A 72,089-nucleotide genomic window follows, 5' to 3' on the forward strand; every position below is an offset into this window, starting at 1 on the left:
CAATAAGTTTGTGGTTCAAGCCCACCCGGAAGCGGTGTTGTGGGATCTCAAATGTAACGTAAAAAGCCAAAGTTTTCCAGAATACCTGACGAACATTTAATTTTTGGGCTTCCGTGGCGCAATGGTTAGCGCGTTCGGCTGTTAACCGAAAAGTTTGTGGTTCAAGCCCACCCGGGAGCGGTGTTGTGGGATCTCAAATGTAACGTAAAAAGCCAAAGTTTTTCCACAATACCTGACGAACATTTAATTTTTGAGCTTCCGTGGCGCAATGGTTAGCGCGTTCGGCTGTTAACCTAAAGGCTGGTGGTTCGAGCCCATCCGGGAGAGGTGTTGTGCGGTCTCAGTGTAGCGTAAAATGTCAAAAGTTTTCCACAATACGTGACAACCATTTAATTTCTGAGCTTCCGTGGCTCAATGGTTAGCGCGTTCCGCTGTTAACCAATAAGTTTGTGGTTCAAGCCCACCCGGGAGCGGTGTTGTGGGATCTCAAATGTAACGTAAAAAGCCAAAGTTTTCCAGAATACCTGACGAACATTTAATTTTTGGGCTTCCGTGGCGCAATGGTTAGCGCGTTCGGCTGTTAACCGAAAAGTTTGTGGTTCAAGCCCACCCGGGAGCGGTGTTGTGGGATCTCAAATGTAACGTAAAAAGCCAAAGTTTTTCCACAATACCTGACGAACATTTAATTTTTGAGCTTCCGTGGCGCAATGGTTAGCGCGTTCGGCTGTTAACCGAAAAGTTGGTGGTTCGAGCCCACCTGGGAGCGGTGTTGTAAGATCTCAAATGTAACGTAAAAAGCTAAAGTTTTTCCACAATACCTGACGACCATTTAATTTTTGGGCTTCCGTGGCGCAATGGTTAGCGCGTTCGGCTGTTAACCTAAAGGCTGGTGGTTCGAGCCCACCCGGGAGAGGTGTTGTGCGGTCTCAGTGTAGCGTAAAATGTCAAAACTTTTCCACAATACGTGACAACCATTTAATTTCTGAGCTTTTGTGGCTCAATGGTTAGAGCGTTCCGCTGTTAACCAATAAGTTTGTGGTTCAAGCCCACCCGGGAGCGGTGTTGTGGGATCTCAAATGTAACGTAAAAAGCCAAAGTTTTTCCACAATACCTGACGAACATTTAATTTTTGAGCTTCCGTGGCGCAATGGTTAGCGCGTTCGGCTGTTAGCCTAAAGGCTGGTGGTTCGAGCCCATCCGGGAGAGGTGTTGTGCGGTCTCAGTGTAGCGTAAAATGTCAAAAGTTTTCCACAATACGTGACAACCATTTAATTTCTGAGCTTCCGTGGCTCAATGGTTAGCGCGTTCCGCTGTTAACCAATAAGTTTGTGGTTCAAGCCCACCCGGGAGCGGTGTTGTGGGATCTCAAATGTAACGTAAAAAGCCAAAGTTTTCCAGAATACCTGACGAACATTTAATTTTTGGGCTTCCGTGGCGCAATGGTTAGCGCGTTCGGCTGTTAACCGAAAAGTTTGTGGTTCAAGCCCACCCGGGAGCGGTGTTGTGGGATCTCAAATGTAACGTAAAAAGCCAAAGTTTTTCCACAATACCTGACGACCATTTAATTTTTGGGCTTCCGTGGCGCAATGGTTAGCGCGTTCGACTGTTAAGCGAAAGGTTGGTGGTTCGAGCCCATCCGTGAGCGGTGTTGTGAGGTCTCAGATGTGACGTGAAATGTCAAAACTTTTCCACAATACCTGACGACCATTTCATTTCTGAGCTTTCTTGGCTCCATGGTTAGCTCGTTCGGATGTTAACCAAAAGTTTGGTGATTCGAGCCCACCCAGGAGCGGTGATGTAAGATCTCAAATGTAACGTCAAAAGCCAAAGTTTTTCCACAATACCTGACGACCATTTAATTTTTGGGCTTCCGTGGCGCAATGGTTAGCGCGTTTGGCTGTTAACCGAAAGGTTGGTGGTTCGAGCCCATACGTGAGCGGTGTTGTGAGGTCTCAGATGTGACGTAAAATGTCAAAACTTTTCCGCAATACGTGACAACCATTTAATTTCTGAGCTTCCTTGGCTCAATGGTTAGCGCGTTCAGCTGTTAACCAATAAGTTTGTGGTTCAAGCCCACCCCGGAGCGGTGTTGTGGGATCTCAAATGTAACGTAAAAAGCCAAAGTTTTTCCACAATACCTGACGACCATTTAATTTTTGGGCTTCCGTGGCGCAATGGTTAGTGCGTTCGGCTGTTAACCGAAAAGTTGGTGGTTCGAGCCCACCTGGGAGCGGTGTTGTAAGATCTCAAATGTAACGTCAAAAGCCAAAGTTTTTCCACAATACCTGACGACCATTTAATTTTTGGGCTTCCGTGGCGCAATGGTTAGCGCGTTCGGCTGTTAAGCGAAAGGTTGGTGGTTAGAGCCCACCCAGGAGCGGTGTTGTAAGATCTCAAATGTAACGTCAAAAGCCAAAGTTTTTCCACAATACCTGACGACCATTTAATTTTTGGGCTTCCGTGGCGCAATGGTTAGCGCGTTCGGCTGTTAAGCGAAAGGTTGGTGGTTAGAGCCCACCCAGGAGCGGTGTTGTAAGATCTCAAATGTAACGTCAAAAGCCAAAGTTTTTCCACAATACCTGACGACCATTGAATTTTTGGGCTTCCGTGGCGCAATGGTTAGCGCGTTCGGCTGTTAACCTAAAGGCTGGTGGTTCGAGCCCACCCGGGAGAGGTGTTGTGCGGTCTCAGATGTAGCGTAAAATGTCAAAACTTTTCCACAATACGTGACAACCATTTAATTTCTGAGCTTCCGTGGCTCAATGGTTAGCGCGTTCCGCTGTTAACCAATAAGTTTGTGGTTCAGGCCCACCCGGGAGCGGTGTTGTGGGATCTCAAATGTAACGTAAAAAGCCAAAGTTTTTCCACAATACCTGACGAACATTTAATTTTTGGGCTTCCGTTGCGCAATGGTTAGCGCGTTCCGCTGTTAACCAATAAGTTTGTGGTTCAAGCCCACCCGGGAGCGGTGTTGTGGGATCTCAAATGTAACGTAAAAAGCCAAAGTTTTTCCACAATACCTGACGAACATTTAATTTTTGAGCTTCCGTGGCGCAATGGTTAGCGCGTTCGGCTGTTAACCGAAAAGTTGGTGGTTCGAGCCCACCTGGGAGCGGTGTTGTAAGATCTCAAATGTAACGTAAAAAGCTAAAGTTTTTCCACAGTACCTGACGACCATTTAATTTTTGGGCTTCCGTGGCGCAATGGTTAGCGCGTTCGGCTGTTAACCTAAAGGCTGGTGGTTCGAGCCCACCCGGGAGAGGTGTTGTGCGGTCTCAGTGTAGCGTAAAATGTCAAAACTTTTCCACAATACGTGACAACCATTTAATTTCTGAGCTTCCGTGGCTCAATGGTTAGCGCGTTCCGCTGTTAACCAATAAGTTTGTGGTTCAAGCCCACCCGGGAGCGGAGTTGTGGGATCTCAAATGTAACGTAAAAAGCCAAAGTTTTCCAGAATACCTGACGAACATTCAATTTTTGGGCTTCCGTGGCGCAATGGTTAGCGCGTTCGGCTGTTAACCGAAAAGTTGGTGGTTCGAGCCCACCTGCGAGCGGTTTTGTAAGATCTCAAATGTAACGTAAAAAGCCAAAGTTTTTCCACAATACCTGACGACCATTTAATTTTTGGGCTTCCGTGGCGCAATGGTTAGTGCGTTCGACTGTTAAGCGAAAGGTTGGTGGTTCGAGCCCATCCGTGAGCGGTGTTGTGAGGTCTCAGATGTGACGTGAAATGTCAAAACTTTTCCACAATACCTGACGACCATTTCATTTCTGAGCTTTCTTGGCTCCATGGTTAGCTCGTTCGGATGTTAACCAAAAGTTTGGTGGTTCGAGCCCACCCAGGAGCGGTGTTGTAAGATCTCAAATGTAACGTCAAAAGCCAAAGTTTTTCCACAATACCTGTCGACCATTTAATTTTTGGGCTTCCGTGGCGCAATGGTTAGCGCGCTCGGCTGTTAACCGAAAGGTTGGTGGTTCGAGCCCATACGTGAGCGGTGTTGTGAGGTCTCAGATGTGACGTAAAATGTCAAAACTTTTCCGCAATACGTGACAACCATTTAATTTCTGAGCTTCCTTGGCTCAATGATTAGCGCGTTCAGCTGTTAACCAATAGGTTTGTGGTTCGAGCCCACCCCGGAGCGGTGTTGTGGGATCTCAAATGTAACGTAAAAAGCCAAAGTTTTTCCACAATACCTGACGACCATTTAATTTTTGGGCTTCCGTGGCGCAATGGTTAGCGCGTTCGACTGTTAAGCGAAAGGTTGGTGGTTAGAGCCCACCCAGGAGCGGTGTTGTAAGATCTCAAATGTAACGTCAAAAGCCAAAGTTTTTCCACAATACCTGACGACCATTGAATTTTTGGGCTTCCGTGGCGCAATGGTTAGCGCGTTCGGCTGTTAACCTAAAGGCTGGTGGTTCGAGCCCACCCGGGAGAGGTGTTGTGCGGTCTCAGATGTAGCGTAAAATGTCAAAACGTTTCCACAATACGTGACAACCATTTAATTTCTGAGCTTCCGTGGCTCAATGGTTAGCGCGTTCCGCTGTTAACCAATAAGTTTGTGGTTCAGGCCCACCCGGGAGCGGTGTTGTGGGATCTCAAATGTAACGTAAAAAGCCAAAGTTTTTCCACAATACCTGACGAACATTTAATTTTTGGGCTTCCGTTGCGCAATGGTTAGCGCGTTCGGCTGTTAACCGAAAAATTGGTGGTTCGAGCCCACCTGGGAGCGGTGTTGTAAGATCTCAAATGTAACGTAAAAAGCCAAAGTTTTTCCACAATACCTGACGACCATTTAATTTTTGGGCTTCCGTGGCGCAATGGTTAGCGCGTTCGGCTGTTAACCGAAAAATTGGTGGTTCGAGCCCATCCGGGAGCGGTGTTGTGGTATCTCAAATGTAACGTAAAAAGCCAAAGTTTTTCCACAATTCCTGACGACCATATAATTTTTGGGCTTCCGTGGCGCACTGGTTAGCGCGTTCGGCTTTTAACCGAAAGGTTGGTGGTTCGAGCCCATCCGTGAGTGGTGTTGTGAGGTCTCAGATGTGACGTAAAATGTCAAAACTTTTCCGCAATACGTGACAACCATTTAATTTCTGAGCTTCCGTGGCTCAATGGTTAGCGCGTTCAGATGTTAACCAATAGGTTTGTGGTTCGTGCCCACCCGGGAGCGGTGTTGTGGGATCTCAAATGTAACGTAAAAAGCCAAAGCTTTTCCACAATACCTGACGACCATTTAATTTTTGGGCTTCCAAGGCTCAATGGTTAGCGCGTTCAGCTGTTAACCAATAGGTTTGTGGTTCGTGCCCACCCGGGAGCGGTGTTGTGGGATCTCAAATATAACGTAAAACGCCAAAGTTTTTCCACAATACCTGACGACCATTTAATTTTCGGGCTTCCGTGGCTTAATGGTTAGTGCGTTCGGCTGTTAACCGAAAAGTTGGTGGTTCGAGCCCATCCGGGAGCGGTGTTGTGAGGTCTCAGATGTGACGTAAAATGTCAAAACTTTTCCACAATACGTGACAACCATTTAATTTCTGAGCTTCCGTGGCTCAATGGTTAGGGCGTTCCGCTGTTAACCAAAAGGTTTGTGGTTCGAGCCCATCCGGGAGCGGTGTTGTGAGGTCTCAGATGTGACGTAAAAAGTCAAAGTTTTTCCACAATACCTGACGACCTTTTAATTTTTGGGCTTCCGTGGCGCAATGGTTAGCGCGTTCGGCTGTTAACCGAAAGGCTGGTGGTTCGAGCCCACCTGCGAGCGGTTTTGTAAGATCTCAAATGTAACGTAAAAAGCCAAAGTTTTTCCACAATACCTGACGACCATTTAATTTTTGGGCTTCCGTGGCGCAATGGTTAGTGCGTTCGACTGTTAAGCGAAAGGTTGGTGGTTCGAGCCCATCCGTGAGCGGTGTTGTGAGGTCTCAGATGTGACGTGAAATGTCAAAACTTTTCCACAATACCTGACGACCATTTCATTTCTGAGCTTTCTTGGCTCCATGGTTAGCTCGTTCGGATGTTAACCAAAAGTTTGGTGGTTCGAGCCCACCCAGGAGCGGTGTTGTAAGATCTCAAATGTAACGTCAAAAGCCAAAGTTTTTCCACAATACCTGACGACCATTTAATTTTTGGGCTTCCGTGGCGCAATGGTTAGCGCGCTCGGCTGTTAACCGAAAGGTTGGTGGTTCGAGCCCATACGTGAGCGGTGTTGTGAGGTCTCAGATGTGACGTAAAATGTCAAAACTTTTCCGCAGTACGTGACAACCATTTAATTTCTGAGCTTCCTTGGCTTAATGATTAGCGCGTTCAGCTGTTAACCAATAGGTTTGTGGTTCGAGCCCACCCCGGAGCGGTGTTGTGGGATCTCAAATGTAACGTAAAAAGCCAAAGTTTTTCCACAATACCTGACGACCATTTAATTTTTGGGCTTCCGTGGCGCAATGGTTAGTGGCGTTCGGCTGTTAGCCGAAAAGTTGGTGGTTCGAGCCCACCTGGGAGCGGTTTTGTAAGATCTCAAATGTAACGTAAAAAATCAAAGTTTTTCCACAATACCTGACGACTTTTTAATTTTTGAGCTTCCGTGGCGCAATGGTTAGCGCGTTCGACTGTTAAGCGAAAGGTTGGTGGTTAGAGCCCACCCAGGAGCGGTGTTGTAAGATCTCAAATGTAACGTCAAAAGCCAAAGTTTTTCCACAATACCTGACGACCATTGAATTTTTGGGCTTCCGTGGCGCAATGGTTAGCGCGTTCGGCTGTTAACCTAAAGGCTGGTGGTTCGAGCCCACCCGGGAGAGGTGTTGTGCGGTCTCAGATGTAGCGTAAAATGTCAAAACTTTTCCACAATACGTGACAACCATTTAATTTCTGAGCTTCCGTGGCTCAATGGTTAGCGCGTTCCGCTGTTAACCAATAAGTTTGTGGTTCAGGCCCACCCGGGAGCGGTGTTGTGGGATCTCAAATGTAACGTAAAAAGCCAAAGTTTTTCCACAATACCTGACGAACATTTAATTTTTGGGCTTCCGTTGCGCAATGGTTAGCGCGTTCGGCTGTTAACCGAAAAATTGGTGGTTCGAGCCCACCTGGGAGCGGTGTTGTAAGATCTCAAATGTAACGTAAAAAGCCAAAGTTTTTCCACAATACCTGACGACCATTTAATTTTTGGGCTTCCGTGGCGCAATGGTTAGCGCGTTCGGCTGTTAACCGAAAAATTGGTGGTTCGAGCCCATCCGGGAGCGGTGTTGTGGTATCTCAAATGTAACGTAAAAAGCCAAAGTTTTTCCACAATTCCTGACGACCATATAACTTTTGGGCTTCCGTGGCGCACTGGTTAGCGCGTTCGGCTTTTAACCGAAAGGTTGGTGGTTCGAGCCCATCCGTGAGTGGTGTTGTGAGGTCTCAGATGTGACGTAAAATGTCAAAACTTTTCCGCAATACGTGACAACCATTTAATTTCTGAGCTTCCGTGGCTCAATGGTTAGCGCGTTCAGCTGTTAACCAATAGGTTTGTGGTTCGTGCCCACCCGGGAGCGGTGTTGTGGGATCTCAAATGTAACGTAAAAAGCCAAAGCTTTTCCACAATACCTGACGACCATTTAATTTTCGGGCTTCCAAGGCTCAATGGTTAGCGCGTTCAGCTGTTAACCAATAGGTTTGTGGTTCGTGCCCACCCGGGAGCGGTGTTGTGGGATCTCAAATATAACGTAAAACGCCAAAGTTTTTCCACAATACCTGACGACCATTTAATTTTCGGGCTTCCGTGGCTTAATGGTTAGTGCGTTCGGCTGTTAACCGAAAAGTTGGTGGTTCGAGCCCATCCGGGAGCGGTGTTGTGAGGTCTCAGATGTGACGTAAAATGTCAAAACTTTTCCACAATACGTGACAACCATTTAATTTCTGAGCTTCCGTGGCTCAATGGTTAGGGCGTTCCGCTGTTAACCAAAAGGTTTGTGGTTCGAGCCCATCCGGGAGCGGTGTTGTGAGGTCTCAGATGTGACGTAAAAAGTCAAAGTTTTTCCACAATACCTGACGACCTTTTAATTTTTGGGCTTCCGTGGCGCAATGGTTAGCGCGTTCGGCTGTTAACCGAAAGGCTGGTGGTTCGAGCCCACCCGGGAGAGGTGGCGTGCGGTCTCAGATGTAGCGTAAAATGTCAAAAATTTTCCACAATACGTGACAACCATTTAATTTCTGAGCTTCCGTAGCTCAATGGTTAGCGCGTTCCGCTGTTAACCAATAAGTTTGTGGTTCAAGCCCACCCGGGAGCGGTGTTGTGGGATCTCAAATGTAACGTAAAAAGCCAAAGTTTTTCCACAATACCTGACGAACATTTAATTTTTGGGCTTCCGTGGCTCAATGGTTAGCGCGTTCGGCTGTTAACCGAAAAATTGGTGGTTCGAGCCCATCCGGGAGCGGTGTTGTGAGGTCTTAGATGTAACGTAAAATTCAGAGTTTTTCTACAATAACTGACGAACATTTAATTTTTGGGCTTCCGTGGCGCAATGGTTAGCGCGTTCAGCTGTTATTCAAAAGGTTTGTGGTTCGAGCCCATCTGGGATCGGTGTTGTGAGGTCTCTGATGTGACGTAAAATGTCAAAACTTTTCCACAATACGAGACAACCATTTAATTTCTGAGCTTCCGTGGCGCACTGGTTAGCGCGCTCAGCTGTTATTCAAAAGGCTGGTGGTTCGAGCCCATCCGGGAGTGGTGTTGTGAGGTCTCTGATGTGACGTAAAATGTGAAAACTTTTCCACAATACGTGACAACCATTTAATTTCTGAGCTTCCGTGGCTCAATGGTTAGCACGTTCGGCTGTTAGCCAATAGGTTTGTGGTTCGAGCCCACCAGGGAGGGGTGTTGTGGTATCTCAAATGTAACGTAAAAACCCAAAGTTTTTCCACAATACCTGACGACCATTTAATCTTTGGGCTTCCGTTGCGCAATGGTTAGCGCGTTCGGCTGTTAACCGAAAAATTGGTGGTTCGAGCCCATCCGGGAGCGGTGTTGTGAGGTCTTAGATGTAACGTAAAATTCAGAGTTTTTCTACAATAACTGACGAACATTTAATTTTTGGGCTTCCGTGGCGCAATGGTTAGCGCGTTCAGCTGTTATTCAAAAGGTTTGTGGTTCGAGCCCATCCGGGAGCGGTGATGTGAGGTCTCAGATGTGACGTAAAAAGTCAAAGTTTTTCCACAATACCTGACGAACATTTAATTTTTGGGCTTCCGTGGCGCAATGGTTAGCGCGTTCGGCTGTTAACCGAAAGGTTGGTGGTTCGAGCCCACCCTGGAGCGGTGTTGTGAGATCTCACATGTAACGTAAAAATCCAAAGTTTTTCCACAATACCTGACGAACATTTAATCTTTGGGCTTCCGTGGCGCAATGGTTAGCGCGTCCGGCTGTTAACCGAAAAATTGGTGGTTCGAGCCCATCCGGGAGCGGTGTTGTGAGGTCTCTGATGTGACGTAAAATGTCAAAACTTTTCCACAATACGTGACAACCATTTAATTTCTGAGCTTCCGTGGCGCACTGGTTAGCGCGCTCAGCTGTTATTCAAAAGGCTGGTGGTTCGAGCCCACCCGGTAGCGGTGATGTGAGGTCTCAGATGTAACGTAAAAAGTCAGAGTTTTTCCACAATACCTGACGAACATTTAATTTTTGGGCTTCCGTGGCACAGTGGTTAGCGCGTTCAGCTGTTAACCGAAAGGTTGGTGGTTCGAGCTCATCCGGGAGCGGTGTTGTGAGGTTTTAGATGTAACGTAAAATTCAGAGTTTTTCCACAATAACTGACGAACATTTAATTTTTGGGCTTCCGTGGCGCAATGGTTAGTGCGTTCAGCTGTTATTCAAAAGGTTTGTGGTTCGAGCCCATCCGGGAGCGGTGATGTGAGGTCTCAGATGTAACGTAAAAAGTCAGAGTTTTTTCAAAATACCTGACGACCATTTAATTTTTGGGCTTCCGTGGCGCAATGGTTAGCGCGTTCGGCTGTTAACCTAAAGGCTGGTGGTTCGAGCCCACCCGGGAGAGGTGTTGTGCGGTCTCAGATGTAGCGTAAAATGTCAAAACATTTCCACAATACGTGACAACCATTTAATTTCTGAGCTTCCGTGGCTCAATGGTTAGCGCGTTCCGCTGTTAACCAATAAGTTTGTGGTTCAAGCCCACCCGGGAGCGGTGTTGTGGGATCTCAAATGTAACGTAAAAAGCCAAAGTTTTTCCACAATGCCTGACGAACATTTAATTTTTGGGCTTCCGTGGCTCAATGGTTAGCGCGTTCAGCTGTTAACCAATAGGTTTGTGGTTCGAGCCCATCCGGGAGCGGTGTTGTGAGGTCTCTGATGTGACGTAAAATGTCAAAACTTTTCCACAATTCGTGACAACCATTTAATTTCTGAGCTTCCGTGGCGCACTGGTTAGCGCGCTCAGCTGTTATTCAAAAGGCTGGTGGTTCGAGCCCACCCGGGAGCGGTGATGTGGTATCTCAAATGTAACGTAAAAAGCCAAAGTTTTTCCACAATACCTGACGACCATATAATTTTTGGGCTTCCGTGGCGCACTGGTTAGCGCGCTCAGCTGTTATTCAAAAGGCTGTTGGTTCGAGCCCACCCGGGAGCGGTGATGTGAGGTCTCAGATGTAACGTATAAAGTCAGAGTTTTTCCACAATACCTGACGAACATTTAATTTTTGGGCTTCCGTGGCTCAATGGTTAGCGCGTTCCGCTGTTAACCAATAAGTTTGTGGTTCAAGCCCACCCGGGAGCGGTGTTGTGGGATCTCAAATGTAACGTAAAAAGCCAAAGTTTTTCCACAATTCCTGACGAACGTTTAATTTTTGGGCTTCCGTGGCGCAATGGTTAGCGCGTTCGGCTGTTAACCGAAAGGTTGGTGGTTCGAGCCCACCCGGGAGCGGTGTTGTGAAATCTCACATGTAACGTAAAAATCCAAAGTTATTCCACAATACCTGACGAACATTTAATCTTTGGGCTTCCGTTGCGCAATGGTTAACGCCGTCGGCTGTTATCCGAAAGGTTGGTGGTTCGAGCCCATCCGGGAGCGGGGTTGTGAGGTCTCTGATGTGACGTAAAATGTCAAAACTTTTCCACAATACGAGACAACCATTTAATTTCTGAGCTTCCGTGGCGCACTTGTTAGCGCGCTCAGCTGTTATTCAAAAGGCTGGTGGTTCGAGCCCATCCGGGAGTGGTGTTGTGAGGTCTCTGATGTGACGTAAAATGTGAAAACTTTTCCACAATACGTGACAACCATTTAATTTCTGAGCTTCCGTGGCTCAATGGTTAGCACGTTCGGCTGTTAACCAATAGGTTTGTGGTTCGAGCCCACCAGGGAGCGGTGTTGTGGTATCTCAAATGTAACGTAAAAAGCCAAAGTTTTTACACAATACCTGACGACCATATATATTTTGGGCTTCCGTGGCGCACTGGTTAGCGCGTTCAGCTGTTAACCGAAAGGTTGGTGGTTCGAGCCCACCCGGGAGCTGTGTTGTAAGATCTCAAATGTAACGTAAAAACCCAAAGTTTTTCCACAATACCTGACGACCATTTAATTTTCGGGCTTCCGTGGCGCAATGGTTAGCGCGTTCGGCTGTTAACCGAAAGGTTGGTGGTTCGAGCCCACCCGGGAACGGTGTTGTGAGATCTCAAATGTAACGTAAAAACCCAAAGTTTTTCCACAATACCTGACGAACATTTAATTTTCGGGCTTCCGTGGCGCAATGGTTAGCGCGTTCGGCTGTTAACCGAAAGGTTGGTGGTTCGAGCCCACCCGGGAGCGGTGTTGTGAAATCTCACATGTAACGTAAAAATCCAAAGTTATTCCACAATACCTGACGAACATTTAATCTTTGGGCTTCCGTTGCGCAATGGTTAACGCCGTCGGCTGTTATCCGAAAGGTTGGTGGTTCGAGCCCATCCGGGAGCGGTGTTGTGAGGTCTTAGATGTAACGTAAAATTCAGAGTTTTTCTACAATAACTGACGAACATTTAATTTTTGGGCTTCCGTGGCGCAATGGTTAGCGCGTTCAGCTGTTATTCAAAATGTTTGTGGCTCGAGCCCATTCGGGAGCGGTGATGTGAGGTCTCAGATGTGACGTAAAAAGTCAAAGTTTTTCCACAATACCTGACGACCATTTAATTTTCGGGCTTCCGTGGCGCAATGGTTAGCGAGTTCGGCTGTTAACCGAAAGGTTGGTGGTTCGAGCCCACCCGGGAACGGTGTTGTGAGATCTCAAATGTAACGTAAAAACCCAAAGTTTTTCCACAATACCTGACGAACATTTAATTTTCGGGCTTCCGTGGCGCAATGGTTAGCGCGTTCGGCTGTTAACCGAAAGGTTGGTGGTTCGAGCCCATCCGGGAGCGGTGTTGTGAGGTCTTAGATGTAACGTAAAATTCAGAGTTTTTCTACAATAACTGACGAACATTTAATTTTTGGGCTTCCGTGGCGCAATGGTTAGCGCGTTCAGCTGTTATTCAAAAGGTTTGTGGCTCGAGCCCATCCGGGAGCGGTGATGTGAGGTCTCAGATTTGACGTAAAAAGTCAAAGTTTTTCCACAATACCTGACGAACATTGAATTTTTGGGCTTCCGTGGCGCAATGGTTAGCGCGTTCGGCTGTTAACCGAAAGGTTGGTGGTTCGAGCCCACCCGGGAGCGGTGTTGTGAGATCTCACATGTAACGTCAAAATCCAAAGTTTTTCCACAATACCTGACGAACATTTAATCTTTGGGCTTCCGTGGCGCAATGGTTAGCGCGTCCGGCTGTTAACCGAAAAATTGGTGGTTCCAGCCCATCCGTGAGGGGTGTTGTGAGGTCTCTGATGTGACGTAAAATGTCAAAACTTTTCCACAATACGTGACAACCATTTAATTTCTGAGCTTCCGTGGCGCACTGGTTAGCGCGCTCAGCTGTTATTCAAAAGGCTGGTGGTTCGAGCCCACCCGGGAGCGGTGATGTGGTATCTCAAATGTAACGTAAAAAGCCAAAGTTTTTCCACAATACCTGACGACCATATAATTTTTGGGCTTCCGTGGCGCACTGGTTAGCGCGCTCAGCTGTTATTCAAAAGGCTGGTGGTTCGAGCCCACCCGGGAGCGGTGATGTGAGGTCTCAGATGTAACGTAAAAAGTCAGAGTTTTTCCACAATACCTGACGAACATTTAATTTTTGGGCTTCCGTGGCTCAATGGTTAGTGCGTTCGGCTGTTAACCGAAAAGTTGGTGGTTCGAGCCCATCCGTGAGCGGTGTTGTGAGGTCTCAGATGTGACGTAAAATGTCAAAAATTTTCCACAATACGTGACAACCATTTAATTTCTGAGCTTCCGTGGCTCAATGGTTAGCGCGTTCCGCTGTTAACCAATAAGTTTTGGCTCAAGCCCACCCGGGAGCGGTGTTGTGGGATCTCAAATGTAACGTAAAAAGCCCAAGTTTTTCCACAATACCTGACGAACATTTAATTTTAACTTCCGCGGGCAATGGTTAGCGCGTTCCGCTGTTAACCAATAAGTTTGTGGTTCAAGCCCACCCGGGATCGGTGTTGTGGGATCTCAAATGTAACGTAAAAAGCCAAAGTTTTTCCACAATACCTGACGAACATTTAATCTGTGGGCTTCCGTGGCGCAATGGTTAGCGCGTCCGGCTGTTAACCGAAAAATTGGTGGTTCGAGCCCATCCGGGAGCGGTGTTGTGAGGTCTCTGATGTGACGTAAAATGTCAAAACTTTTCCACAATACGTGACAACCATTTAATTTCTGAGCTTCCGTGGCGCACTGGTTAGCGCGCTCAGCTGTTATTCAAAAGGCTGGTGGTTCGAGCCCACCCGGGAGCGGTGATGTGAGGTCTCAGATGTGACGTAAAATGTCAAAACATTTCCACAATACGTGACAACCATTTAATTTCTGAGCTTCCGTGGCTCAAGAGTTAGCGCGTTCGGCTGTTAACCGAAAGGTTGGTGGTTCGAGCCCATCCGTGAGCGGTGTTGTGAGGTCTCAGATGTGACGCAAAATGTCAAAACATTTCCACAATACGTGACAACCATTTAATTTCTGAGCTTCCGTGGCTCAAGGGTTAGCGCGTTCAGCTGTTAACCAATAGGTTTGTGGTACGAGCCCACCCGGGAGCGGTGTTGTAGGATCTCAAATGTAACGTAAAAAGCCAAAGTTTTTCCACAATACCTGTCGACGATTTAATTTTTGGGCTTCCGTGGCGCAATGGTTAGCGCGTTCGGCTGTTAACCGAAAAATTGGTGGTTCGAGCCCATCCGGGAGCGGTGTTGTGAGGTCTCTGATGTGACGTAAAATGTCAAAACTTTTCCACAATACGTGACAACCATTTAATTTCTGAGCTTCCGTGGCTCAATGGTTAGCGCGTTCGGCTGTTAACCAATAGGTTTGTGGTTCGAGCCCACCAGGGAGCGGTGTTGTGGTATCTCAAATGTAACGTAAAAAGCCAAAGTTTTTACACAATACCTGACGACCATATAGTTTTTGGGCTTCCGTGGCGCACTGGTTAGCGCGTTCAGCTGTTATTCAAAAGGTTTGTGGTTCGAGCCCATCCGGGAGTGGTGATGTGAGGTCTCAGATGTAACGTAAAAAGTCAGAGTTTTTCCACAATACCTGACGAAACTTTAATTTTCGGGCTTCCGTGACGCAATGGTTAGCGCGTTCGGCTGTTAACCGAAAGGTTGGTGGTTCGAGCCCACCCGGGAGCGGTGTTGTGGGATCTCAAATGTAACGTAAAAGCCAAAGTTTTTCCACAATACCTGAAGAACATTTAATTTTTGGGCTTCCATGGCGCAATGGTTAGCGCGTTCGGCTGTTAACCGAAAAGTTTGTGGTTCGAGCCCACCTGGGAGCGGTGTTGTAAGATCTCAAATGTAACGTAAAAAGCCAAAGTTTTTCCACAATACCTGACGACCATTTAATTCTTGGGCTTCCGTGGCGCAATGGTTAGCGCGTTCGGCTGTTAACCGAAAGGTTGGTGGTTCGAGACCATCCGTGAGCGGTGTTGTGAGGTCTCAGATATAGCGTAAAATGTCAAAAGTTTTCCACAATACGTGACAACCATTTAATTTCTGAGCTTCCGTGGCTCAATGGTTAGCGCGTTCGGCTGTTAACCAATAGGTTTGTGGTACGAGCCCACCAGGGAGCGGTGTTGTGGTATCTCAAATGTAACGTAAAAAGCCAAAGTTTTTACACAATACCTGACGACCATATAGTTTTTGGGCTTCCGTGGCGCACTGGTTAGCGCGCTCAGCTGTTATTCAAAAGGCTGGTGGTTCGAGCCCACCCGGGAGCGGTGATGTGAGGTCTCAGATGTAACGTAAAAGGTCAGAGTTTTTCCACAATAACTGACGAACATTTAATTTTTGGGCTTCCGTGGCGCAATGGTTAGCGCGTTCAGCTGTTATTCAAAAGGTTTGTGGTACAAGCCCATCCGGGAGCGGTGATGTGAGGTCTCAGATGTAACGTAAAAAGTCAGAGTTTTTCCAAAATACCTGACGACCATTTAATTTTTGGGCTTCCGTGGCGCAATGGTTAGCGCGTTCGGCTGCTAACCTAAAGGCTAGTGGTTCGAGCCCACCCGGGAGAGGTGTTGTGCGGTCTCAGATGTAGCGTAAAATGTCAAAAGTTTTCCACAATACGTGACAACCATTTAATTTCTGAGCTTCCGTGGCTCGATGGTTAGCGCGTTCAGCTGTTAACCGAAAGGTTGGTGGTTCGAGCCCACCCGGGAGCTGTGTTATAAGATCTCAAATGTAACGTAAAAACCCAAACTTTTTCCACAATACCTGACGACCATTTAATTTCTGAGCTTCCGTGGCTCAATGGTTAGCGCGTTCAGCTGTTAACCAATAGGTTTGTGGTTCGAGCCCACCCGGGAGCGGTGTTGTAGGATCTCAAATGTAACGTAAAAACCCAAAGTTTTTACACAATACCTGACGACCATATATTTTTCGGCTTCCGTGGCGCACTGGTTAGCGCGCTCAGCTGTTATTCAAAAGGCTGGCGGTTCGAGCCCACCCGGGAGCGGTGATGTGAGGTCTCAGATGTAACGTAAAAAGTCAGAGTTTTTCCACAATACCTGACGAACATTTAATTTTTGGGCTTCCGTGGCGCAATGGTTAGCGCGTTCAGCTGTTAACCGAAAGGTTGGTGGTTCGAGCCCACCCGGGAGCTGTGTTGTAAGATCTCAAATGTAACGTAAAAACCCAAAGTTTTTCCACAATACCTGACGACCATTTAATTTTTGGGCTTCCGTGGCGCAATGGTTAGCGCGTTCGGCTATTAACCGAAAGGTTGGTGGTTCGAGCCCATCCGGGAGCGGTGTTGTGAGGTCTTAGATGTAACGTAAAATTCAGAGTTTTTCCACAATAACTGACGAACATTTAATTTTTGGGCTTCCGTGGCGCAATGGTTAGCGCGTTCAGCTGTTATTCAAAAGGTTTGTGGTTCGAGCCCATCCGGGAGCGGTGATGTGAGGTCTCAGATGTAACGTAAAAAGTCAGAGTTTTTCCACAATACCTGACGAAACTTTAATTTTCGGGCTTCCGTGACGCAATGGTTAGCGCGTTCGGCTGTTAACCGAAAGGTTGGTGGTTCGAGCCCACCCGGGAGCGGTGTTGTGGGATCTCAAATGTAACGTAAAAGCCAAAGTTTTTCCACAATACCTGACGAACATTTAATTTTTGGGCTTCCATGGCGCAATGGTTAGCGCGTTCGGCTGTTAACCGAAAAGTTTGTGGTTCGAGCCCACCTGGGAGCGGTGTTGTAAGATCTCAAATGTAACGTAAAAAGCCAAAGTTTTTCCACAATACCTGACGACCATTTAATTCTTGGGCTTCCGTGGCGCAATGGTTAGCGCGTTCGGCTGTTAACCGAAAGGTTGGTGGTTCGAGACCATCCGTGAGCGGTGTTGTGAGGTCTCAGATATAGCGTAAAATGTCAAAAGTTTTCCACAATACGTGACAACCATTTAATTTCTGAGCTTCCGTGGCTCAATGGTTAGCGCGTTCGGCTGTTAACCAATAGGTTTGTGGTACGAGCCCACCAGGGAGCGGTGTTGTGGTATCTCAAATGTAACGTAAAAAGCCAAAGTTTTTACACAATACCTGACGACCATATAGTTTTTGGGCTTCCGTGGCGCACTGGTTAGCGCGCTCAGCTGTTATTCAAAAGGCTGGTGGTTCGAGCCCACCCGGGAGCGGTGATGTGAGGTCTCAGATGTAACGTAAAAGGTCAGAGTTTTTCCACAATAACTGACGAACATTTAATTTTTGGGCTTCCGTGGCGCAATGGTTAGCGCGTTCAGCTGTTATTCAAAAGGTTTGTGGTACAAGCCCATCCGGGAGCGGTGATGTGAGGTCTCAGATGTAACGTAAAAAGTCAGAGTTTTTCCAAAATACCTGACGACCATTTAATTTTTGGGCTTCCGTGGCGCAATGGTTAGCGCGTTCGGCTGCTAACCTAAAGGCTAGTGGTTCGAGCCCACCCGGGAGAGGTGTTGTGCGGTCTCAGATGTAGCGTAAAATGTCAAAAGTTTTCCACAATACGTGACAACCATTTAATTTCTGAGCTTCCGTGGCTCGATGGTTAGCGCGTTCAGCTGTTAACCGAAAGGTTGGTGGTTCGAGCCCACCCGGGAGCTGTGTTATAAGATCTCAAATGTAACGTAAAAACCCAAACTTTTTCCACAATACCTGACGACCATTTAATTTCTGAGCTTCCGTGGCTCAATGGTTAGCGCGTTCAGCTGTTAACCAATAGGTTTGTGGTTCGAGCCCACCCGGGAGCGGTGTTGTAGGATCTCAAATGTAACGTAAAAACCCAAAGTTTTTACACAATACCTGACGACCATATATTTTTCGGCTTCCGTGGCGCACTGGTTAGCGCGCTCAGCTGTTATTCAAAAGGCTGGCGGTTCGAGCCCACCCGGGAGCGGTGATGTGAGGTCTCAGATGTAACGTAAAAAGTCAGAGTTTTTCCACAATACCTGACGAACATTTAATTTTTGGGCTTCCGTGGCGCAATGGTTAGCGCGTTCAGCTGTTAACCGAAAGGTTGGTGGTTCGAGCCCACCCGGGAGCTGTGTTGTAAGATCTCAAATGTAACGTAAAAACCCAAAGTTTTTCCACAATACCTGACGACCATTTAATTTTTGGGCTTCCGTGGCGCAATGGTTAGCGCGTTCGGCTATTAACCGAAAGGTTGGTGGTTCGAGCCCATCCGGGAGCGGTGTTGTGAGGTCTTAGATGTAACGTAAAATTCAGAGTTTTTCCACAATAACTGACGAACATTTAATTTTTGGGCTTCCGTGGCGCAATGGTTAGCGCGTTCAGCTGTTATTCAAAAGGTTTGTGGTTCGAGCCCATCCGGGAGCGGTGATGTGAGGTCTCAGATGTAACGTAAAAAGTCAGAGTTTTTCCACAATACCTGACGAACATTTAATTTTTGGGCTTCCGTAGCGCAATGGTTAGCGCGTTCAGCTGTTAACCGAAAGGTTGGTGCTTCGAGCCCACCCGGGAGCGGTGTTGTAAGATCTCAAATGTAACGTAAAAACCCAAAGTTTTTCCACAATACCTGACGAACATTTAGTTTTTGGGCTTCCGTGGCGCAATGGTTAGCGCGTTCGGCTGTTAACCGAAAAAATGGTGGTTCGAGCCCATCCGGGAGCGGTGTTGTGAGGTCTCTAATGTGACGTAGAATGTCAAAACCTTTCCACAATACGTGACAACCATTTAATTTCTGAGCTTCCGTGGCTCAATGGTTAGCGCGTTCGGCTGTTAACCAATAGGTTTGTGGTTCGAGCCCACCAGGGAGCGGTGTTGTGGTATCTCAAATGTAACGTAAAAAGCCAAAGTTTTTCCACAATACCTGATGACCATATAATTTTTGGGCTTCCGTGGCGCACTGGTTAGCGCGCTCAGCTGTTATTCAAAAAAGCTCAGAAATGAAATGGTCGTCAGGTATTGTGGAAAAACTTTGCCTTTTTACGTCACATCTGAGACCTCACAACACCGCTCCCGGATGGGCTCGAACCACAAACCTTTTGAATAACAGCTGAACGCGGTAACCATTGCGCCATGGAAGCCCCAAATTATATGGTCGTCAGGAATTGTGGAAAAACTTTGGTTTTTTACGTTACATTTGAGATCCCACAACACCGCTCCCGGGTGGGCTCGAACCACAAACCTATTGGTTAACAGCCGAACGCGCTAACCATTGAGCCACGGAAGCTCAGAAATTAAATGGTTGTCACGTATTGTGGAAAAGTTTTGACATTTTACGTCACATCTGAGACCTCACAAAACCGCTCCCGGATGGGCTCGAACCACCAACTTTTCGGTTAAGAGCCGAACGCACTAACCATTGCGCCACGGAGCCCGAAAATTAAATGGTCGTCAGGTATTGTGGAAAAACTTTGGCTTTTTACGTTACATTTGAGATCCCACAACACCGCTCCCGGGTGGGCTCGAACCACAAACCTATTGGTTAACAGCTGAACGCGCTAACCATTGAGCCACGGAAGCTCGGAAATTAAATGGTTGTCACTTATTGCGGAAAAGTTTTGACATTTTACGTCACATCTGAGACCTCACAACACCGCTCACGGATGGGCTCGAACCACCAACCTTTCGGTTAAAAGCCGAACGCGCTAACCAGTGCGCCACGGAAGCCCAAAAATTATATGGTCGTCAGGAATTGTGGAAAAACTTTGGCTTTTTACGTTACATTTGAGATACCACAACACCGCTCCCTGGTGGGTTCGAACCACAAGCCTTTTGGTTAACAGCCGAACGCGCTAACCATTGAGCCACGGAAGCTCAGAAATTAAATGGTTGTCACGTATTGTGGAAAAGTTTTGACATTTTACGTCATATCAGAGACCTCACAACACCGCTCCCGGATGGGCTCGAACCACCAATTTTTCGGTTAACAGCCGAACGCGCTAACCATTGCGCCACGGAAGCCCAAAAATTAAATGGTTGTCAGGTATTGTGGAAAAACTTTGGCTTTTTACGTTACATTTGAGATCCTACAACACCGCTCCCGAGTGGGCTCGAACCACAAACCTATTGGTTAACAGCTGAACGCGCTAACCATTGAGCCACGGAAGCTCAGAAATTAAATGGTTGTCACGTATTGTGGAAATGTTTTGACATTTTACGTCACATCTGAGACCTCACATCACCGCTCACGAATGGGCTCGAACCACCAACCTTTTGGTTAACATCCGAACGCGCTAACCATTGCGCCCCGGAAGCCCAAAAAATAAATGGTCGTCAGGTATTGTGGAAAAACTTGGGCATTTTACGTTACATTTGAGATACCACAACACCGCTCCCTGGTGGGTTCGAACCACAAACCTATTGGTTAACAGCCGAACGCGCTAACCATTGAGCCAAGGAAGCTCAGAAATTAAATGGTTGTCACGTATTGTGGAAAAGTTTTGACATTTTACGTCATATCAGAGACCTCACAACACCGCTCCCGGATGGGCTCGAACCACCAACTTTTCGGTTAACAGCCGAACGCACTAACCATTGCGCCACGGAGCCCGAAAATTAAATGGTCGTCAGGAATTGTGGAAAAACTTTGGCTTTTTACGTTACATTTGAGATACCACAACACCGCTCCCTGGTGGGTTCGAACCACAAACCTATTGGTTAACAGCCGAACGCGCTAACCATTGAGCCACGGAAGCTCAGAAATTAAATGGTTGTCACGTATTGTGGAAAAGTTTTGACATTTTACGTCATATCAGAGACGTCACAACACCGCTCCCGGATGGGCTCGAACCACCAACTTTTCGGTTAACAGCCGAACGCACTAACCATTGCGCCACGGAGCCCGAAAATTAAATGGTCGTCAGGTATTGTGGAAAAACTTTGGCTTTTTACGTTACATTTGAGATCCCACAACACCGCTCCCGGGTGGGCTCGAACCACAAACCTATTGGTTAACAGCTGAACGCGCTAACCATTGAGCCACGGAAGCTCAGAAATTAAATGGTTGTCACGTATTGCGAAAACGTTTTGACATTTTACGTCACATCTGAGACCTCACAACACCGCTCACGGATGGGCTCGAACCACCAACCTTTCGGTTAAAAGCCGAACGCGCTAACCAGTGCGCCACGGAAGCCCAAAATTATTTGGTCGTCAGGAATTGTGGAAAAACTTTGGCTTTTTACGTTACATTTGAGATACCACAACACCGCTCCCTGGTGGGTTCGAACCACAAACGTATTGGTAAACAGCCGAACGCGCTAACCATTGAGCCACGGAAGCTCAGAAATTAAATGGTTGTCACGTATAGTGGAAATATTTTGACATTTTACGTCACATCTGAGACCTCACAACACCACTCACGAATGGGCTCGAACCACCAACCTTTTGGTTAACATCCGAACGCGCTAACCATTGCGCCACGGAAGCCCAAAAATTAAATGGTCGTCAGGTATTGTGGAAAAACTTTGACTTTTTACGTCATATCTAAGACCTTGCAACACCGCTCCCGGATGAGCTCGAACCACAAACCTTTTGAATAACAGCTGAACGCGCTAACCATTGCGCCACGGAAGCCCCAAATTATATGGTCGTCAGGAATTGTGGAAAAACTTTGGCTTTTTACGTTACACTTGAGATACCACAACACCGCTCCCGGGTGGGCTCGAACCACAAACCTATTGGTTAACAGCCGAACGCGCTAACCATTGAGCCACGGAAGCTCAGAAATTAAATGGTTGTCACGTATTGTGGAAAAGTTTTGACATTTTACGTCACATCTGAGACCTCACAAAACCGCTCCCGGATGGGTTCGATCCACCAACTTTTCGGTTAACAGCCGAACGCACTATCCATTGCGCCACGGAGCCCGAAAATTAAATGGTCGTCACGTATTGTGGAAAAACTTTGGCTTTTTACGTTACATTTGAGATCCCACAACACCGCTCCCGGGTGGGCTCGCACCACAAACCTATTGGTTAACAGCTGAACGCGCTAACCATTGAGCCACAGAAGCTCAGAAATTAAATGGTTGTCACGTATTGCGGAAAAGTTTTGACTTTTTACGTCACATCTGAGACCTCACAACACCGCTCACGGATGGGCTCGAACCACCAACCTTTCGGTTAAAAGCCGAACGCGCTAACCAGTGCGCCACGGAAGCCCAAAAATTATATGGTCGTCAGGAATTGTGGAAAAACTTTGGCTTTTTACGTTACATTTGAGATACCACAACACCGCTCTCTGGTGGGTTCGAACCACAAACCTATTGGTTAACAGCCGAACGCGCTAACCATTGAGCCACGGAAGCTCAGAAATTAAATGGTTGTCACGTATTGTGGAAAAGTTTTGACATTTTACGTCATATCAGAGACCTCACAACACCACTCCCGGATGGGCTCGAACCACCAATTTTTCTGTTAACAGCCGAACGCGCTAACCATTGCGCCACGGAAGCCCAAAAATTAAATTGTCGTCAGGTATTGTGGAAAAACTTTGGCTATTTACGTTACATTTGAGATACCACAACACCGCTCCCTGGTGGGTTCGAACCACAAACCTATTGGTTAACAGCCGAACGCGCTAACCATTGAGTCACGGAGGCTCAGAAATTAAATGGTTGTCACGTATTGTGGAAAAGTTTTGACATTTTACGTCACATCTGAGACCTCACAAAACCGCTCCCGGATGGGCTCGAACCACCAACTTTTCGGTTAACAGCCGAACGCACTAACCATTGCGCCACGGAGCCCGAAAATTAAATGGTCGTCAGGTATTGTGGAAAAACTTTGGCTTTTTACGTTACATTTGAGAACCCACAACACCGCTCCCGGGTGGGCTCGAACCACAAACCTATTGGTTAACAGCTGAACGCGCTAACCATTGTGACACGGAAGCTCAGAAATTAAATGGTTGTCACGTATTGCGGAAATGTTTTGACATTTTACGTCACATCTGAGACCTCACAACACCGCTCACGGATGGGCTCGAACCACCAGCCTTTCGGTTAAAAGCCGAACGCGCTAACCAGTGCGCCACGGAAGCCCAAAAATTATATGGTCGTCAGGAATTGTGGAAAAACTTTGGCTTTTTACGTTACATTTGAGATACCACAACACCGCTCCCTGGTGGGTTCGAACCACAAACCTATTGGTTAACAGCCGAACGCGCTAACCATTGAGCCACGGAAGCTTAGAAATTAAATGGTTGTCACGTATTGTGGAAAAGTTTTGACATTTTACGTCATATCAGAGACCTCACAACACCGCTCCCGGATGGGCTCGAACCACCAATTTTTCTGTTAACAGCCGAACGCGCTAACCATTGCGCCACGGAAGCCCAAAAATTAAATGGTCGTCAGGTATTGTGGAAAAACTTTGTCTTTAAGTTACATTTGAGATCCTACAACACCGCTCCCGGGTGGGCTCGAACCACAAACCTATTGGTTAACAGCTGAACGCGCTAACCATTGAGCCACAGAAGCTCAGAAATTAAATGGTTGTCACGTATTGTGGAAATGTTTTGACATTTTACGTCACATCTGAGACCTCACAACACCGCTCACGGATGGGCTCGAACCACCAACCTTTCGGGTAACAGCCGAACGCGCTAACCATTGCGCCACGGAAGCCCAAAAATTAAATGTTCGTCAGGTATTGTGTAAAAACTTTGGCTTTTTACCTTACATTTGAGATACCACAACACCGCTCCCTGGTGGGCTCGAACCACAAACCTATTGGTTAACAGCCGAACGTGCTAACCATTGAGCCACGGAAGCTCAGAAATTAAATGGTTGTCACGTATTGTGGAAAAGGTTTGACATTTTACGTCACATCAGAGACCTCACAACACCGCTCCCGGATGGGCTCGAACCACCAGCCTTTTGAATAACAGCTGAGCGCGCTAACCAGTGCGCCACGGAAGCTCAGAAATTAAATGGTTGTCTCGTATTGTGGAAAAGTTTTGACATTTTACGTCACATCAGAGACCTCACAACACCGCTCCCGGATGGGATCGAACCACCAATTTTTCGGTTAACAGCCGGACGCGCTAACCATTGCGCCACGGAAGCCTAAAAATTAAATGTTCGTCAGGTATTGTGGAAAAACTTTGCATTTTTACGTTACATGTAAGATCTCACAACACCGCTCCCGGGTGGGCTCGAACCACCAACCTTTCGGTTAACAGCCGAACGCGCTAACCATTGCGCCACGGAAGCCCAAAAATTAAATGTTCGTCAGGTATTGTGGAAAAACTTTGACTTTTTACGTTACATCTGAGACCTCACATCACCGCTCCCGGGTCGGCTCGAACCACCAGCCTTTTGAATAACAGCTGAGCGCGCTAACCAGTGCGCCACGGAAGCCCAAAAAATATATGGTCGTCAGGTATTGTGTAAAAACTTTGGCTTTTTACGTTACATTTGAGATACCACAACACCGCTCCCTGGTGGGCTCGAACCACAAACCTATTGGTTAACAGCCGAACGCGCTAACCATTGAGCCACGGAAGCTCAGAAATTAAATGGTTGTCACGTATTGTGGAAAAGTTTTGACATTTTACGTCACATCAGAGACCTCACAACACCGCTCCCGGATGGGCTCGAACCACCAATTTTTCGGTTAACAGCCGAACGCGCTAAGCATTGCGCCACGGAAGCCCAAAAATTAAATGGTCGTCAGGTAGTGTGGAAAAACTTTGGCTTTTTACGTTACATTTGAGATCCTACAACACCGCTCTAGGGTGGGCTCGAACCACAAACCTATTGGTTAACAGCTGAACGCGCTAACCATTGAGCCACGGAAGCTCAGAAATTATATGGTTGTCACGTATTGTGGAAATGTTTTGACATTTTACGTCACATCTGAGACCTCACAACACCGCTCACGGATGGGCTCGAACCACCAACCTTTCGGTTAACAGCCGAACGCGCTAACTTTTGCGCCACGGAAGCCCAAAAATTAAATGGTCGTCAGGTATTGTGGAAAAACTTTGGCTTTTTACGTTACATTTGAGATCTTACAACACCGCTCCCAGGTGGGCTCGAACCACCAACTTTTCGGTTAACAGCCGAACGCGCTAACCATTGCGCCACGGAAGCCCAAAAATTAAATGTTCGTCAGGTATTGTGGAAAAACTTTGGCTTTTTACGTTACATTTAGATCCCACAACACCGCTCCTGGGTGGGCTTGAACCACAAACTTATTGGTTAACAGCGGAACGCGCTAACCATTGAGCCACGGAAGCTCAGAAATTAAATGGTTGTCACGTATTGTGGAAAATTTTTGACATTTTACGCTACATCTGAGACCGCACAACACCTCTCCCGGGTGGGCTCGAACCACCAGCCTTTAGGTTAACAGCCGAACGCGCTAACCATTGCGCCACGGAAGCCCAAAAATTAAATGGTCGTCAGGTATTTTGGAAAAACTCTGACTTTTTACGTTACATCTGAGACCTCACATCACCGCTCCCGGATGGGCTCGAACCACAAACCTTTCGGTTAACAGCCGACGGCGATAACCATTGCGCAACGGAAGCCCAAAGATTAAATGTTCGTCAGGTATTGTGGAAAAACTTTGGATTTTTACGTTACATGTGAGATCTCACAACACCGCTCCCGGGTGGGCTCGAACCACCAAATTTTCGGTTAACAGCCGAACGCGCTAACCATTGCGCCACGGAAGCCCAAAAATTAAATGGTCGTCAGGTATTTTGGAAAAACTCTGACTTTTTACGTTACATCTGATTAAAGCAAAAAGTACAAAAATAATGGTACCGAAAAAATCCCATGTTTTTTTTTCTTCAAGATACAAAATCCGTGACAACGATTTCTTATTGAAAATTGAATTTTAAGAGTTTTTTGAATGAATATCGTTACATTTGCATGAATTAAAGCAAAAAGTACAAAAATAATGGTTTCAGTGGTTATATTTGAAAATAGTGAAGAAATAGTCAAAATATGCTTCTCTGGCCGAGAAACGTCGATTTTGAAAATGTTATTAAAAATCGAGGTACATTTTTATTTATTGATCAATCGAGATGAAGTCACTTTTAATGAGTATTTTATAGGTAATTAAGCTGAATTCGGTCAAAAATTTGTCCAGAAAAAAAATGCATTAAAAAGTGTACCGAAAAAATCGCATGTTTTTTTTTCTTCAAGATACAAAATCCCTGACAACGATTTCTTATTGAAAATTGAATTTGAACAGTTTTTTGAATGAATATCGTTACATTTGCTTGAATTAAAGCAAAAAGTACAAAAATAATGGTTTCATTGGTTATATTTGAAAATAGTGAAAAAAAACTCAAAATGTGCTTTTCTGGTCGAGAAACGTCGATTTCGAAAATGGTACTAATAATCGAGGTACATTTTTATTTATTGATCAATCGAGATGAAATGACTTTTAATGAGTATTTTATAAGTATTTAAGCTAAATTCGGTCAAAAATTTGTCCAGAAAAAAATGCATTCAAAAGTGTACCGAAAAAATCCCATGTTTTTTTTCTTCAAGATACAAAATCCGTGACAACGATTTCTTATTGAAAATTGAATTTTAAGAGTTTTTTGAATGAATATCGTTACATTTGCATGAATTAAAGCAAAAAGTACAAAAATAATGGTTTCAGTGGTTATATTTGAAAATAGTGAAGGAATACTCAAAATATGCTTCTCTGGCCGAGAAACGTCGATTTTGAAAATGTTATTAAAAATCGAGGTACATTTTTATTTATTGATCAATCGAGATGAAGTCACTTTTAATGAGTATTTTATAGGTAATTAAGCTGAATTCGGTCAAAAATTTGTCCAGAAAAAAATGCATTCAAAAGTGTACCGAAAAAATCCCATGTTTTTTTTCTTCAAGATACAAAATCCGTGACAACGATTTCTTATTGAAAATTGAATTTTAAGAGTTTTTTGAATGAATATCGTTACATTTGCATGAATTAAAGCAAAAAGTACAAAAATAATGGTTTCAGTGGTTATATTTTAAAATAGTGAAGAAATACTCAAAATATTCTTCTCTGGCCGAGAAACGTCGATTTTGAAAATGTTATTAAAAATCGAGGTACATTTTTATTTATTGATCAATCGAGATGAAGTCACTTTTAATGAGTATTTTATAGGTAATTAAGCTGAATTCGGTCAAAAATTTGTCCAGAAAAAAATGCATTAAAAAGTGTACCGAAAAAATCGCATGTTTTTTTTTCTTTAAGATACAAAATCCCTGACAACGATTTCTTATTGAAAATTGAATTTGAACAGTTTTTTGAATGAATATCGTTACATTTGCTTGAATTAAAGCAAAAAGTACAAAAATAATGGTTTCATTGGTTATATTTGAAAATTGTGAAAAAAAACTCAAAATGTGCTTTTTTGGTCGAGAAACGTCGATTTTGAAAATGGTACTAATAATCGAAGTACATTTTTATTTATTGATCAATCGAGATGAAATCACTTTTAATGAGTATTTTATAAGTATTTAAGCTAAATTCGGTCAAAAATTTGTCCAGAAAAAAATGCATTCAAAAGTGTACCGAAAAAATCCCATGTTTTTTTTCTTCAAGATACAAAATCCGTGACAACGATTTCTTATTGAAAATTGAATTTTAAGAGTTTTTTGAGTGAATATCGTTACATTTGCATGAATTAAAGCAAAAAGTACAAAAATAATGGTTTCAGTGGTTATATTTTAAAATAGTGAAGAAATACTCAAAATATTCTTCTCTGGCCGAGAAACGTCGATTTTGAAAATGTTATTAAAAATCGAGGTACATTTTTATTTATTGATCAATCGAGATGAAGTCACTTTTAATGAGTATTTTATAGGTAATTAAGCTGAATTCGGTCAAAAATTTGTCCAGAAAAAAATGCATTAAAAAGTGTACCGAAAAAATCGCATGTTTTTTTTTCTTTAAGATACAAAATCCCTGACAACGATTTCTTATTGAAAATTGAATTTGAACAGTTTTTTGAATGAATATCGTTACATTTGCTTGAATTAAAGGAAAAAGTACAAAAATAATGGTTTCATTGGTTATATTTGAAAATTGTGAAAAAAAACTCAAAATGTGCTTTTCTGGTCGAGAAACGTCGATTTTGAAAATGGTACTAATAATCGAGGTACATTTTTATTTATTGATCAATCGAGATGAAATCACTTTTAATGAGTATTTTATAAGTATTTAAGCTAAATTCGGTCAAAAATTTGTCCAGAAAAAAATGCATTCAAAAGTGTACCGAAAAAATCCCATGTTTTTTTTCTTCAAGATACAAAATCCGTGACAACGATTTCTTATTGAAAATTGAATTTTAAGAGTTTTTTGAATGAATATCGTTACATTTGCATGAATTAAAGCAAAAAGTACAAAAATAATGGTTTCAGTGGTTATATTTTAAAATAGTGAAGAAATACTCAAAATATTCTTCTCTGGCCGAGAAACGTCGATTTTGAAAATGTTATTAAAAATCGAGGTACATTTTTATTTATTGATCAATCGAGATGAAGTCACTTTTAATGAGTATTTTATAGGTAATTAAGCTGAATTCGGTCAAAAATTTGTCCAGAAAAAAATGCATTAAAAAGTGTACCGAAAAAATCGCATGTTTTTTTTTCTTTAAGATACAAAATCCCTGACAACGATTTCTTATTGAAAATTGAATTTGAACAGTTTTTTGAATGAATATCGTTACATTTGCTTGAATTAAAGGAAAAAGTACAAAAATAATGGTTTCATTGGTTATATTTGAAAATTGTGAAAAAAAACTCAAAATGTGCTTTTCTGGTCGAGAAACGTCGATTTTGAAAATGGTACTAATAATCGAGGTACATTTTTATTTATTGATCAATCGAGATGAAATCACTTTTAATGAGTATTTTATAAGTATTTAAGCTAAATTCGGTCAAAAATTTGTCCAGAAAAAAATGCATTCAAAAGTGTACCGAAAAAATCCCATGTTTTTTTTCTTCAAGATACAAAATCCGTGACAACGATTTTTTATTGAAAATTGAATTTTAAGAGTTTTTTGAATGAATATCGTTACATTTGCATGAATTAAAGCAAAAAGTACAAAAATAATGGTTTCAGTGGTTATATTTGAAAATAGTGAAGAAATACTCAAAATATGCTTCTCTGGCCGAGAAACGTCGATTTTGAAAATGTTATTAAAAATCGAGGTACATTTTTATTTATTGATCAATCGAGATGAAGTCACTTTTAATGAGTATTTTATAGGTAATTAAGCTGAATTCGGTCAAAAATTTGTCCAGAAAAAAATGCATTAAAAAGTGTACCGAAAAAATCGCATGTTTTTTTTTCTTCAAGATACAAAATCCCTGACAACGATTTCTTATTGAAAATTGAATTTGAACAGTTTTTTGAATGAATATCGTTACATTTGCTTGAATTAAAGCAAAAAGTACAAAAATAATGGTTTCAGTGGTTATATTTGAAAATAGTGAAGAAATACTCAAAATATGCTTCTCTGGCCGAGAAACGTCGATTTTGAAAATGTTATTAAAAATCGAGGTTCATTTTTATTTATTGATCAATCGAGATGAAGTCACTTTTAATGAGTATTTTATAGGTAATTAAGCTGAATTCGGTCAAAAATTTGTCCAGAAAAAAATGCATTCAAAAGTGTACCGAAAAAATCCCATGTTTTTTTTCTTCAAGATACAAAATCCGTGACAACGATTTCTTATTGAAAATTGAATTTTAAGAGTTTTTTGAATGAATATCGTTACATTTGCATGAATTAAAGCAAAAAGTACAAAAATAATGGTTTCAGTGGTTATATTTTAAAATAGTGAAGAAATACTCAAAATATTCTTCTCTGGCCGAGAAACGTCGATTTTGAAAATGTTATTAAAAATCGAGGTACATTTTTATTTATTGATCAATCGAGATGAAGTCACTTTTAATGAGTATTTTATAGGTAATTAAGCTGAATTCGGTCAAAAATTTGTCCAGAAAAAAATGCATTAAAAAGTGTACCGAAAAAATCGCATGTTTTTTTTTCTTTAAGATACAAAATCCCTGACAACAATTTCTTATTGAAAATTGAATTTGAACAGTTTTTTGAATGAATATCGTTACATTTGCTTGAATTAAAGCAAAAAGTACAAAAATAATGGTTTCATTGGTTATATTTGAAAATTGTGAAAAAAAACTCAAAATGTGCTTTTCTGGTCGAGAAACGTCGATTTTGAAAATGGTACTAATAATCGAGGTACATTTTTATTTATTGATCAATCGAGATGAAATCACTTTTAATGAGTATTTTATAAGTATTTAAGCTAAATTGGGTCAAAAATTTGTCCAGAAAAAAATGCATTCAAAAGTGTACCGAAAAAATCCCATGTTTTTTTTCTTCAAGATACAAAATCCGTGACAACGATTTCTTATTGAAAATTGAATTTTAAGAGTTTTTTGAATGAATATCGTTACATTTGCATGAATTAAAGCAAAAAGTACAAAAATAATGGTTTCAGTGGTTATATTTGAAAATAGTGAAGGAATACTCAAAATATGCTTCTCTGGCCGAGAAACGTCGATTTTGAAAATGTTATTAAAAATCGAGGTACATTTTTATTTATTGATCAATCGAGATGAAGTCACTTTTAATGAGTATTTTATAGGTAATTAAGCTGAATTCGGTCAAAAATTTGTCCAGAAAGAAATGCATTCAAAAGTGTACCGAAAAAATCCCATGTTTTTTTTCTTCAAGATACAAAATCCGTGACAACGATTTCTTATTGAAAATTGAATTTTAAGAGTTTTTTGAATGAATATCGTTACATTTGCATGAATTAAAGCAAAAAGTACAAAAATAATGGTTTCAGTGGTTATATTTTAAAATAGTGAAGAAATACTCAAAATATTCTTCTCTGGCCGAGAAACGTCGATTTTGAAAATGTTATTAAAAATCGAGGTACATTTTTATTTATTGATCAATCGAGATGAAGTCACTTTTAATGAGTATTTTATAGGTAATTAAGCTGAATTCGGTCAAAAATTTGTCCAGAAAAAAATGCATTAAAAAGTGTACCGAAAAAATCGCATGTTTTTTTTTCTTTAAGATACAAAATCCCTGACAACGATTTCTTATTGAAAATTGAATTTGAACAGTTTTTTGAATGAATATCGTTACATTTGCTTGAATTAAAGCAAAAAGTACAAAAATAATGGTTTCATTGGTTATATTTGAAAATTGTGAAAAAAAACTCAAAATGTGCTTTTTTGGTCGAGAAACGTCGATTTTGAAAATGGTACTAATAATCGAAGTACATTTTTATTTATTGATCAATCGAGATGAAATCACTTTTAATGAGTATTTTATAAGTATTTAAGCTAAATTCGGTCAAAAATTTGTCCAGAAAAAAATGCATTCAAAAGTGTACCGAAAAAATCCCATGTTTTTTTTCTTCAAGATACAAAATCCGTGACAACGATTTCTTATTGAAAATTGAATTTTAAGAGTTTTTTGAATGAATATCGTTACATTTGCATGAATTAAAGCAAAAAGTACAAAAATAATGGTTTCAGTGGTTATATTTTAAAATAGTGAAGAAATACTCAAAATATTCTTCTCTGGCCGAGAAACGTCGATTTTGAAAATGTTATTAAAAATCGAGGTACATTTTTATTTATTGATCAATCGAGATGAAGTCACTTTTAATGAGTATTTTATAGGTAATTAAGCTGAATTCGGTCAAAAATTTGTCCAGAAAAAAATGCATTAAAAAGTGTACCGAAAAAATCGCATGTTTTTTTTTCTTTAAGATACAAAATCCCTGACAACGATTTCTTATTGAAAATTGAATTTGAACAGTTTTTTGAATGAATATCGTTACATTTGCTTGAATTAAAGGAAAAAGTACAAAAATAATGGTTTCATTGGTTATATTTGAAAATTGTGAAAAAAAACTCAAAATGTGCTTTTCTGGTCGAGAAACGTCGATTTTGAAAATGGTACTAATAATCGAGGTACATTTTTATTTATTGATCAATCGAGATGAAATCACTTTTAATGAGTATTTTATAAGTATTTAAGCTAAATTCGGTCAAAAATTTGTCCAGAAAAAAATGCATTCAAAAGTGTACCGAAAAAATCCCATGTTTTTTTTCTTCAAGATACAAAATCCGTGACAACGATTTCTTATTGAAAATTGAATTTTAAGAGTTTTTTGAATGAATATCGTTACATTTGCATGAATTAAAGCAAAAAGTACAAAAATAATGGTTTCAGTGGTTATATTTTAAAATAGTGAAGAAATACTCAAAATATTCTTCTCTGGCCGAGAAACGTCGATTTTGAAAATGTTATTAAAAATCGAGGTACATTTTTATTTATTGATCAATCGAGATGAAGTCACTTTTAATGAGTATTTTATAGGTAATTAAGCTGAATTCGGTCAAAAATTTGTCCAGAAAAAAATGCATTAAAAAGTGTACCGAAAAAATCGCATGTTTTTTTTTCTTTAAGATACAAAATCCCTGACAACGATTTCTTATTGAAAATTGAATTTGAACAGTTTTTTGAATGAATATCGTTACATTTGCTTGAATTAAAGGAAAAAGTACAAAAATAATGGTTTCATTGGTTATATTTGAAAATTGTGAAAAAAAACTCAAAATGTGCTTTTCTGGTCGAGAAACGTCGATTTTGAAAATGGTACTAATAATCGAGGTACATTTTTATTTATTGATCAATCGAGATGAAATCACTTTTAATGAGTATTTTATAAGTATTTAAGCTAAATTCGGTCAAAAATTTGTCCAGAAAAAAATGCATTCAAAAGTGTACCGAAAAAATCCCATGTTTTTTTTCTTCAAGATACAAAATCCGTGACAACGATTTTTTATTGAAAATTGAATTTTAAGAGTTTTTTGAATGAATATCGTTACATTTGCATGAATTAAAGCAAAAAGTACAAAAATAATGGTTTCAGTGGTTATATTTGAAAATAGTGAAGAAATACTCAAAATATGCTTCTCTGGCCGAGAAACGTCGATTTTGAAAATGTTATTAAAAATCGAGGTACATTTTTATTTATTGATCAATCGAGATGAAGTCACTTTTAATGAGTATTTTATAGGTAATTAAGCTGAATTCGGTCAAAAATTTGTCCAGAAAAAAATGCATTAAAAAGTGTACCGAAAAAATCGCATGTTTTTTTTTCTTCAAGATACAAAATCCCTGACAACGATTTCTTATTGAAAATTGAATTTGAACAGTTTTTTGAATGAATATCGTTACATTTGCTTGAATTAAAGCAAAAAGTACAAAAATAATGGTTTCAGTGGTTATATTTGAAAATAGTGAAGAAATACTCAAAATATGCTTCTCTGGCCGAGAAACGTCGATTTTGAAAATGTTATTAAAAATCGAGGTACATTTTTATTTATTGATCAATCGAGATGAAGTCACTTTTAATGAGTATTTTATAGGTAATTAAGCTGAATTCGGTCAAAAATTTGTCCAGAAAAAAATGCATTCAAAAGTGTACCGAAAAAATCCCATGTTTTTTTTCTTCAAGATACAAAATCCGTGACAACGATTTCTTATTGAAAATTGAATTTTAAGAGTTTTTTGAATGAATATCGTTACATTTGCATGAATTAAAGCAAAAAGTACAAAAATAATGGTTTCAGTGGTTATATTTTAAAATAGTGAAGAAATACTCAAAATATTCTTCTCTGGCCGAGAAACGTCGATTTTGAAAATGTTATTAAAAATCGAGGTACATTTTTATTTATTGATCAATCGAGATGAAGTCACTTTTAATGAGTATTTTATAGGTAATTAAGCTGAATTCGGTCAAAAATTTGTCCAGAAAAAAATGCATTAAAAAGTGTACCGAAAAAATCGCATGTTTTTTTTTCTTTAAGATACAAAATCCCTGACAACAATTTCTTATTGAAAATTGAATTTGAACAGTTTTTTGAATGAATATCGTTACATTTGCTTGAATTAAAGCAAAAAGTACAAAAATAATGGTTTCATTGGTTATATTTGAAAATTGTGAAAAAAAACTCAAAATGTGCTTTTCTGGTCGAGAAACGTCGATTTTGAAAATGGTACTAATAATCGAGGTACATTTTTATTTATTGATCAATCGAGATGAAATCACTTTTAATGAGTATTTTATAAGTATTTAAGCTAAATTGGGTCAAAAATTTGTCCAGAAAAAAATGCATTCAAAAGTGTACCGAAAAAATCCCATGTTTTTTTTCTTCAAGATACAAAATCCGTGACAACGATTTCTTATTGAAAATTGAATTTTAAGAGTTTTTTGAATGAATATCGTTACATTTGCATGAATTAAAGCAAAAAGTACAAAAATAATGGTTTCAGTGGTTATATTTGAAAATAGTGAAGGAATACTCAAAATATGCTTCTCTGGCCGAGAAACGTCGATTTTGAAAATGTTATTAAAAATCGAGGTACATTTTTATTTATTGATCAATCGAGATGAAGTCACTTTTAATGAGTATTTTATAGGTAATTAAGCTGAATTCGGTCAAAAATTTGTCCAGAAAAAAATGCATTCAAAAGTGTACCGAAAAAATCCCATGTTTTTTTTCTTCAAGATACAAAATCCGTGACAACGATTTCTTATTGAAAATTGAATTTTAAGAGTTTTTTGAATGAATATCGTTACATTTGCATGAATTAAAGCAAAAAGTACAAAAATAATGGTTTCAGTGGTTATATTTTAAAATAGTGAAGAAATACTCAAAATATTCTTCTCTGGCCGAGAAACGTCGATTTTGAAAATGTTATTAAAAATCGAGGTACATTTTTATTTATTGATCAATCGAGATGAAGTCACTTTTAATGAGTATTTTATAGGTAATTAAGCTGAATTCGGTCAAAAATTTGTCCAGAAAAAAATGCATTAAAAAGTGTACCGAAAAAATCGCATGTTTTTTTTTCTTTAAGATACAAAATCCCTGACAACGATTTCTTATTGAAAATTGAATTTGAACAGTTTTTTGAATGAATATCGTTACATTTGCTTGAATTAAAGCAAAAAGTACAAAAATAATGGTTTCATTGGTTATATTTGAAAATTGTGAAAAAAAACTCAAAATGTGCTTTTTTGGTCGAGAAACGTCGATTTTGAAAATGGTACTAATAATCGAAGTACATTTTTATTTATTGATCAATCGAGATGAAATCACTTTTAATGAGTATTTTATAAGTATTTAAGCTAAATTCGGTCAAAAATTTGTCCAGAAAAAAATGCATTCAAAAGTGTACCGAAAAAATCCCATGTTTTTTTTCTTCAAGATACAAAATCCGTGACAACGATTTCTTATTGAAAATTGAATTTTAAGAGTTTTTTGAATGAATATCGTTACATTTGCATGAATTAAAGCAAAAAGTACAAAAATAATGGTTTCAGTGGTTATATTTTAAAATAGTGGAGAAATACTCAAAATATTCTTCTCTGGCCGAGAAACGTCGATTTTGAAAATGTTATTAAAAATCGAGGTACATTTTTATTTATTGATCAATCGAGATGAAGTCACTTTTAATGAGTATTTTATAGGTAATTAAGCTGAATTCGGTCAAAAATTTGTCCAGAAAAAAATGCATTAAAAAGTGTACCGAAAAAATCGCATGTTTTTTTTTCTTTAAGATACAAAATCCCTGACAACGATTTCTTATTGAAAATTGAATTTGAACAGTTTTTTGAATGAATATCGTTACATTTGCTTGAATTAAAGGAAAAAGTACAAAAATAATGGTTTCATTGGTTATATTTGAAAATTGTGAAAAAAAACTCAAAATGTGCTTTTCTGGTCGAGAAACGTCGATTTTGAAAATGGTACTAATAATCGAGGTACATTTTTATTTATTGATCAATCGAGATGAAATCACTTTTAATGAGTATTTTATAAGTATTTAAGCTAAATTCGGTCAAAAATTTGTCCAGAAAAAAATGCATTCAAAAGTGTACCGAAAAAATCCCATGTTTTTTTTCTTCAAGATACAAAATCCGTGACAACGATTTTTTATTGAAAATTGAATTTTAAGAGTTTTTTGAATGAATATCGTTACATTTGCATGAATTAAAGCAAAAAGTACAAAAATAATGGTTTCAGTGGTTATATTTGAAAATAGTGAAGAAATACTCAAAATATGCTTCTCTGGCCGAGAAACGTCGATTTTGAAAATGTTATTAAAAATCGAGGTACATTTTTATTTATTGATCAATCGAGATGAAGTCACTTTTAATGAGTATTTTATAGGTAATTAAGCTGAATTCGGTCAAAAATTTGTCCAGAAAAAAATGCATTAAAAAGTGTACCGAAAAAATCGCATGTTTTTTTTTCTTCAAGATACAAAATCCCTGACAACGATTTCTTATTGAAAATTGAATTTGAACAGTTTTTTGAATGAATATCGTTACATTTGCTTGAATTAAAGCAAAAAGTACAAAAATAATGGTTTCAGTGGTTATATTTGAAAATAGTGAAGAAATACTCAAAATATGCTTCTCTGGCCGAGAAACGTCGATTTTGAAAATGTTATTAAAAATCGAGGTACATTTTTATTTATTGATCAATCGAGATGAAGTCACTTTTAATGAGTATTTTATAGGTAATTAAGCTGAATTCGGTCAAAAATTTGTCCAGAAAAAAATGCATTCAAAAGTGTACCGAAAAAATCCCATGTTTTTTTTCTTCAAGATACAAAATCCGTGACAACGATTTCTTATTGAAAATTGAATTTTAAGAGTTTTTTGAATGAATATCGTTACATTTGCATGAATTAAAGCAAAAAGTACAAAAATAATGGTTTCAGTGGTTATATTTTAAAATAGTGAAGAAATACTCAAAATATTCTTCTCTGGCCGAGAAACGTCGATTTTGAAAATGTTATTAAAAATCGAGGTACATTTTTATTTATTGATCAATCGAGATGAAGTCACTTTTAATGAGTATTTTATAGGTAATTAAGCTGAATTCGGTCAAAAATTTGTCCAGAAAAAAATGCATTAAAAAGTGTACCGAAAAAATCGCATGTTTTTTTTTCTTTAAGATACAAAATCCCTGACAACAATTTCTTATTGAAAATTGAATTTGAACAGTTTTTTGAATGAATATCGTTACATTTGCTTGAATTAAAGCAAAAAGTACAAAAATAATGGTTTCATTGGTTATATTTGAAAATTGTGAAAAAAAACTCAAAATGTGCTTTTCTGGTCGAGAAACGTCGATTTTGAAAATGGTACTAATAATCGAGGTACATTTTTATTTATTGATCAATCGAGATGAAATCACTTTTAATGAGTATTTTATAAGTATTTAAGCTAAATTGGGTCAAAAATTTGTCCAGAAAAAAATGCATTCAAAAGTGTACCGAAAAAATCCCATGTTTTTTTTCTTCAAGATACAAAATCCGTGACAACGATTTCTTATTGAAAATTGAATTTTAAGAGTTTTTTGAATGAATATCGTTACATTTGCATGAATTAAAGCAAAAAGTACAAAAATAATGGTTTCAGTGGTTATATTTGAAAATAGTGAAGAAATACTCAAAATATGCTTCTCTGGCCGAGAAACGTCGATTTTGAAAATGTTATTAAAAATCGAGGTACATTTTTATTTATTGATCAATCGAGATGAAGTCACTTTTAATGAGTATTTTATAGGTAATTAAGCTGAATTCGGTCAAAAATGTGTCCAGAAAAAAATGCATTAAAAAGTGTACCGAAAAAATCGCATGTTTTTTTTTCTTTAAGATACAAAATCCGTGACAACGATTTCTTATTGAAAATTGAATTTTAAGAGTTTTTTGAATGAATATCGTTACATTTGCATGAATTAAAGCAAAAAGTACAAAAATAATGGTTTCAGTGGTTATATTTTAAAATAGTGAAGAAATACTCAAAATATTCTTCTCTGGCCGAGAAACGTCGATTTTGAAAATGTTATTAAAAATCGAGGTACATTTTTATTTATTGATCAATCGAGATGAAGTCACTTTTAATGAGTATTTTATAGGTAATTAAGCTGAATTCGGTCAAAAATTTGTCCAGAAAAAAATGCATTCAAAAGTGTACCGAAAAAATCCCATGTTTTTTTTCTTCAAGATACAAAATCCGTGACAACGATTTCTTATTGAAAATTGAATTTTAAGAGTTTTTTGAATGAATATCGTTACATTTGCATGAATTAAAGCAAAAAGTACAAAAATAATGGTTTCAGTGGTTATATTTTAAAATAGTGAAGAAATACTCAAAATATTCTTCTCTGGCCGAGAAACGTCGATTTTGAAAATGTTATTAAAAATCGAGGTACATTTTTATTTATTGATCAATCGAGATGAAGTCACTTTTAATGAGTATTTTATAGGTAATTAAGCTGAATTCGGTCAATAATTTGTCCAGAAAAAAATGCATTAAAAAGTGTACCGAAAAAATCGCATCTTTTTTTTTCTTTAAGATACAAAATCCCTGACAACAATTTCTTATTGAAAATTGAATTTGAACAGTTTTTTGAATGAATATCGTTACATTTGCTTGAATTAAAGCAAAAAGTACAAAAATAATGGTTTCATTGGTTATATTTGAAAATTGTGAAAAAAAACTCAAAATGTGCTTTTCTGGTCGAGAAACGTCGATTTTGAAAATGGTACTAATAATCGAGGTACATTTTTATTTATTGATCAATCGAGATGAAATCACTTTTAATGAGTATTTTATAAGTATTTAAGCTAAATTGGGTCAAAAATTTGTCCAGAAAAAAATGCATTCAAAAGTGTACCGAAAAAATCCCATGTTTTTTTTCTTCAAGATACAAAATCCGTGACAACGATTTCTTATTGAAAATTGAATTTTAAGAGTTTTTTGAATGAATATCGTTACATTTGCATGAATTAAAGCAAAAAGTACAAAAATAATGGTTTCAGTGGTTATATTTGAAAATAGTGAAGAAATACTCAAAATATGCTTCTCTGGCCGAGAAACGTCGATTTTGAAAATGTTATTAAAAATCGAGGTACATTTTTATTTATTGATCAATCGAGATGAAGTCACTTTTAATGAGTATTTTATAGGTAATTAAGCTGAATTCGGTCAAAAATGTGTCCAGAAAAAAATGCATTAAAAAGTGTACCGAAAAAATCGAATGTTTTTTTTCTTTAAGATACAAAATCCCTGACAACGATTTCTTATTGAAAATTGAATTTGAACAGTTTTTTGAATGAATATCGTTACATTTGCTTGAATTAAAGCAAAAAGTACAAAAATAATGGTTTCATTGGTTATATTTGAAAATAGTGAAAAAAAACTCAAAATGTGCTTTTCTGGTCGAGAAACGTCGATTTTGAAAATGGTACTAATAATCGAGGTACATTTTTATTTATTGATCAATCGAGATGAAATCACTTTTAATGAGTATTTTATAAGTATTTAAGCTAAATTCGGTCAAAAATTTGTCCAGAAAAAAATGCATTCAAAAGTGTACCGAAAAAATCCCATGTTTTTTTTCTTCAAGATACAAAATCCGTGACAACGATTTCTTATTGAAAATAGAATTTGAACAGTTTTTTGAATGAATATCGTTACATTTGCTTGAATTAAAGCAAAAAGTACAAAAATAATGGTTTCATTGGTCATATTTGAAAAAAGTGAAAAAAACTCAAAATGTGCTTTTCTGGTCGAGAAACGTCGATTTTGAAAATGTTATTAAAAATCGAGGTGAATTTTTATTTATTGATCAATCGAGATGAAATCACTTTTATTGAGTATTTTATAGGTAAATAAGCTGAATTCCGTCAAAAATTTGTCCAGAAAAAAATGCATTCAAAAGTGTACCGAAAAAATCCCATGTTTTTTTTCTTCAAGATACAAAATCCGTGACAACGATTTCTTATTGAAAATTGAATTTTAAGAGTTTTTTGAATGAATATCGTTACATTTGCATGAATTAAAGCAAAAAGTACAAAAATAATGGTTTCAGTGGTTATATTTGAAAATAGTGAAGAAATAGTCAAAATATGCTTCTCTGGCCGAGAAACGTCGATTTTGAAAATGTTATTAAAAATCGAGGTACATTTTTATTTATTGATCAATCGAGATGAAGTCACTTTTAATGAGTATTTTATAGGTAATTAAGCTGAATTCGGTCAAAAATTTGTCCAGAAAAAAAATGCATTAAAAAGTGTACCGAAAAAATCGCATGTTTTTTTTTCTTCAAGATACAAAATCCCTGACAACGATTTCTTATTGAAAATTGAATTTGAACAGTTTTTTGAATGAATATCGTTACATTTGCTTGAATTAAAGCAAAAAGTACAAAAATAATGGTTTCATTGGTTATATTTGAAAATAGTGAAAAAAAACTCAAAATGTGCTTTTCTGGTCGAGAAACGTCGATTTCGAAAATGGTACTAATAATCGAGGTACATTTTTATTTATTGATCAATCGAGATGAAATGACTTTTAATGAGTATTTTATAAGTATTTAAGCTAAATTCGGTCAAAAATTTGTCCAGAAAAAAATGCATTCAAAAGTGTACCGAAAAAATCCCATGTTTTTTTTCTTCAAGATACAAAATCCGTGACAACGATTTCTTATTGAAAATTGAATTTTAAGAGTTTTTTGAATGAATATCGTTACATTTGCATGAATTAAAGCAAAAAGTACAAAAATAATGGTTTCAGTGGTTATATTTTAAAATAGTGAAGAAATACTCAAAATATTCTTCTCTGGCCGAGAAACGTCGATTTTGAAAATGTTATTAAAAATCGAGGTACATTTTTATTTATTGATCAATCGAGATGAAGTCACTTTTAATGAGTATTTTATAGGTAATTAAGCTGAATTCGGTCAAAAAATTGTCCAGAAAAAAATGCATTAAAAAGTGTACCGAAAAAATCGCATGTTTTTTTTTCTTTAAGATACAAAATCCCTGACAACGATTTCTTATTGAAAATTGAATTTGAACAGTTTTTTGAATGAATATCGTTACATTTGCTTGAATTAAAGCAAAAAGTACAAAAATAATGGTTTCATTGGTTATATTTGAAAATAGTGAAAAAAAACTCAAAATGTGCTTTTCTGGTCGAGAAACGTCGATTTTGAAAATGGTACTAATAATCGAGGTACATTTTTATTTATTGATCAATCGAGATGAAATGACTTTTAATGAGTATTTTATAAGTATTTAAGCTAAATTCGGTCAAAAATTTGTCCAGAAAAAAATGCATTCAAAAGTGTACCGAAAAAATCCCATGTTTTTTTTCTTCAAGATACATAATCCGTGACAACGATTTCTTATTGAAAATTGAATTTTAAGAGTTTTTTGAATGAATATCGTTACATTTGCATGAATTAAAGCAAAAAGTACAAAAATAATGGTTTCAGTGGTTATATTTGAAAATAGTGAAGGAATACTCAAAATATGCTTCTCTGGCCGAGAAACGTCGATTTTGAAAATGTTATTAAAAATCGAGGTACATTTTTATTTATTGATCAATCGAGATGAAGTCACTTTTAATGAGTATTTTATAGGTAATTAAGCTGAATTCGGTCAAAAATTTGTCCAGAAAAAAATGCATTCAAAAGTGTACCGAAAAAATCCCATGTTTTTTTTCTTCAAGATACAAAATCCGTGACAACGATTTCTTATTGAAAATTGAATTTTAAGAGTTTTTTGAATGAATATCGTTACATTTGCATGAATTAAAGCAAAAAGTACAAAAATAATGGTTTCAGTGGTTATATTTTAAAATAGTGAAGAAATACTCAAAATATTCTTCTCTGGCCGAGAAACGTCGATTTTGAAAATGTTATTAAAAATCGAGGTACATTTTTATTTATTGATCAATCGAGATGAAGTCACTTTTAATGAGTATTTTATAAGTATTTAAGCTAAATTCGGTCAAAAATTTGTCCAGAAAAAAATGCATTCAAAAGTGTACCGAAAAAATCCCATGTTTTTTTTCTTCAAGATACAAAATCCGTGACAACGATTTCTTATTGAAAATTGAATTTTAAGAGTTTTTTGAATGAATATCGTTACATTTGCATGAATTAAAGCAAAAAGTACAAAAATAATGGTTTCAGTGGTTATATTTTAAAATAGTGAAGAAATACTCAAAATATTCTTCTCTGGCCGAGAAACGTCGATTTTGAAAATGTTATTAAAAATCGAGGTACATTTTTATTTATTGATCAATCGAGATGAAGTCACTTTTAATGAGTATTTTATAGGTAATTAAGCTGAATTCGGTCAAAAAATTGTCCAGAAAAAAATGCATTAAAAAGTGTACCGAAAAAATCGCATGTTTTTTTTTCTTTAAGATACAAAATCCCTGACAACGATTTCTTATTGAAAATTGAATTTGAACAGTTTTTTGAATGAATATCGTTACATTTGCTTGAATTAAAGCAAAAAGTACAAAAATAATGGTTTCATTGGTTATATTTGAAAATAGTGAAAAAAAACTCAAAATGTGCTTTTCTGGTCGAGAAACGTCGATTTTGAAAATGGTACTAATAATCGAGGTACATTTTTATTTATTGATCAATCGAGATGAAATGACTTTTAATGAGTATTTTATAAGTATTTAAGCTAAATTCGGTCAAAAATTTGTCCAGAAAAAAATGCATTCAAAAGTGTACCGAAAAAATCCCATGTTTTTTTTCTTCAAGATACATAATCCGTGACAACGATTTCTTATTGAAAATTGAATTTTAAGAGTTTTTTGAATGAATATCGTTACATTTGCATGAATTAAAGCAAAAAGTACAAAAATAATGGTTTCAGTGGTTATATTTGAAAATAGTGAAGGAATACTCAAAATATGCTTCTCTGGCCGAGAAACGTCGATTTTGAAAATGTTATTAAAAATCGAGGTACATTTTTATTTATTGATCAATCGAGATGAAGTCACTTTTAATGAGTATTTTATAGGTAATTAAGCTGAATTCGGTCAAAAATTTGTCCAGAAAAAAATGCATTCAAAAGTGTACCGAAAAAATCCCATGTTTTTTTTCTTCAAGATACAAAATCCGTGACAACGATTTCTTATTGAAAATTGAATTTTAAGAGTTTTTTGAATGAATATCGTTACATTTGCATGAATTAAAGCAAAAAGTACAAAAATAATGGTTTCAGTGGTTATATTTTAAAATAGTGAAGAAATACTCAAAATATTCTTCTCTGGCCGAGAAACGTCGATTTTGAAAATGTTATTAAAAATCGAGGTACATTTTTATTTATTGATCAATCGAGATGAAGTCACTTTTAATGAGTATTTTATAGGTAATTAAGCTGAATTCGGTCAAAAATTTGTCCAGAAAAAAATGCATTAAAAAGTGTACCGAAAAAATCGCATGTTTTTTTTTCTTTAAGATACAAAATCCCTGACAACGATTTCTTATTGAAAATTGAATTTGAACAGTTTTTTGAATGAATATCGTTACATTTGCTTGAATTAAAGCAAAAAGTACAAAAATAATGGTTTCATTGGTTATATTTGAAAATTGTGAAAAAAAACTCAAAATGTGCTTTTTTGGTCGAGAAACGTCGATTTTGAAAATGGTACTAATAATCGAAGTACATTTTTATTTATTGATCAATCGAGATGAAATCACTTTTAATGAGTATTTTATAAGTATTTAAGCTAAATTCGGTCAAAAATTTGTCCAGAAAAAAATGCATTCAAAAGTGTACCGAAAAAATCCCATGTTTTTTTTCTTCAAGATACAAAATCCGTGACAACGATTTCTTATTGAAAATTGAATTTTAAGAGTTTTTTGAATGAATATCGTTACATTTGCATGAATTAAAGCAAAAAGTACAAAAATAATGGTTTCAGTGGTTATATTTTAAAATAGTGAAGAAATACTCAAAATATTCTTCTCTGGCCGAGAAACGTCGATTTTGAAAATGTTATTAAAAATCGAGGTACATTTTTATTTATTGATCAATCGAGATGAAGTCACTTTTAATGAGTATTTTATAGGTAATTAAGCTGAATTCGGTCAAAAATTTGTCCAGAAAAAAATGCATTAAAAAGTGTACCGAAAAAATCGCATGTTTTTTTTTCTTTAAGATACAAAATCCCTGACAACGATTTCTTATTGAAAATTGAATTTGAACAGTTTTTTGAATGAATATCGTTACATTTGCTTGAATTAAAGGAAAAAGTACAAAAATAATGGTTTCATTGGTTATATTTGAAAATTGTGAAAAAAAACTCAAAATGTGCTTTTCTGGTCGAGAAACGTCGATTTTGAAAATGGTACTAATAATCGAGGTACATTTTTATTTATTGATCAATCGAGATGAAATCACTTTTAATGAGTATTTTATAAGTATTTAAGCTAAATTCGGTCAAAAATTTGTCCAGAAAAAAATGCATTCAAAAGTGTACCGAAAAAATCCCATGTTTTTTTTCTTCAAGATACAAAATCCGTGACAACGATTTTTTATTGAAAATTGAATTTTAAGAGTTTTTTGAATGAATATCGTTACATTTGCATGAATTAAAGCAAAAAGTACAAAAATAATGGTTTCAGTGGTTATATTTGAAAATAGTGAAGAAATACTCAAAATATGCTTCTCTGGCCGAGAAACGTCGATTTTGAAAATGTTATTAAAAATCGAGGTACATTTTTATTTATTGATCAATCGAGATGAAGTCACTTTTAATGAGTATTTTATAGGTAATTAAGCTGAATTCGGTCAAAAATTTGTCCAGAAAAAAATGCATTAAAAAGTGTACCGAAAAAATCGCATGTTTTTTTTTCTTCAAGATACAAAATCCCTGACAACGATTTCTTATTGAAAATTGAATTTGAACAGTTTTTTGAATGAATATCGTTACATTTGCTTGAATTAAAGCAAAAAGTACAAAAATAATGGTTTCAGTGGTTATATTTGAAAATAGTGAAGAAATACTCAAAATATGCTTCTCTGGCCGAGAAACGTCGATTTTGAAAATGTTATTAAAAATCGAGGTACATTTTTATTTATTGATCAATCGAGATGAAGTCACTTTTAATGAGTATTTTATAGGTAATTAAGCTGAATTCGGTCAAAAATTTGTCCAGAAAAAAATGCATTCAAAAGTGTACCGAAAAAATCCCATGTTTTTTTTCTTCAAGATACAAAATCCGTGACAACGATTTCTTATTGAAAATTGAATTTTAAGAGTTTTTTGAATGAATATCGTTACATTTGCATGAATTAAAGCAAAAAGTACAAAAATAATGGTTTCAGTGGTTATATTTTAAAATAGTGAAGAAATACTCAAAATATTCTTCTCTGGCCGAGAAACGTCGATTTTGAAAATGTTATTAAAAATCGAGGTACATTTTTATTTATTGATCAATCGAGATGAAGTCACTTTTAATGAGTATTTTATAGGTAATTAAGCTGAATTCGGTCAAAAATTTGTCCAGAAAAAAATGCATTAAAAAGTGTACCGAAAAAATCGCATGTTTTTTTTTCTTTAAGATACAAAATCCCTGACAACAATTTCTTATTGAAAATTGAATTTGAACAGTTTTTTGAATGAATATCGTTACATTTGCTTGAATTAAAGCAAAAAGTACAAAAATAATGGTTTCATTGGTTATATTTGAAAATTGTGAAAAAAAACTCAAAATGTGCTTTTCTGGTCGAGAAACGTCGATTTTGAAAATGGTACTAATAATCGAGGTACATTTTTATTTATTGATCAATCGAGATGAAATCACTTTTAATGAGTATTTTATAAGTATTTAAGCTAAATTGGGTCAAAAATTTGTCCAGAAAAAAATGCATTCAAAAGTGTACCGAAAAAATCCCATGTTTTTTTTCTTCAAGATACAAAATCCGTGACAACGATTTCTTATTGAAAATTGAATTTTAAGAGTTTTTTGAATGAATATCGTTACATTTGCATGAATTAAAGCAAAAAGTACAAAAATAATGGTTTCAGTGGTTATATTTGAAAATAGTGAAGAAATACTCAAAATATGCTTCTCTGGCCGAGAAACGTCGATTTTGAAAATGTTATTAAAAATCGAGGTACATTTTTATTTATTGATCAATCGAGATGAAGTCACTTTTAATGAGTATTTTATAGGTAATTAAGCTGAATTCGGTCAAAAATGTGTCCAGAAAAAAATGCATTAAAAAGTGTACCGAAAAAATCGCATGTTTTTTTTCTTTAAGATACAAAATCCCTGACAACGATTTCTTATTGAAAATTGAATTTGAACAGTTTTTTGAATGAATATCGTTACATTTGCTTGAATTAAAGCAAAAAGTACAAAAATAATGGTTTCATTGGTTATATTTGAAAATAGTGAAAAAAAACTCAAAATGTGCTTTTCTGGTCGAGAAACGTCGATTTTGAAAATGGTACTAATAATCGAGGTACATTTTTATTTATTGATCAATCGAGATGAAATGACTTTTAATGAGTATTTTATAAGTATTTAAGCTAAATTCGGTCAAAAATTTGTCCAGAAAAAAATGCATTCAAAAGTGTACCGAAAAAATCCCATGTTTTTATTCTTCAAGATACAAAATCCGTGACAACGATTTCTTATTGAAAATTGAATTTTAAGAGTTTTTTGAATGAATATCGTTACATTTGCATGAATTAAAGCAAAAAGTACAAAAATAATGGTTTCAGTGGTTATATTTGAAAATAGTGAAGAAATACTCAAAATATTCTTCTCTGGCCGAGAAACGTCGATTTTGAAAATGTTATTAAAAATCGAGGTACATTTTTATTTATTGATCAATCGAGATGAAGTCACTTTTAATGAGTATTTTATAGGTAATTAAGCTGAATTCGGTCAAAAATGTGTCCAGAAAAAAATGCATTAAAAAGTGTACCGAAAAAATCGCATGTTTTTTTTTCTTTAAGATACAAAATCCCTGACAACGATTTCTTATTGAAAATTGAATTTGAACAGTTTTTTGAATGAATATCGTTACATTTGCTTGAATTAAAGCAAAAAGTACAAAAATAATGGTTTCATTGGTTATATTTGAAAATAGTGAAAAAAACTCAAAATGTGCTTTTCTGGTCGAGAAACGTCGAATTTGAAAATGGTACTAATAATCGAGGTACATTTTTATTTATTGATCAATCGAGATGAAATGACTTTTAATGAGTATTTTATAAGTATTTAAGCTAAATTCGGTCAAAAATTTGTCCAGAAAAAAATGCATTCAAAAGTGTACCGAAAAAATCCCATGTTTTTTTTCTTCAAGATACAAAATCCGTGACAACGATTTCTTATTGAAAATTGAATTTTAAGAGTTTTTTGAATGAATATCGTTACATTTGCATGAATTAAAGCAAAAAGTACAAAAATAATGGTTTCAGTGGTTATATTTGAAAATAGTGAAGAAATACTCAAAATATTCTTCTCTGGCCGAGAAACGTCGATTTTGAAAATGTTATTAAAAATCGAGGTACATTTTTATTTATTGATCAATCGAGATGAAGTCACTTTTAATGAGTATTTTATAGGTAATTAAGCTGAATTCGGTCAAAAATTTGTCCAGAAAAAAATGCATTAAAAAGTGTACCGAAAAAATCGCATGTTTTTTATTCTTTAAGATACAAAATCCCTGACAACAATTTCTTATTGAAAATTGAATTTGAACAGTTTTTTGAATGAATATCGTTACATTTGCTTGAATTAAAGCAAAAAGTACAAAAATAATGGTTTCATTGGTTATATTTGAAAATTGTGAAAAAAAACTCAAAATGTGCTTTTCTGGTCGAGAAACGTCGATTTTGAAAATGGTACTCATAATCGAGGTACATTTTTATTTATTGATCAATCGAGATGAAATCACTTTTAATGAGTATTTTATAAGTATTTAAGCTAAATTCGGTCAAAAATTTGTCCAGAAAAAAATGCATTCAAAGGTGTACCGAAAAAATCCCATGTTTTTTTTCTTCAAGATACAAAATCCGTGACAACGATTTCTTATTGAAAATTGAATTTTAAGAGTTTTTTGAATGAATATCGTTACATTTGCATGAATTAAAGCAAAAAGTACAAAAATAATGGTTTCAGTGGTTATATTTGAAAATAGTGAAGAAATACTCAAAATATGCTTCTCTGGCCGAGAAACGTCGATTTTGAAAATGTTATTAAAAATCGAGGTACATTTTTATTTATTGATCAATCGAGATGAAGTCACTTTTAATGAGTATTTTATAGGTAATTAAGCTGAATTCGGTCAAAAATTTGTCCAGAAAAAAATGCATTAAAAAGTGTACCGAAAAAATCGCATGTTTTTTTTTTCTTTAAGATACAAAATCCCTGACAACGATTTCTTATTGAAAATTGAATTTGAACAGTTTTTTGAATGAATATCGTTACATTTGCTTGAATTAAAGCAAAAAGTACAAAAATAATGGTTTCATTGGTTATATTTGAAAATAGTGAAAAAAAACTCAAAATGTGCTTTTCTGGTCGAGAAACGTCGATTTTGAAAATGGTACTAATAATCGAGGTACATTTTTATTTATTGATCAATCGAGATGAAATGACTTTTAATGAGTATTTTATAAGTATTTAAGCTAAATTCGGTCAAAAATTTGTCCAGAAAAAAATGCATTCAAAAGTGTACCGAAAAAATCCCATGTTTTTTTTCTTCAAGATACAAAATCCGTGACAACGATTTCTTATTGAAAATTGAATTTTAAGAGTTTTTTGAATGAATATCGTTACATTTGCATGAATTAAAGCAAAAAGTACAAAAATAATGGTTTCAGTGGTTATATTTGAAAATAGTGAAGAAATACTCAAAATATGCTTCTCTGGCCGAGAAACGTCGATTTTGAAAATGTTATTAAAAATCGAGGTACATTTTTATTTATTGATCAATCGAGATGAAGTCACTTTTAATGAGTATTTTATAGGTAATTAAGCTGAATTCGGTCAAAAATTTGTCCAGAAAAAAATGCATTAAAAAGTGTACCGAAAAAATCGCATGTTTTTTTTTCTTTAAGATACAAAATCCCTGACAACGATTTCTTATTGAAAATTGAATTTGAACAGTTTTTTGAATGAATATCGTTACATTTGCTTGAATTAAAGCAAAAAGTACAAAAATAATGGTTTCATTGGTTATATTTGAAAATAGTGAAAAAAAACTCAAAATGTGCTTTTCTGGTCGAGAAACGTCGATTTTGAAAATGGTACTAATAATCGAGGTACATTTTTATTTATTGATCAATCGAGATGAAATGACTTTTAATGAGTATTTTATAAGTATTTAAGCTAAATTCGGTCAAAAATTTGTCCAGAAAAAAATGCATTCAAAAGTGTACCGAAAAAATCCCATGTTTTTTTTCTTCAAGATACAAAATCCGTGACAACGATTTCTTATTGAAAATTGAATTTTAAGAGTTTTTTGAATGAATATCGTTACGTTTGCATGAATTAAAGCAAAAAGTACAAAAATAATGGTTTCAGTGGTTATATTTGAAAATAGTGAAGAAATACTCAAAATATGCTTCTCTGGCCGAGAAACGTCGATTTTGAAAATGTTATTAAAAATCGAGGTACATTTTTATTTATTGATCAATCGAGATGAAGTCACTTTTAATGAGTATTTTATAGGTAATTAAGCTGAATTCGGTCAAAAATTTGTCCAGAAAAAAATGCATTCAAAAATGTACCGAAAAAATCCCATGTTTTTTTTTCTTCAAGATACAAAATCCGTGACAACGATTTCTTATTGAAAATTGAATTTTAAGAGTTTTTTGAATGAATATCGTTACATTTGCATGAATTAAAGCAAAAAGTACAAAAATAATGGTTTCAGTGGTTATATTTTAAAATAGTGAAGAAATACTCAAAATATTCTTCTCTGGCCGAGAAACGTCGATTTTGAAAATGTTATTAAAAATCGAGGTACATTTTTATTTATTGATCAATCGAGATGAAGTCACTTTTAATGAGTATTTTATAGGTAATTAAGCTGAATTCGGTCAAAAATTTGTCCAGAAAAAAATGCATTAAAAAGTGTACCGAAAAAATCGCATGTTTTTTTTTCTTTAAGATACAAAATCCCTGACAACGATTTCTTATTGAAAATTGAATTTGAACAGTTTTTTGAATGAATATCGTTACATTTGCTTGAATTAAAGCAAAAAGTACAAAAATAATGGTTTCATTGGTTATATTTGAAAATTGTGAAAAAAAACTCAAAATGTGCTTTTCTGGTCGAGAAACGTCGATTTTGAAAATGGTACTAATAATCGAGGTACATTTTTATTTATTGATCAATCGAGATGAAATCACTTTTAATGAGTATTTTATAAGTATTTAAGCTAAATTCGGTCAAAAATTTGTCCAGAAAAAAATGCATTCAAAAGTGTACCGAAAAAATCCCATGTTTTTTTTCTTCAAGATACAAAATCCGTGACAACGATTTCTTATTGAAAATAGAATTTGAACAGTTTTTTGAATGAATATCGTTACATTTGCTTGAATTAAAGCAAAAAGTACAAAAATAATGGTTTCATTGGTCATATTTGAAAAAAGTGAAAAAAACTCAAAATGTGCTTTTCTGGTCGAGAAACGTCGATTTTGAAAATGTTATTAAAAATCGAGGTGAATTTTTATTTTTGATCAATCGAGATGAAATCACTTTTATTGAGTATTTTATAGGTAAATAAGCTGAATTCCGTCAAAAATTTGTCCAGAAAAAAATGCATTCAAAAGTGTACCGAAAAAATCCCATGTTTTTTTTCTTCAAGATACAAAATCCGTGACAACGATTTCTTATTGAAAATTGAATTTTAAGAGTTTTTTGAATGAATATCGTTACATTTGCATGAATTAAAGCAAAAAGTACAAAAATAATGGTTTCAGTGGTTATATTTGAAAATAGTGAAGAAATACTCAAAATATGCTTCTCTGGCCGAGAAACGTCGATTTTGAAAATGTTATTAAAAATCGAGGTACATTTTTATTTATTGATCAATCGAGATGAAGTCACTTTTAATGAGTATTTTATAGGTAATTAAGCTGAATTCGGTCAAAAATTTGTCCAGAAAAAAATGCATTCAAAAGTGTACCGAAAAAATCCCATGTTTTTTTCTTCAAGATACAAAATCCGTGACAACGATTTCTTATTGAAAATTGAATTTTAAGAGTTTTTTGAATGAATATCGTTACATTTGCATGAATTAAAGCAAAAAGTACAAAAATAATGGTTTCAGTGGTTATATTTTAAAATAGTGAAGAAATACTCAAACTATTCTTCTCTGGCCGAGAAACGTCGATTTTGAAAATGTTATTAAAAATCGAGGTACATTTTTATTTATTGATCAATCGAGATGAAGTCACTTTTAATGAGTATTTTATAGGTAATTAAGCTGAATTCGGTCAAAAATTTGTCCAGAAAAAAATGCATTAAAAAGTGTACCGAAAAAATCGCATGTTTTTTTTTTCTTTAAGATACAAAATCCCTGACAACGATTTCTTATTGAAAATTGAATTTGAACAGTTTTTTGAATGAATATCGTTACATTTGCTTGAATTAAAGCAAAAAGTACAAAAATAATGGTTTCATTGGTTATATTTGAAAATTGTGAAAAAAAACTCAAAATGTGCTTTTCTGGTCGAGAAACGTCGATTTTGAAAATGGTACTAATAATCGAGGTACATTTTTATTTATTGATCAATCGAGATGAAATCACTTTTAATGAGTATTTTATAAGTATTTAAGCTAAATTCGGTCAAAAATTTGTCCAGAAAAAAATGCATTCAAAAGTGTACCGAAAAAATCGCATGTTTTTTTTTCTTCAAGATACAAAATCCCTGACAACGATTTCTTATTGAAAATTGAATTTTAAGAGTTTTTTGAATGAATATCGTTACATTTGCATGAATTAAAGCAAAAAGTACAAAAATAATGGTTTCAGTGGTTATATTTGAAAATAGTGAAGAAATACTCAAAATATGCTTCTCTGGCCGAGAAACGTCGATTTTGAAAATGTTATTAAAAATCGAGGTACATTTTTATTTATTGATCAATCGAGATGAAGTCACTTTTAATGAGTATTTTATAGGTAATTAAGCTGAATTTGGTCAAAAATTTGTCCAGAAAAAAATGCATTCAAAAGTGTACCGAAAAAATCCCATGTTTTTTTTCTTCAAGATACAAAATCCGTGACAACGATTTCTTATTGAAAATTGAATTTTAAGAGTTTTTTGAATGAATATCGTTACATTTGCATGAATTAAAGCAAAAAGTACAAAAATAATGGTTTCAGTGGTTATATTTTAAAATAGTGAAGAAATACTCAAACTATTCTTCTCTGGCCGAGAAACGTCGATTTTGAAAATGTTATTAAAAATCGAGGTACATTTTTATTTATTGATCAATCGAGATGAAGTCACTTTTAATGAGTATTTTATAGGTAATTAAGCTGAATTCGGTCAAAAATTTGTCCAGAAAAAAATGCATTAAAAAGTGTACCGAAAAAATCGCATGTTTTTTTTTTCTTTAAGATACAAAATCCCTGACAACGATTTCTTATTGAAAATTGAATTTGAACAGTTTTTTGAATGAATATCGTTACATTTGCTTGAATTAAAGCAAAAAGTACAAAAATAATGGTTTCATTGGTTATATTTGAAAATTGTGAAAAAAAACTCAAAATGTGCTTTTCTGGTCGAGAAACGTCGATTTTGAAAATGGTACTAATAATCGAGGTACATTTTTATTTATTGATCAATCGAGATGAAATCACTTTTAATGAGTATTTTATAAGTATTTAAGCTAAATTCGGTCAAAAATTTGTCCAGAAAAAAATGCATTCAAAAGTGTACCGAAAAAATCGCATGTTTTTTTTCTTCAAGATACAAAATCCCTGACAACGATTTCTTATTGAAAATTGAATTTGAACAGTTTTTTGAATGAATATCGTTACATTTGCTTGAATTAAAGCAAAAAGTACAAAAATAATGGTTTCATTGGTTATATTTGAAAATAGTGAAAAAAAACTCAAAATGTGCTTTTCTGGTCGAGAAACGTCGATTTCGAAAATGGTACTAATAATCGAGGTACTTTTTTATTTATTGATCAATCGAGATGATATGACTTTTAATGAGTATTTTATAAGTATTTAAGCTAAATTCGGTCAAAAATTTGTCCAGAAAAAAATGCATTCAAAAGTGTACCGAAAAAATCCCATGTTTTTTTTCTTCAAGATACAAAATCCGTGACAACGATTTCTTATTGAAAATAGAATTTGAACAGTTTTTTGAATGAATATCGTTACATTTGCTTGAATTAAAGCAAAAAGTACAAAAATAATGGTTTCATTGGTCATATTTGAAAAAAGTGAAAAAAACTCAAAATGTGCTTTTCTGGTCGAGAAACGTCGATTTTGAAAATGTTATTAAAAATCGAGGTGAATTTTTATTTATTGATCAATCGAGATGAAATCACTTTTATTGAGTATTTTATAGGTAATTAAACTGAATTCGGTCAAAAATTTGTCCAGAAAAAAATGCATTAAAAAGTGTACCGAAAAAATCGCATGTTTTTTTTCTTCAAGATACAAAATCCCTGACAACGATTTCTTATTGAAAATTGAATTTGAACAGTTTTTTGAATGAATATCGTTACATTTGCTTGAATTAAAGCAAAAAGTACAAAAATAATGGTTTCATTGGTTATATTTGAAAATAGTGAAAAAAAACTCAAAATGTGCTTTTCTGGTCGAGAAACGTCGATTTCGAAAATGGTACTAATAATCGAGGTACATTTTTATTTATTGATCAATCGAGATGATATGACTTTTAATGAGTATTTTATAAGTATTTAAGCTAAATTCGGTCAAAAATTTGTCCAGAAAAAAATGCATTCAAAAGTGTACCGAAAAAATCCCATGTTTTTTTTCTTCAAGATACAAAATCCGTGACAACGATTTCTTATTGAAAATTGAATTTGAACAGTTTTTTGAATGAATATCGTTACATTTGCATGAATTAAAGCAAAAAGTACAAAAATAATGGTTTCAGTGGTTATATTTTAAAATAGTGAAGAATTACTCAAAATATTCTTCTCTGGCCGAGAAACGTCGATTTTGAAAATGTTATTAAAAATCGAGGTACATTTTTATTTATTGATCAATCGAGATGAAGTCACTTTTAATGAGTATTTTATAGGTAATTAAGCTGAATTCGGTCAAAAATTTGTCCAGAAAAAAATGCTTTAAAAAGTGTACCGAAAAAATCGCATGTTTTTTTTTTCTTTAAGATACAAAATCCCTGACAACGATTTCTTATTGAAAATTGAATTTGAACAGTTTTTTGAATGAATATCGTTACATTTGCTTGAATTAAAGCAAAAAGTACAAAAATAATGGTTTCATTGGTTGTATTTGAAAATAGTGAAAAAAAACTCAAAATGGGCTTTTCTGGTCGAGAAACGTCGATTTTGAAAATGGAACTAATAATCGAGGTACATTTTTATTTATTGATCAATCGAGATGAAATGACTTTTAATGAGTATTTTATAAGTATTTAAGCTAAATTCGGTCAAAAATTTGTCCAGAAAAAAATGCATTCAAAAGTGTACCGAAAAAATCCCATGTTTTTTTTCTTCAAGATACAAAATCCGTGACAACGATTTCTTATTGAAAATAGAATTTGAACAGTTTTTTGAATGAATATCGTTACATTTGCATGAATTAAAGCAAAAAGTACAAAAATAATGGTTTCAGTGGTTATATTTTAAAATAGTGAAGAATTACTCAAAATATTCTTCTCTGGCCGAGAAACGTCGATTTTGAAAATGTTATTAAAAATCGAGGTACATTTTTATTTATTGATCAATCGAGATGAAGTCACTTTTAATGAGTATTTTATAGGTAATTAAGCTGAATTCGGTCAAAAATTTGTCCAGAAAAAAATGCTTTAAAAAGTGTACCGAAAAAATCGCATGTTTTTTTTTTCTTTAAGATACAAAATCCCTGACAACGATTTCTTATTGAAAATTGAATTTGAACAGTTTTTTGAATGAATATCGTTACATTTGCTTGAATTAAAGCAAAAAGTACAAAAATAATGGTTTCATTGGTTGTATTTGAAAATAGTGAAAAAAAACTCAAAATGTGCTTTTCTGGTCGAGAAACGTCGATTTTGAAAATGGAACTAATAATCGAGGTACATTTTTATTTATTGATCAATCGAGATGAAATGACTTTTAATGAGTATTTTATAAGTATTTAAGCTAAATTCGGTCAAAAATTTGTCCAGAAAAAAATGCATTCAAAAGTGTACCGAAAAAATCCCATGTTTTTTTTCTTCAAGATACAAAATCCGTGACAACGATTTCTTATTGAAAATAGAATTTGAACAGTTTTTTGAATGAATATCGTTACATTTGCTTGAATTAAAGCAAAAAGTACAAAAATAATGGTTTCATTGGTCATATTTGAAAATAGTGAAAAAAACTCAAAATGTGCTTTTCTGGTCGAGAAACGTCGATTTTGAAAATGTTATTAAAAATCGAGGTGAATTTTTATTTATTGATCAATCGAGATGAAATCACTTTTATTGAGTATTTTATAGGTAAATAAGCTGAATTCCGTCAAAAATTTGTCCAGAAAAAAATGCATTCAAAAGTGTACCGAAAAAATCGCATGTTTTTTTTTCTTCAAGATACAAAATCCGTGACAACGATTTCTTATTGAAAATTCAATTTGAACAGTTTTTTGAATGAATATCGTTACATTTGCTTGAATTAAAGCAAAAAGTACAAAAATAATGGTTTCATTGGTTATATTTGAAAATAGTGAAAAAAAACTCAAAATGTGCTTTTCTGGTCGAGAAACGTCGATTTCGAAAATGGTACTAATAATCGAGGTACATTTTTATTTATTGATCAATCGAGATGAAATGACTTTTAATGAGTATTTTATAAGTATTTAAGCTAAATTCGGTCAAAAATTTGTCCAGAAAAAAATGCATTCAAAAGTGTAGCGAAAAAATCCCATGTTTTTTTTCTTCAAGATACAAAATCCGTGACAACGATTTCTTAATGAAAATAGAATTTGAACAGTTTTTTGAATGAATATCGTTACATTTGCTTGAATAAAAGCAAAAAGTACAAAAATAATGGTTTCATTGGTCATATTTGAAAAAAGTGAAAAAAACTCAAAATGTGCTTTTCTGGTCGAGAAACGTCGATTTTGAAAATGTTATTAAAAATCGAGGTGAATTTTTATTTATTGATCAATCGAGATGAAATCACTTTTATTGAGTATTTTATAGGTAAATAAGCTGAATTCCGTCAAAAATTTGTCCAGAAAAAAATGCTTTCAAAAGTGTACCGAAAAAATCCCATGTTTTTTTTCTTCAAGATACAAAATCCGTGACAACGATTTCTTATTGAAAATTGAATTTTAAGAGTTTTTTGAATGAATATCGTTACATTTGCATGAATTAAAGCAAAAAGTACAAAAATAATGGTTTCATTGGTTATATTTGAAAATTGTGAAAAAAAACTCAAAATGTGCTTTTCTGGTCGAGAATCGTCGATTTCGAAAATGGTACTAATAATCGAGGTACATTTTTATTTATTGATCAATCGAGATGAAGTCACTTTTAATGAGTATTTTATAGGTAATTAAGCTGAATTCGGTCAAAAATTTGTCCAGAAAAAAATGCATTCAAAAGTGTACCGAAAAAATCCCATGTTTTTTTTCTTCAAGATACAAAATCCGTGACAACGATTTCTTATTGAAAATTGAATTTTAAGAGTTTTTTGAATGAATATCGTTACATTTGCATGAATTAAAGCAAAAAGTACAAAAATAATGGTTTCAGTGGTTATATTTTAAAATAGTGAAGAATTACTCAAAATATTCTTCTCTGGCCGAGAAACGTCGATTTTGAAAATGTTATTAAAAATCGAGGTACATTTTTATTTATTGATCAATCGAGATGAAGTCACTTTTAATGAGTATTTTATAGGTAATTAAGCTGAATTCGGTCAAATATTTGTCCAGAAAAAAATGCTTTAAAAAGTGTACCGAAAAAATCGCATGTTTTTTTTTTCTTTAAGATACAAAATCCCTGACAACGATTTCTTATTGAAAATTGAATTTGAACAGTTTTTTGAATGAATATCGTTACATTTGCTTGAATTAAAGCAAAAAGTACAAAAATAATGGTTTCATTGGTTGTATTTGAAAATAGTGAAAAAAAACTCAAAATGTGCTTTTCTGGTCGAGAAACGTCGATTTTGAAAATGGAACTAATAATCGAGGTACATTTTTATTTATTGATCAATCGAGATGAAATGACTTTTAATGAGTATTTTATAAGTATTTAAGCTAAATTCGGCCAAAAATTTGTCCAGAAAAAAATGCATTCAAAAGTGTACCGAAAAAATCCCATGTTTTTTTTCTTCAAGATACAAAATCCGTGACAACGATTTCTTATTGAAAATAGAATTTGAACAGTTTTTTGAATGAATATCGTTACATTTGCTTGAATTAAAGCAAAAAGTACAAAAATAATGGTTTCATTGGTCATATTTGAAAATAGTGAAAAAAACTCAAAATGTGCTTTTCTGGTCGAGAAACGTCGATTTTGAAAATGTTATTAAAAATCGAGGTGAATTTTTATTTATTGATCAATCGAGATGAAATCACTTTTATTGAGTATTTTATAGGTAAATAAGCTGAATTCCGTCAAAAATTTGTCCAGAAAAAAATGCATTCAAAAGTGTACCGAAAAAATCGCATGTTTTTTTTTCTTCAAGATACAAAATCCGTGACAACGATTTCTTATTGAAAATTCAATTTGAACAGTTTTTTGAATGAATATCGTTACATTTGCTTGAATTAAAGCAAAAAGTACAAAAATAATGGTTTCATTGGTTATATTTGAAAATAGTGAAAAAAAACTCAAAATGTGCTTTTCTGGTCGAGAAACGTCGATTTCGAAAATGGTACTAATAATCGAGGTACATTTTTATTTATTGATCAATCGAGATGAAATGACTTTTAATGAGTATTTTATAAGTATTTAAGCTAAATTCGGTCAAAAATTTGTCCAGAAAAAAATGCATTCAAAAGTGTAGCGAAAAAATCCCATGTTTTTTTTCTTCAAGATACAAAATCCGTGACAACGATTTCTTATTGAAAATAGAATTTGAACAGTTTTTTGAATGAATATCGTTACATTTGCTTGAATTAAAGCAAAAAGTACAAAAATAATGGTTTCATTGGTTATATTTGAAAATAGTGAAAAAAACTCAAAATGTGCTTTTCTGGTCGAGAAACGTCGATTTTGAAAATGGTACTAATAATCGAGGTACATTATTATTTATTGATCAATCGAGATGAAATCACTTTCAATGAGTATTTTATAAGTATTTAAGCTAAATTCGGTCAAAAATTTGTCCAGAAAAAATGCATTCAAAAGTGTACCGAAAAAATCGCATGTTTTTTTTCTTCAAGATACAAAATTCGTGACAACGATTTCTTATTGAAAATTCAATTTGAACAGTTTTTTGAATGAATATCGTTACATTTGCTTGAATTAAGGCAAAAAGTACAAAAATAATGGTTTCATTGGTTATATTTGAAAATAGTGAAAAAAAAACTCAAAATGTGCTTTTCTGGTCGAGAAACGTCGATTTTGAAAATGGTACTAATAATCGAGGTACATTTTTATTTATTGATCAATCGAGATGAAATGACTTTTAATGAGTATTTTATAAGTATTTAAGCTAAATTCGGTCAAAAATTTGTCCAGAAAAAAATGCATTCAAAAGTGTACCGAAAAAATCCCATGTTTTTTTTCTTCAAGATACAAAATCCGTGACAACGATTTCTTATTGAAAATTGAATTTTAAGAGTTTTTTGAATGAATATCGTTACATTTGCATGAATTAAAGCAAAAAGTACAAAAATAATGGTTTCAGTGGTTATATTTGAAAATAGTGAAGAAATACTCAAAATATGCTTCTCTGGCCGAGAAACGTCGATTTTGAAAATGTTATTAAAAATCGAGGTACATTTTTATTTATTGATCAATCGAGATGAAGTCACTTTTAATGAGTATTTTATAGGTAATTAAGCTGAATTCGGTCAAAAATTTGTCCAGAAAAAAATGCATTAAAAAGTGTACCGAAAAAATCGCATGTTTTTTTTTCTTCAAGATACAAAATCCCTGACAACGATTTCTTATTGAAAATTGAATTTGAACAGTTTTTTGAATGAATATCGTTACATTTGCTTGAATTAAAGCAAAAAGTACAAAAATAATGGTTTCATTGGTTATATTTGAAAATAGTGAAAAAAAACTCAAAATGTGCTTTTCTGGTCGAGAAACGTCGATTTCGAAAATGGTACTAATAATCGAGGTACATTTTTATTTATTGATCAATCGAGATGAAATGACTTTTAATGAGTATTTTATAAGTATTTAAGCTAAATTCGGTCAAAAATTTGTCCAGAAAAAAATGCATTCAAAAGTGTACCGAAAAAATCCCATGATTTTTTCTTCATGATACAAAATCCGTGACAACGATTTCTTATTGAAAATTGAATTTTAAGAGTTTTTTGAATGAATATCGTTACATTTGCATGAATTAAAGCAAAAAGTACAAAAATAATGGTTTCAGTGGTTATATTTGAAAATAGTAAAGAAATACTCAAAATATGCTTCTCTGGCCGAGAAACGTCGATTTTGAAAATGTTATTAAAAATCGAGGTACATTTTTATTTATTGATCAATCGAGATGAAGTCACTTTTAATGAGTATTTTATAGGTAATTAAGCTGAATTCGGTCAAAAATTTGTCCAGAAAAAAATGCATTAAAAAGTGTACCGAAAAAATCGCATGTTTTTTTTTCTTCAAGATACAAAATCCCTGACAACGATTTCTTATTGAAAATTCAATTTGAACAGTTTTTTGAATGAATATCGTTACATTTGCTTGAATTAAAGCAAAAAGTACAAAAATAATGGTTTCATTGGTTATATTTGAAAATAGTGAAAAAAAACTCAAAATGTGCTTTTCTGGTCGAGAAACGTCGATTTCGAAAATGGTACTAATAATCCAGGTACATTTTTATTTATTGATCAATCGAGATGAAATGACTTTTAATGAGTATTTTATAAGTATTTAAGCTAAATTCGGTCAAAAATTTGTCCAGAAAAAAATGCATTCAAAAGTGTAGCGAAAAAGACCCATGTTTTTTTTTCTTCAAGATACAAAATCCGTGACAACGATTTCTTATTGAAAATTGAATTTTAAGAGTTTTTTGAATGAATATCGTTACATTTGCATGAATTAAAGCAAAAAGTACAAATATAATGGTTTCAGTGGTTATATTTGAAAATAGTGAAAAAAACTCAAAATGTGCTTTTCTGGTCGAGAAACGTCGATTTTGAAAATGTTATTAAAAATCGAGGTGAATTTTTATTTATTGATCAATCGAGATGAAATCACTTTTATTGAGTATTTTATAGGTAAATAAGCTGAATTCCGTCAAAAATTTGTCCAGAAAAAAATGCATTCAAAAGTGTAGCGAAAAAATCGCATGTTTTTTTTTCTTCAAGATACAAAATCCGTGACAACGATTTCTTATTGAAAATTCAATTTGAACAGTTTTTTGAATGAATATCGTTACATTTGCTTGAATTAAAGCAAAAAGTACAAAAATAATGGTTTCACTGGTTATACTTGAAAATAGTGAAAAAAACTCAAAATGTGCTTTTCTGGTCGAGAAACGTCGATTTTGAAAATGGTACTAATAATCGAGGTACATTATTATTTATTGATCAATCGAGATGAAATCACTTTCAATGAGTATTTTATAAGTATTTAAGCTAAATTCGGTCAAAAATTTGTCCAGAAAAAATGCATTCAAAAGTGTACCGAAAAAATCGCATGTTTTTTTTCTTCAAGATACAAAATTCGTGACAACGATTTCTTATTGAAAATTCAATTTGAACAGTTTTTTGAATGAATATCGTTACATTTGCTTGAATTAAGGCAAAAAGTACAAAAATAATGGTTTCATTGGTTATATTTGAAAATAGTGAAAAAAAACTCAAAATGTGCTTTTCTGGTCGAGAAACGTCGATTTTGAAAATGGTACTAATAATCGAGGTACATTTTTATTTATTGATCAATCGAGATGAAATGACTTTTAATGAGTATTTTATAAGTATTTAAGCTAAATTCGGTCAAAAATTTGTCCAGAAAAAAATGCATTCAAAAGTGTACCGAAAAAATCCCATGTTTTTTTTTCTTCAAGATACAAAATCCGTGACAACGATTTCTTATTGAAAATTGAATTTTAAGAGTTTTTTGAATGAATATCGTTACATTTTCATGAATTAAAGCAAAAAAGTACAAAAATAATGGTTTCAGTGGTTATATTTGAAAATAGTGAAGAAATACTCAAAATATGCTTCTCTGGCCGAGAAACGTCGATTTTGAAAATGTTATTAAAAATCGAGGTACATTTTTATTTATTGATCAATCGAGATGAAGTCACTTTTAATGAGTATTTTATAGGTATTTAAGCTAAATTCGGTCAAAAATTTGTCCAGAAAAAAATGCATTCAAAAGTGTACCGAAAAAATCCCATGATTTTTTCTTCAAGATACAAAATCCGTGACAACGATTTCTTATTGAAAATTGAATTTTAAGAGTTTTTTGAATGAATATCGTTACATTTGCATGAATTAAAGCAAAAAGTACAAAAATAATGGTTTCAGTGGTTATATTTGAAAATAGTGAAAAAAAACTCAAAATGTGCTTTTCTGGTCGAGAAACGTCGATTTTGAAAATGTTATTAAAAATCGAGGTGAATTTTTATTTATTGATCAATCGAGATGAAATCACTTTTATTGAGTATTTTATAGGTAAATAAGCTGAATTCCGTCAAAAATTTGTCCAGAAAAAAATGCATTCAAAAGTGTACCGAAAAAATCGCATGTTTTTTTTTCTTCAAGATACAAAATCCGTGACAACGATTTCTTATTGAAAATTCAATTTGAACAGTTTTTTGAATGAATATCGTTACATTTGCTTGAATTAAAGCAAAAAGTACAAAAATAATGGTTTCATTGGTTATATTTGAAAATAGTGAAAAAAAACTCAAAATGTGCTTTTCTGGTCGAGAAACGTCGATTTCGAAAATGGTACTAATAATCGAGGTACATTTTTATTTATTGATCAATCGAGATGAAATGACTTTTAATGAGTATTTTATAAGTATTTAAGCTAAATTCGGTCAAAAATTTGTCCAGAAAAAAATGCATTCAAAAGTGTAGCGAAAAAATCCCATGTTTTTTTTCTTCAAGATACAAAATCCGTGACAACGATTTCTTATTGAAAATAGAATTTGAACAGTTTTTTGAATGAATATCGTTACATTTGCTTGAATTAAAGCAAAAAGTACAAAAATAATGGTTTCATTGGTTATATTTGAAAATAGTGAAAAAAACTCAAAATGTGCTTTTCTGGTCGAGAAACGTCGATTTTGAAAATGGTACTAATAATCGAGGTACATTATTATTTATTGATCAATCGAGATGAAATCACTTTCAATGAGTATTTTATAAGTATTTAAGCTAAATTCGGTCAAAAATTTGTCCAGAAAAAATGCATTCAAAAGTGTACCGAAAAAATCGCATGTTTTTTTTCTTCAAGATACAAAATTCGTGACAACGATTTCTTATTGAAAATTCAATTTGAACAGTTTTTTGAATGAATATCGTTACATTTGCTTGAATTAAGGCAAAAAGTACAAAAATAATGGTTTCATTGGTTATATTTGAAAATAGTGAAAAAAAACTCAAAATGTGCTTTTCTGGTCGAGAAAAGTCGATTTTGAAAATGGTACTAATAATCGAGGTACATTTTTATTTATTGATCAATCGAGATGAAATGACTTTTAATGAGTATTTTATAAGTATTTAAGCTAAATTCGGTCAAAAATTTGTCCAGAAAAAAATGCATTCCAAAGTGTACCGAAAAAATCCCATGTTTTTTTTCTTCAAGATACAAAATCCGTGACAACGATTTCTTATTGAAAATTGAATTTTAAGAGTTTTTTGAATGAATATCGTTACATTTGCATGAATTAAAGCAAAAAGTACAAATATAATGGTTTCAGTGGTTATATTTGAAAATAGTGAAAAAAACTCAAAATGTGCTTTTCTGGTCGAGAAACGTCGATTTTGAAAATGTTATTAAAAATCGAGGTGAATTTTTATTTATTGATCAATCGAGATGAAATCACTTTTATTGAGTATTTTATAGGTAAATAAGCTGAATTCCGTCAAAAATTTGTCCAGAAAAAAATGCATTCAAAAGTGTACCGAAAAAATCGCATGTTTTTTTTTCTTCAAGATACAAAATCCGTGACAACGATTTCTTATTGAAAATTGAATTTTAAGAGTTTTTTGAATGAATATCGTTACATTTTCATGAATTAAAGCAAAAAAGTACAAAAATAATGGTTTCAGTGGTTATATTTGAAAATAGTGAAGAAATACTCAAAATATGCTTCTCTGGCCGAGAAACGTCGATTTTGAAAATGTTATTAAAAATCGAGGTACATTTTTATTTATTGATCAATCGAGATGAAGTCACTTTTAATGAGTATTTTATAGGTATTTAAGCTAAATTCGGTCAAAAATTTGTCCAGAAAAAAATGCATTCAAAAGTGTACCGAAAAAATCCCATGATTTTTTCTTCAAGATACAAAATCCGTGACAACGATTTCTTATTGAAAATTGAATTTTAAGAGTTTTTTGAATGAATATCGTTACATTTGCATGAATTAAAGCAAAAAGTACAAAAATAATGGTTTCAGTGGTTATATTTGAAAATAGTGAAAAAAAACTCAAAATGTGCTTTTCTGGTCGAGAAACGTCGATTTTGAAAATGTTATTAAAAATCGAGGTGAATTTTTATTTATTGATCAATCGAGATGAAATCACTTTTATTGAGTATTTTATAGGTAAATAAGCTGAATTCCGTCAAAAATTTGTCCAGAAAAAAATGCATTCAAAAGTGTACCGAAAAAATCGCATGTTTTTTTTTCTTCAAGATACAAAATCCGTGACAACGATTTCTTATTGAAAATTCAATTTGAACAGTTTTTTGAATGAATATCGTTACATTTGCTTGAATTAAAGCAAAAAGTACAAAAATAATGGTTTCATTGGTTATATTTGAAAATAGTGAAAAAAAACTCAAAATGTGCTTTTCTGGTCGAGAAACGTCGATTTCGAAAATGGTACTAATAATCGAGGTACATTTTTATTTATTGATCAATCGAGATGAAATGACTTTTAATGAGTATTTTATAAGTATTTAAGCTAAATTCGGTCAAAAATTTGTCCAGAAAAAAATGCATTCAAAAGTGTAGCGAAAAAATCCCATGTTTTTTTTCTTCAAGATACAAAATCCGTGACAACGATTTCTTATTGAAAATAGAATTTGAACAGTTTTTTGAATGAATATCGTTACATTTGCTTGAATTAAAGCAAAAAGTACAAAAATAATGGTTTCATTGGTTATATTTGAAAATAGTGAAAAAAACTCAAAATGTGCTTTTCTGGTCGAGAAACGTCGATTTTGAAAATGGTACTAATAATCGAGGTACATTATTATTTATTGATCAATCGAGATGAAATCACTTTCAATGAGTATTTTATAAGTATTTAAGCTAAATTCGGTCAAAAATTTGTCCAGAAAAAATGCATTCAAAAGTGTACCGAAAAAATCGCATGTTTTTTTTCTTCAAGATACAAAATTCGTGACAACGATTTCTTATTGAAAATTCAATTTGAACAGTTTTTTGAATGAATATCGTTACATTTGCTTGAATTAAGGCAAAAAGTACAAAAATAATGGTTTCATTGGTTATATTTGAAAATAGTGAAAAAAAACTCAAAATGTGCTTTTCTGGTCGAGAAAAGTCGATTTTGAAAATGGTACTAATAATCGAGGTACATTTTTATTTATTGATCAATCGAGATGAAATGACTTTTAATGAGTATTTTATAAGTATTTAAGCTAAATTCGGTCAAAAATTTGTCCAGAAAAAAATGCATTCAAAAGTGTACCGAAAAAATCCCATGTTTTTTTTCTTCAAGATACAAAATCCGTGACAACGATTTCTTATTGAAAATTGAATTTTAAGAGTTTTTTGAATGAATATCGTTACATTTGCATGAATTAAAGCAAAAAGTACAAATATAATGGTTTCAGTGGTTATATTTGAAAATAGTGAAAAAAACTCAAAATGTGCTTTTCTGGTCGAGAAACGTCGATTTTGAAAATGTTATTAAAAATCGAGGTGAATTTTTATTTATTGATCAATCGAGATGAAATCACTTTTATTGAGTATTTTATAGGTAAATAAGCTGAATTCCGTCAAAAATTTGTCCAGAAAAAAATGCATTCAAAAGTGTACCGAAAAAATCGCATGTTTTTTTTTCTTCAAGATACAAAATCCGTGACAACGATTTCTTATTGAAAATTCAATTTGAACAGTTTTTTGAATGAATATCGTTACATTTGCTTGAATTAAAGCAAAAAGTACAAAAATAATGGTTTCATTGGTTATATTTGAAAATAGTGAAAAAAAACTCAAAATGTGCTTTTCTGGTCGAGAAACGTCGATTTCGAAAATGGTACTAATAATCGAGGTACATTTTTATTTATTGATCAATCGAGATGAAATGACTTTTAATGAGTATTTTATAAGTATTTAAGCTAAATTCGGTCAAAAATTTGTCCAGAAAAAAATGCATTCAAAAGTGTACCGAAAAAATCCCATGTTTTTTTCTTCAAGATACAAAATCCGTGACAACGATTTCTTATTGAAAATTGAATTTTAAGAGTTTTTTGAATGAATATCGTTACATTTGCATGAATTAAAGCAAAAAGTACAAAAATAATGGTTTCATTGGTTATATTTGAAAATAGTGAAAAAAACTCAAAATGTGCTTTTCTGGTCGAGAAACGTCGATTTTGAAAATGTTATTAAAAATCGAGGTGAATTTTTATTTATTGATCAATCGAGATGAAATCACTTTTATTGAGTATTTTATAGGTAAATAAGCTGAATTCCGTCAAAAATTTGTCCAGAAAAAAATGCATTCAAAAGTGTACCGAAAAAATCGCATGTTTTTTTTTCTTCAAGATACAAAATCCGTGACAACGATTTCTTATTGAAAATTCAATTTGAACAGTTTTTTGAATGAATATCGTTACATTTGCTTGAATTAAAGCAAAAAGTACAAAAATAATGGTTTCATTGGTTATATTTGAAAATAGTGAAAAAAAACTCAAAATGTGCTTTTCTGGTCGAGAAACGTCGATTTCGAAAATGGTACTAATAATCGAGGTACATTTTTATTTATTGATCAATCGAGATGAAATGACTTTTAATGAGTATTTTATAAGTATTTAAGCTAAATTCGGTCAAAAATTTGTCCAGAAAAAAATGCATTCAAAAGTGTAGCGAAAAAATCCCATGTTTTTTTTCTTCAAGATACAAAATCCGTGACAACGATTTCTTATTGAAAATAGAATTTGAACAGTTTTTTGAATGAATATCGTTACATTTGCTTGAATTAAAGCAAAAAGTACAAAAATAATGGTTTCATTGGTTATATTTGAAAATAGTGAAAAAAAACTCAAAATGTGCTTTTCTGGTCGAGAAACGTCGATTTCGAAAATGGTACTAATAATCGAGGTACATTTTTATTTATTGATCAATCGAGATGAAATGACTTTTAATGAGTATTTTATAAGTATTTAAGCTAAATTCGGTCAAAAATTTGTCCAGAAAAAAATGCATTCAAAAGTGTACCGAAAAAATCCCATGTTTTTTTCTTCAAGATACAAAATCCGTGACAACGATTTCTTATTGAAAATTGAATTTTAAGAGTTTTTTGAATGAATATCGTTACATTTGCATGAATTAAAGCAAAAAGTACAAAAATAATGGATTCAGTGGTTATATTTGAAAATAGTGAAGAAATACTCAAAATATTCTTCTCTGGCCGAGAAACGTCGATTTTGAAAATGTTATTAAAAATCGAGGTACATTTTTATTTATTGATCAATCGAGATGAAATGACTTTTAATGAGTATTTTATAGGTAATTAAGCTGAATTCGGTCAAAAAGTTGTCCAGAAAAAAATGCATTAAAAAGTGTACCGAAAAAATCGCATGTTTTTTTTTCTTCAAGACACAAAATCCCTGACAACGATTTCTTATTGAAAATTGAATTTGAACAGTTTTTTGAATGAATATCGTTACATTTGCTTGAATTAAAGCAAAAAGTACAAAAATAATGGTTTCATTGGTTATATTTGAAAATAGTGAAAAAAACTCAAAATGTGCTTTTCTGGTCGAGAAACGTCGATTTTGAAAATGGTACTAATAATCGAGGTACATTATTATTTATTGATCAATCGAGATGAAATCACTTTCAATGAGTATTTTATAAGTATTTAAGCTAAATTCGGTCAAAAATTTGTCCAGAAAAAATGCATTCAAAAGTGTACCGAAAAAATCGCATGTTTTTTTTCTTCAAGATACAAAATTCGTGACAACGATTTCTTATTGAAAATTCAATTTGAACAGTTTTTTGAATGAATATCGTTACATTTGCATGAATTAAAGCAAAAAGTACAAAAATAATGGTTTCAGTGGTTATATTTGAAAATAGCGAAAAAATTCTCAAAATGTGCTTCTCTGGTCGAGAAACGTCGATTTTGAAAATGTTATTAAAAATCGAGGTGAATTTTTATTTATTGATCAATCGAGATGATATCACTTTTATTGAGTATTTTATAGGTAAATAAGCTGAATTCCGTCAAAAATTTGTCCAGAAAAAAATGCATTCAAAAGTGTACCGAAAAAATCGTATTTTTTTTTCTTCAAGATACAAAATCCGTGACAACGATTTCTTATTGAAAATTGAATTTGAACAGTTTTTTGAATGAATATCGTTATATTTGCTTGAATTAAAGCAAAAATACAAAAATAATGTATTCAGTGATTATATTTGAAAATAGTGAAAAAATTCTCAAAATGTGCTTTTCTGGTCGAGAAACGTCGATTTTGAAAATGGTACTAATAGTCGAGGTACATTTTTATTTATTGATCAATCGAGATGAAATCACTTTCAATGAGTATTTTATAAGTATTTAAGCTAAATTCGGTCAAAAATTTGTCCAGAAAAAAATGCATTAAAAAGTGTGCCGAAAAAATCGCACTTTTTTTTTTCTTCAAGATACAAAATCCGTGACAACGATTTCTTATTGAAAATTCAATTTGAACAGTTTTTTGAATGAATATCCTTACATTTGCTTGAATTAAAGCAAAAAGTACAAAAATAATGGTTTCACTGGTTATATTTGAAAATAGTGAAAAAATTCTCAAAATGTGCTTCTCTGGTCGAGAAACGTCGATTTTGAAAATGTTATTATAAATCGAGGTGAATTTTTATTTTTTGATCAATCGAGATGAAATCACCTTTATTGAGTATTTTATAGGTAACTAAGCTGAATTCCGTCAAAAATTTGTCCAGAAAAAAATGCATTCAAAAGTGTACCGAAAAAATCGCATGTTTTTTTCTTCAAGATACAAAATCCGTGACAACGATTTCTTATTGAAAATTGAATTTGAACAGTGTTTTGAATGAATATCGTTATATTTGCTTGAATTAAAGCAAAAATTCAAAAATAATGGATTCAGTGATTATATTTGAAAATAGTGAAAAAATTCTCAAAATGTGCTTCTCTGGTCGAGAAACGTCGATTTTGAAAATGTAATTAAAAATCGAGGTACATTTTAATTTATTGATCAATCGAGATGAAATCACTTTTAATGAGTATTTTATAGGTAATTAAGCTGAATTCGGTCAAAAATTTGTCCAGAAAAAATGCATTAAAAAGTGTACCGAAAAAATCGCATGTTTTTTTTCTTCGAGATAAAAAATCCGTGACAAGGATTTCTTATTGAAAATTGAATTTTAACAGTTTTTTGAATGAATATCGTTATATTTGCTTGGATTAAAGCAAAAATTACAAAAATAATGGATTCAGTGATTATATTTGAAAATAGTGAAAAAATTCTCAAAATGTGCTTTTCTGGTCGAGAAACGTCGATTTTGAAAATGTAATTAAAAATCGAGGTACATTTTTATTTATTGATCAATCGAGATGAAATCACTTTTAATGAGTATTTTATAGGTAATTAAGCTGAATTCGGTCAAAAATTTGTCCAGAAAAAAATGCATTAAAAAGTGTACCGAAAAAATCGCATGTTTCATTTCTTCAAGATACAAAATCCGTGACAACGATTTCTTATTGAAAATTGAATTTTAACAGTTTTTTGAATGAATATCGTTATATTTGCTTGAATTAAAGCAAAAAGTACAAAAATAATAGTTTCAGTGATTATATTTGAAAATAGTGAAAAAATTCTCAAAATGTGCTTCTCTGGTCGAGAAACGTCGATTTTGAAAATGTTATTAAAAATCGAGGTACATTTTATTTATTGATCAATCGAGATGAAGTCACTTTTAATGAGTATTTTATAAGTAATTAAGCTGAATTCGGTCAAAAATTTGTCCAGAAAAAAATGGATTAAAAATGTACCGAAAAAATCGCATGTTTCATTTCTTCAAGATACAAAATCCGTGACAACGATTTCGTATTGAAAATTGAATTTTTACAGTTTTTTGAATGAATATCGTTACATTTGCATGAATTAAAGCAAAAAGTACAAAAATAATGGTTTCAGTGGTTATATTTGAAAATAGCGAAAAAATTCTCAAAATGTGCTTCTCTGGTCGAGAAACGTCGATTTTGAAAATGTTATTAAAAATCGAGGTGAATTTTTATCTATTGATCAATCGAGATGATATCACTTTTATTGAGTATTTTATAGGAAAATAAGCTGAATTCCGTCAAAAATTTGTCCAGAAAAAATGCATTCAAAAGTGTACCGAAAAAATCGCATGTTTTTTTTCTTCAAGATACAAAATTCGTGACAACGATTTCTTATTGAAAATTCAATTTGAACAGTTTTTTGAATGAATATCGTTACATTTGCTTGAATTAAGGCAAAAAGTACAAAAATAATGGTTTCATTGGTTATATTTGAAAATAGTGAAAAAAAACTCAAAATGTGCTTTTCTGGTCGAGAAAAGTCGATTTTGAAAATGGTACTAATAATCGAGGTACATTTTTATTTATTGATCAATCGAGATGAAATGACTTTTAATGAGTATTTTATAAGTATTTAAGCTAAATTCGGTCAAAAATTTGTCCAGAAAAAAATGCATTCAAAAGTGTACCGAAAAAATCCCATGTTTTTTTTCTTCAAGATACAAAATCCGTGACAACGATTTCTTATTGAAAATTGAATTTTAAGAGTTTTTTGAATGAATATCGTTACATTTGCATGAATTAAAGCAAAAAGTACAAATATAATGGTTTCAGTGGTTATATTTGAAAATAGTGAAAAAAACTCAAAATGTGCTTTTCTGGTCGAGAAACGTCGATTTTGAAAATGTTATTAAAAATCGAGGTGAATTTTTATTTATTGATCAATCGAGATGAAATCACTTTTATTGAGTATTTTATAGGTAAATAAGCTGAATTCCGTCAAAAATTTGTCCAGAAAAAAATGCATTCAAAAGTGTACCGAAAAAATCGCATGTTTTTTTTTCTTCAAGATACAAAATCCGTGACAACGATTTCTTATTGAAAATTCAATTTGAACAGTTTTTTGAATGAATATCGTTACATTTGCTTGAATTAAAGCAAAAAGTACAAAAATAATGGTTTCATTGGTTATATTTGAAAATAGTGAAAAAAAACTCAAAATGTGCTTTTCTGGTCGAGAAACGTCGATTTCGAAAATGGTACTAATAATCGAGGTACATTTTTATTTATTGATCAATCGAGATGAAATGACTTTTAATGAGTATTTTATAAGTATTTAAGCTAAATTCGGTCAAAAATTTGTCCAGAAAAAAATGCATTCAAAAGTGTACCGAAAAAATCCCATGTTTTTTTCTTCAAGATACAAAATCCGTGACAACGATTTCTTATTGAAAATTGAATTTTAAGAGTTTTTTGAATGAATATCGTTACATTTGCATGAATTAAAGCAAAAAGTACAAAAATAATGGTTTCATTGGTTATATTTGAAAATAGTGAAAAAAACTCAAAATGTGCTTTTCTGGTCGAGAAACGTCGATTTTGAAAATGTTATTAAAAATCGAGGTGAATTTTTATTTATTGATCAATCGAGATGAAATCACTTTTATTGAGTATTTTATAGGTAAATAAGCTGAATTCCGTCAAAAATTTGTCCAGAAAAAAATGCATTCAAAAGTGTACCGAAAAAATCGCAGGTTTTTTTTTCTTCAAGATACAAAATCCGTGACAACGATTTCTTATTGAAAATTCAATTTGAACAGTTTTTTGAATGAATATCGTTACATTTGCTTGAATTAAAGCAAAAAGTACAAAAATAATGGTTTCATTGGTTATATTTGAAAATAGTGAAAAAAAACTCAAAATGTGCTTTTCTGGTCGAGAAACGTCGATTTCGAAAATGGTACTAATAATCGAGGTACATTTTTATTTATTGATCAATCGAGATGAAATGACTTTTAATGAGTATTTTATAAGTATTTAAGCTAAATTCGGTCAAAAATTTGTCCAGAAAAAAATGCATTCAAAAGTGTACCGAAAAAATCCCATGTTTTTTTCTTCAAGATACAAAATCCGTGACAACGATTTCTTATTGAAAATTGAATTTTAAGAGTTTTTTGAATGAATATCGTTACATTTGCATGAATTAAAGCAAAAAGTACAAAAATAATGGATTCAGTGGTTATATTTGAAAATAGTGAAGAAATACTCAAAATATTCTTCTCTGGCCGAGAAACGTCGATTTTGAAAATGTTATTAAAAATCGAGGTACATTTTTATTTATTGATCAATCGAGATGAAATGACTTTTAATGAGTATTTTATAG

General features: G+C 34.1%; 9 non-coding genes across 9 annotated transcripts; 7 read left to right on the top strand and 2 right to left on the bottom strand.

Moving 5' to 3' along the window:
- Positions 1-10,829: 10,829 nt before the first annotated feature.
- Positions 10,830-10,902, top strand: TRNAN-GUU (transfer RNA asparagine (anticodon GUU)). The gene has a single exon. It is a non-coding gene; the product is annotated as a tRNA-Asn (tRNA).
- Positions 10,903-11,711: 809 nt separating this feature from the next.
- Positions 11,712-11,784, top strand: TRNAN-GUU (transfer RNA asparagine (anticodon GUU)). The gene has a single exon. It is a non-coding gene; the product is annotated as a tRNA-Asn (tRNA).
- Positions 11,785-12,591: 807 nt separating this feature from the next.
- Positions 12,592-12,664, top strand: TRNAN-GUU (transfer RNA asparagine (anticodon GUU)). Its single transcript has one exon. It is a non-coding gene; the product is annotated as a tRNA-Asn (tRNA).
- A 2,862-nt stretch (positions 12,665-15,526) lies between these two features.
- On the top strand, positions 15,527-15,599 carry TRNAS-GCU (transfer RNA serine (anticodon GCU)). Its single transcript has one exon. It is a non-coding gene; the product is annotated as a tRNA-Ser (tRNA).
- Positions 15,600-16,260: 661 nt separating this feature from the next.
- On the top strand, positions 16,261-16,333 carry TRNAN-AUU (transfer RNA asparagine (anticodon AUU)). Its single transcript has one exon. It is a non-coding gene; the product is annotated as a tRNA-Asn (tRNA).
- Positions 16,334-17,434: 1,101 nt separating this feature from the next.
- TRNAS-GCU (transfer RNA serine (anticodon GCU)) lies at positions 17,435-17,507 on the top strand. Its single transcript has one exon. It is a non-coding gene; the product is annotated as a tRNA-Ser (tRNA).
- A 661-nt stretch (positions 17,508-18,168) lies between these two features.
- On the top strand, positions 18,169-18,241 carry TRNAN-AUU (transfer RNA asparagine (anticodon AUU)). Its single transcript has one exon. It is a non-coding gene; the product is annotated as a tRNA-Asn (tRNA).
- A 1,076-nt stretch (positions 18,242-19,317) lies between these two features.
- On the bottom strand, positions 19,318-19,389 carry TRNAK-CUU (transfer RNA lysine (anticodon CUU)). Its single transcript has one exon. It is a non-coding gene; the product is annotated as a tRNA-Lys (tRNA).
- A 4,770-nt stretch (positions 19,390-24,159) lies between these two features.
- TRNAN-GUU (transfer RNA asparagine (anticodon GUU)) lies at positions 24,160-24,232 on the bottom strand. Its single transcript has one exon. It is a non-coding gene; the product is annotated as a tRNA-Asn (tRNA).
- Between the last annotated feature and the right edge of the window lie 47,857 nt (positions 24,233-72,089).

The sequence above is a fragment of the Phalangium opilio genome, unplaced genomic scaffold (genome assembly GCF_054372755.1).
Source record: "Phalangium opilio isolate 3A_F unplaced genomic scaffold, DU_Popi_V2 ptg000019l_1, whole genome shotgun sequence".
Taxonomy (NCBI): Eukaryota; Metazoa; Arthropoda; class Arachnida; order Opiliones; family Phalangiidae; genus Phalangium; species Phalangium opilio.